This window comes from Rosa rugosa, chromosome 3 (genome assembly GCF_958449725.1).
Source record: "Rosa rugosa chromosome 3, drRosRugo1.1, whole genome shotgun sequence".
Lineage (NCBI taxonomy): Eukaryota > Viridiplantae > Streptophyta > Magnoliopsida > Rosales > Rosaceae > Rosa > Rosa rugosa.
Window position 1 is genome coordinate 35,724,947 of NC_084822.1, and position 61,626 is coordinate 35,786,572.

The 61,626-nt window shown below is 39.0% G+C and overlaps 2 protein-coding genes, 1 long non-coding RNA gene and 2 pseudogenes across 8 annotated transcripts; 2 read left to right on the top strand and 3 right to left on the bottom strand.

Moving 5' to 3' along the window:
• Window positions 1–10,186: 10,186 nt before the first annotated feature.
• Window positions 10,187–17,314, bottom strand: LOC133741389 (cucurbitadienol 11-hydroxylase-like; annotated as a pseudogene).
• An 11,575-nt stretch (window positions 17,315–28,889) lies between these two features.
• LOC133738877 (uncharacterized) lies at window positions 28,890–34,482 on the top strand. Of its 5 annotated transcripts, none has more exons than XR_009860349.1 (8): window positions 28,893–29,011; window positions 29,129–29,677; window positions 29,891–30,049; window positions 30,385–30,431; window positions 30,507–30,591; window positions 30,967–31,086; window positions 32,662–34,016; window positions 34,168–34,482. It is a non-coding gene; the product is annotated as an uncharacterized LOC133738877 (long non-coding RNA). The 5 variants fall into 5 exon arrangements; XR_009860347.1 differs by lacking the exon at window positions 34,168–34,482 and having other exon boundaries at window positions 28,901–29,011; window positions 32,662–33,306; window positions 33,417–33,787; XR_009860348.1 differs by lacking the exon at window positions 34,168–34,482 and having other exon boundaries at window positions 28,890–29,011; window positions 32,665–33,787.
• A 150-nt stretch (window positions 34,483–34,632) lies between these two features.
• On the bottom strand, window positions 34,633–37,150 carry LOC133738191 (cucurbitadienol 11-hydroxylase-like). Its single transcript, XM_062165654.1, has 9 exons — window positions 36,885–37,150; window positions 36,412–36,736; window positions 36,165–36,314; window positions 35,818–36,066; window positions 35,638–35,727; window positions 35,468–35,546; window positions 35,268–35,374; window positions 35,021–35,148; window positions 34,633–34,930 (listed from the first exon to the last, which is right to left on the bottom strand). Exons 1-9 carry the CDS (start codon window positions 37,085–37,087, stop codon window positions 34,837–34,839), a joined length of 1,425 nt encoding a protein of 474 aa, XP_062021638.1. The 5' UTR covers window positions 37,088–37,150; the 3' UTR covers window positions 34,633–34,836.
• A 2,157-nt stretch (window positions 37,151–39,307) lies between these two features.
• Window positions 39,308–42,338, bottom strand: LOC133738192 (isocitrate dehydrogenase [NAD] regulatory subunit 1, mitochondrial). Of its 2 annotated transcripts, none has more exons than XM_062165656.1 (4): window positions 41,683–42,338; window positions 41,325–41,552; window positions 39,979–40,057; window positions 39,308–39,804 (listed from the first exon to the last, which is right to left on the bottom strand). In XM_062165656.1, the coding sequence occupies exons 1-4, from the start codon at window positions 42,208–42,210 to the stop codon at window positions 39,530–39,532; spliced, it is 1,110 nt and encodes a 369-aa protein (XP_062021640.1). In that variant the 5' UTR covers window positions 42,211–42,338; the 3' UTR covers window positions 39,308–39,529. The 2 variants fall into 2 exon arrangements, with proteins under 2 accessions (XP_062021640.1, XP_062021639.1); XM_062165655.1 differs by having other exon boundaries at window positions 41,325–41,564; window positions 41,683–42,337.
• Window positions 42,339–46,145: 3,807 nt separating this feature from the next.
• On the top strand, window positions 46,146–47,961 carry LOC133737646 (uncharacterized; annotated as a pseudogene).
• Window positions 47,962–61,626: the final 13,665 nt, after the last annotated feature.

The following is a 61,626-nucleotide window of genomic DNA, read 5'->3' on the forward strand; positions in this document are numbered from 1 at the left end:
GCTGCCCAGAAGCTGTCTGGGATGCCTCCGGCCTCCGGCCCGATTCGCGCCGCCGTCGCGGCCTGAAACGATGCAGAAGATCGACATCCGCACTTTAGCGAAAGTGCGGACTCCGCTTTGAAACGGGCCTGTATATATATATATATATATATATATATATATATATATATATCAAAGGAAAACAGCGCCGCAAGTATCAGTTCATTCGGTTTAATTGGTTTAATGCGGTTTGTCTGCTTTTAGTTCTTAAAAGTCCACCCTCATCAATACTTGTAATATCTCTCCCACGAGTATTAGATTTGATATCGCTTTTCATCTTCTTGAATTATAAATAATAAAAGAGAAAAAAAATGCAAACAGTGTCCGTCCTTTGACCCATTAGTAACTTTGGTATCTGCCCATTAGTAACTTCGGTATCTGAAATTTGAAAAATATCACATTGGTACCTGATGTTTTTTTCCCAACCCAACATAAGTACCTAGAACTGTTAACTCCAATACGGCGTCAGACAGGTGGTATATATTGAAGGGTAATTTAGTCATTTCATATTTAATTCATTATTTTCTTTTTCTAAATTATAAGCTTGCTGAATTGAAATTTTTTTTTTTCAAATATAAATACAATTAATTTTTTTTTTTTTTAGTATTTGTTTTGTTTAGGGCCTCTTATATATCTTATATTACTTTTCCACTTCTTTAAAAAAAAAAAACAAAAACAAAAAAAATAGTGAGAAAGATGACTAAAACTTGTAGACAAAAATTCCATTAAAACAAGCAAAACTACAACTGAATTATTAACGAAGATAAAACTATCTAAATGAGAGCCCACAGCAAAAGCATATTTGCAATACATACTAAGAAGCTCTCGAGCTCCAAAATACTCGGCCAGCTTAGGTCTAAGGTTTGCAACTTCCTCCTCGTCCGATGGCGCTCATGGTCTGCGTCGATCTGCCTCGTCGTTAATGGGTTGCTGTCGGACGGGTGTTTGTCACTATTTGCCTGAAAGTCTTGTGGGATGTGGTTTTGGCTTGCGGTCTGCCTCGATGGTCTGACGATGAGCACCAGACGAAATCTAGAGCGCGGTGGGTGGCGGTGCGGCACGGGTCGGCTTCTTCGGGGCACCTCCAGGATCGGCGACATGATGGCGGGGTGCTGGATCGGCTGCATCTTGGGAAGTTGGGTTCGAAGCGGCGTGGCTCAGTCGGGTTTCGACGTGGGCGCGGTGGTGAGTCCTGCATGGAATTGAGGCTGCGAGGTCTGGCTCTGGATCGGTGGAGAGGTCCAGCGTTGGATTGAGGCGGCGAAGTCCCGCGTTGGTTTGCAGCGGGGAAGTCTGGCGCTGGGTAGCGGATGTCGACGACTAGTGTGGCTGGAAATTGACTTTAGGCTTGGGTCAGGCCATTCTTGGTTGGCCTGAGTTGGGTCTTCTCTTGGGCTGCTAGTTTTGGGCTGGGTTTTTGATCTAGGCCCTCTTATTTAGTTTAGTCATTTTGATTAAAATAATTCCTTACTTTGTTAGGGAGCTATGCTTCTAGTTTTTTTTAGTGAGCGTCATCGAGTCTAGTTTACTCGGCCTATTTACTATGTAGTAGTTAATAGTCTATAGGCTTTCTTTCTGAGCATGGAACCGTCAAATGATTGGACCTAATCCATGTATCACTGTGCTACTACCACAAACTCTTTATCTACCCCTTGATGGTAGAGGGAGGATATGTAATGGCCCTTTCTGGTTTTTGATGAATGATAGTTGCCCTATTTGGGTTTGTTCAAAAAAAAAAAAATTATTAACGAAGATTAATACAATACAATACTACCCAAAAAAACATAATAAATGAATGAATGATCAATGATAAATGTATTATCAACAAACAAAAAAAAGGATGAAGGAAAAGGAAGATAAATATAATTTTTTTGGGTAGTACAGAAATAAATGAAAGAAGAACAACGGATAAATGTATTATCTATTAAAAAAAAACAAGAAAATAGAGGAAGGAAAAGGGGCCCCCAAAAGGAAAAAAAACAAATGACATGTAATGTGAATCGAACTTGTTAGAGGAAGGAAAAGGGGCCCCCAAAAGGAAAAAAAAACAATGACATGCAATGTGAATCGAACTTGTATCACTGAGTTGAAAATAGGAGTTCAGTGCCAACTGAACTACGAAACATTCATGCAATGGGGGCCCTTTCACAAAAATATATAATAGTACAGAGAATTATATAGGGCCCCATAATTTGGGGGCCCTGTTCCATCGCACACGTTGCACGGCATCTAAGCCGGCTCTGATGAAATGCCTAGATGAAATGCGATTCTGGGTGGGAGTAGTGAAATGGGTAACGCCTTCGGATTCAACATTGCTGCCCATGAGGTGGTGATTCTGAGCATAGTACCGAAATTGGGACGAAACCCAAAGGAAGAAGGAGCCAACTGGTGCCAAGGTGACCAATTCTGCTGTTAAGAAGAAGTGAACCGTCATGGCCTACCCTAAGGATTTCATAGGCGTAATCTTTCTTCACAAAAAATTAAATCTTGAAAACTTTATCAAGGTAACTTTTGCTAGTTTGTTGAGTCGGTCTATAGGTTTTAGTTTGTTGCCATCGTTGTTAGGTGACCATTCCCAGAATTGGGTGCTTTACCGGCGGTGGCGCAAGAGTCTAGTTTCTTGTGGGTTTGCTGAAGGTACGTGGCTAAGAATTTTTGTTGTTCTTTTTATCTGATTCATGAACTAAATTTCAATTGGTCTATTTCGGATTAAAATTCTTTTTTGCCACTATGTTTCTCTTTATGGGCAAAACAGATCAGGGCTCAAGAACAGAGCAAAAGAGTCCAATAATGGAGAGAAAAAAAAATTAATGGATTAAAAAATGAAAAGACAAAATTGCCCTTCAATATATGCCACCTGTCTAACGCCGTAACGAAGTTAACGGTTCCAGGAACTTATGTTGGGTCGGGATATGAACATTAAGTACCAATGTGATATTTTTTAAACTTGAGATACCGAAATTACTAATGGGTCAAAGGTCGGACACTCTTTGCGTTTTTTTCCCATAATAAAAAATAAGGGAAAATTTTTCAAACAATTTAGGCTACTGATAATTAAGGTTCCCAAATTTAGACAAATAACACATTGGTACATGGACTAACAAACCTGACACACTTTTGGTACCTACCGTTATCCATTAGTTGGCATGCCACCTGGCATATTTTCAAGGGTAAATTTGTCTCTTCTCTTGTTTCTACACACAGTCAGTTCTCTCTGTTCCATTTTCCCAAAATCAGAGATGGTGACAGTGAGGGCGGAGATGGTGAGGATGGTGGTGGGGGAGGTGGAGATACAAATGGTAGAGGCGGTGAGTTGACATTTTGGAATTGAGATCATCTGCTCAAGCCAAGCATCCAAAACAGAATGATCAATGGATTCAATTTGAGAATTGGAATTCAAAACCTCATTGGATGCGATAACACTTGAAACCGGAGGTTTCGAATTCCAAATCTCAAATTGAATCCATTGATCATTCTATTTTGGATGCTTGGCTTGAGCAGATGCAGATTGATCAGCTAGTAATCTAGTTAAAATGAATTCATTTTACTCATTGAAATAGGTATTTAAGTTCAGAAGGTACATATTCTTTTTCTGGGTTTCTTTACTGAAAATTGGAGAGAGAGAGAGAGAGAGAGAGAGAGAGAGAGAGAGAGAGAGAGAGAGAGAGAGAGAGAGAGAGAGAGAGAGAGAGAGAGAGAGAGAGAGAGAGAGAGAGAGAGAGAGAGAGTATGGAAATACCAAACTACCTTTTGAAAAATGAATAATGACATAAGGTTAATGATGTTATTAATGGCTGTAGAATAATTGGGTCGGGTTTGTTAGTCCAGGTACCGATATGTTTGTTTGGCTCCAATTTTGTTGCAGCTGGTCAACAGTCTCTTTTATGCGCGGGCGTGCCAGCACCGTTCGGGTGCGGTCGTCGGGGGTGTCCCTTGACCTGACTTCTATCAAGCGATTGTAGACGAGGAGAGCACCAACCTCGTCGTGGGATTCTTTATGCCTCGTGGAGAGGACTTTTGTTGAGCTTCTTGAAAATCACAATCGATACTCGATGTTGTAGATCGAGCAGAGCGAGAACCACTGGGAAGTAGAGAGAACTTGCTAAAGCGTGACTTTAGCTTGGCTGGGTTGCTAGGGCGTTACCCTTGCTTGGCTGGTTCTGTAACCGTTGTGGTCGCGGCACTACCGTCGGCTCCCGAGGAGACTAGGACCGAAGCACGTTGACAGAGGGTTTGGTGGCACTGAAAGTCGGCTTCTGAGAAGACTAGGACTAGGAGTGTGATCACCTATAAGAGAAAGAGAAGGAAAGGAGTTGCTCTTAGAGAGGTTTGCTCTAGAGAGAACTTAGATCATCTTAGAGATGTTTTGATGTATGAATGAGTGTTTTGTTCTATGTTGTAGCCTCTATTTATAGGCTACCAAGCAACACTATTTGGCCTTAAACAACTCATAATGGGTTAGGTTTTAGCACTTAAACATTAATGGAATGTTAGGTTTGAATACTTAAACACTTAATGGAATTTGTTAGGTTTAAGTCATTTTCTGCTCCCTTATCCCTCAATTTTTATCTCCACTAAGAACTCAGATTCAACCTTCGATTTCTTCATATGAAATGATCCACCATGAATGTATATTATTGTGGTAAAATTTCAGAATTTATTTCCATGTGGTTGGGCCGGAAATGCTGCTGGACCTCTTACAGGTCCAGTTTCCAAGTTTTGCTTCTGCAGAAAATTGGACTGTTTGTTTGAAGGTTTTCAACTCCGAACGAGCTTTGGTACTCTTCATAAGAAATGATCAATGGGATGTCTAGAATAAATCTGGAAAGTTTCAACTCATTTGGAGTTCGGATGGTTAGTCCGCCATCCCTCATTTCTTGTCTAGCTCGCTTTCTCCTAGCCGAAGTAGGAAAATGTGCTAAAGTTGATTTTTCATTTCCATGTTTGGTAGGCCTTATTTAGCCTCTTAATAATATATTTTTGAACTTATCGAAAATATATATGTGAGCCACTGATATTGGCTCAATTTCTCCAAGACACGCTTTGTCAAACCAAAATGCTCATTTTGGGTCCAAACAATGTTATTTGTCTAAATTGAGGAACCTTAGTTATCAGTGGTCAAAAGTTCATGTACAGTTTGAAAAACTTTCTCAAAAAATAATAATAATTAAAGACAACCTCTCCGACAAACACTACACCCCAGCAAAATTTTTGAACAAAATAATCCTACAAACTAAAAGTAATTAATGTTCCCGACCAAATCTTTTTTAGGGGATTGGTATAGTCTTTGTCCAATGTTTGAGCTAGGCCTCATCATGGACCGGGCTAGGGCCAGCCCTACCCTAAAATTTAGGGCTTAGGGTAGGGCCGGGCTGGGCTTTGACCAAGTCAACAGTGATTAGGGTCGGGCCGGGCCTAGGCCTCAAAATGCAAACCCTTACCCGCCCTTAAGGCCCATTCCGCAAGGGCCAAAAGGGCTGGGCCAAGCCAGCCTTTCCGAATAGGGTCGGACCGGGCTTTTGTCTAACTCACATAAAACCACATTTTGCTAACTATTAAAAAAAAAAAAAAACACATTCACTAAACACTTTGATATTTCAGAACCTGAGTTAATTACAAATCCCACATAAAAAGTCTCAAACTCACATTCTCACTGATTAATTGCACTGAGGCACTAAGCCACTAAGGCTACAAGAACTGATTTGATACAAGAACTGATCAAGTTCTCATCAATTCCCAAAAAGTTGAATGTAATTCAACACTTGCAAAGCTTTGCACAATCAAGTCTTCACCAAACAACGAACCTGCACAAAAACATATAAATAATTAAGAAACTAGACATATATTTCAGTTCACACAAACAAAACATACCAGCTGGACACATATATATACATATTCAGTGATTTAACATAGACTGAACAGCAGTCACACACCTTTCAAAAAAATAGAATTTGAAGATAAACAAAACATACCAGATCCGAAAAACACAATCACACACCTTTCCTTAATCTAAAGCACAACAGTCACTCACCTTTCCAAAAAACAGAATTTGAAGACAAACAAAACAAACCAGATCCGAAAAACACAGTTACACACCTTTCCTCAATCTCCAATTGACTCGACCCCTTCCGTGTTTGAATTAGCACGCTCAAGGGCAATCATCCATTCCGGTCTTGCTAGTTTTGCATTCTGTTCCTCTTCAGCTCGGAGGTCATCTTGCTCTTTGTCTTGCTGCCTTACTTCTGCCAGTTCCAGTCTTTCAAGCAAATCAGTGCTTGAATTGTGTCCAGGCTCAGACTTGCCCTCTTCTCCGATACAACTCTTCCACCGGCACTAAAAGCTGCTTCCGATGCTACTGTCGAAGCTGGAATAGATAGCAGGTCACGAGCTATCAAAGAAAGCACGGGATAGACTTCTTCATGAGATCTCCACCAACCTAAAATGTTAAATTCAAATCCATCAGCAACTTCAAGTGTAGGCATATCAATATAATATTGTAAATCAGAACTTGAAGAGGTAGAAGTAGAAGTTGTTGTTTTAGCCTTTTTTATGACCTCTTCAGCAAAGTCCTCATCTTCATCATTAGGTAAAACAATAGAATCAGAAGAAGATGCAGGTAAATTAGAGCTTATACTAGAGGTTGGAACCGCAGGCACTATATTATCCTTGTACACTTCGTGCAATTCAAACAATTGATGCTTTAAACTAGAGATAGCAGTTTCAATTTCCCAATCTTCAACACCCATACTTTTCATCCATTGGCTAATTGCAAAAAACTTATATCTAGGATCCATAGCAGCAACAAGACAAAATACAGGAGGAAATCGTTTCCAATACTTAGAAAATTTAGACTTCATGGCCACCAAAGCAGCATCAATTACAGAATATTTAGCATATTTATTAAAAGCTGCATTGATACTTACTAAGCAAGGAATAACACGACATGATGTCGGATAATACACACCACACAAGGATTTTGTTGAAGAATAAAAAATTTTTAAAAAGCGACACACAATTGAAGCAACTAACCAATCTTCATCAGTGGGAAGTGCTAAAGTGGAATGGCGATTAGATTGGTTTAGTTTTTGAACATATCGATTCAAAACAAATTTATACTTTTCAGCTACTTGCAGCAAATCATAGGTGGAATTCCACCTATGAGGAACATCATTATCGATATTCTTCTTTGGCATATTCAAATCTTGACAACAATTAACCCACAACTCATGCCTCTAAATTGAGCTATTCATGCTACGAACTATATTTGTGATTTTTTCAACTGATGGAGATAATAAATGCAGACCATCTTGAACAATCAAATTCAAAATATGAGCACTACAACACACATGAAACAACTTTTTAAGGACAGAATTAAGCATGAGAAAATCAGGGAGTATTTCAACAACAACGTCATTATTTGTCGCATTATCTAAAGATATTGAGTATATTTTCCTATGAATGCGCCAAGAAATTAGCTCCTCATATATGTGACTAGCAAGTGACTCACCGGTGTGTGGAAACTCTATCATTTTAAAAGTAATGATCCCTTTATTCAGATTCTATTTTTTATCGATAAAATGAGCAGTTAAAGACATATATCCCATCTTTTGACGAGATGACCAGCAATCAGAAGCCAAACAAATTTTCCCTTCAAAACTTTCAAAAGTTTTGAGCAACTCATTTCTTCCTACAACAAAGAGCTTCATCACATCTCTTTTGCAGTTAGAAGATGAAAATCCCACAAACTGAGGTGCAAAACCTCTTTGAATCATTCCCTTAAAATCGTGTTTGTCTACAAATGTAAACGGTTGTTCAGCCCTAATGACATAGTCGACAACTTCCTTTCTAGCACAATCTTTATTATAAGACCAGTTTAATACATTCCCACTAGAATCTGAACCTAATTGCATTTGAGTCCTAATATCTAGTGATTGACTACTTATATGACCCTCCCAATGCCTACGTAAATGGCTAGTTCCATTCTTTCCTCCATGTACCAATAACTGAGCGCAAACACTACATTTAGCATATTTCACAACAACATTATCTTCAACAGTTTCAATCTTTTCATAAAAGCTCCAAACAGAATCTTTTTTATCTGTTTGTTTTTTAGGTAAAGGAGGTTTTGAAGCTGTTTATGGGGCTGTTTCAGTCAACGGTGTTGGGTTTGGGTCTATGGAAGCAACAACCATGGGACTAGTTACTGACTCAGACATTTCATCCATCACACTCGGGAGAATTAAGCTAACAAAACACTAAGTGCACCAACAATACAACAAGTACATGCACTACACTATTAGGAGAAATTTCAGAGTTTACTTGAAGTCAGATATAACAAAATGCAACAGCCACTGCGCACTGAACAGAAAACACAATTCCTCCTCCTTGCAAGTCTGTTACTGCTTCCATCTCTTCCACTGTTATAAACTTATAACACACAGAAAAGCAAAGGGTAAGGATGCTGAATTGTAAATTTGTAATGTAACCAGATATAAGCAGAGTTTAGCCAATATTCATACTCTTACCACAATACCACCACTTAGTTCAGAACAAAGTTTCAATATGAAGATGAAAATAAAGGGATGTTTAGGTTTATTTAAAGGCCAGACACATCAAGTATTCTAAACGGATCTATTTTTATTGTAATGGTAACAAAACTTTGGGATCTGTGAAAATTTTGCCCGTTGCTTTATATAAACTCTTTAAAGCGTCAATTACTCAAAGTCTCAAATACTCAATACATAACATCACCGACAGTCCAACATCAACAAGTGTATGACTAAACGGGAATGAGAGATTACCTCACCAAGTGGATAGGTGTTGACCACCGACGACGTCACCATTTTTATAGCTCTAAGGAGATCACCGATCTCTGTTTTCGCTCTGAGAATTATTGATCAAGGGAGAACTGTGAGTTTGAGAGAGAGAGAGAGAGAGATTCAAACCTAAAACGAACAAAAATCGGGAACGAGGTCCTCACCTTATGCGTCGGCGGTGGATGCATACCGAAGACTAGGAACGAAGTCCACACCTTGTGCGTCGACGTTGCCTACTCCACTGCCTCAGTTCGGGTCGGAATCTCGCATCGCAATAATTCTCACAGCCTCACCCACGGATCTATTATCACAGCCACAGATCTATTCTCACAACCTCAGCTCGCGTCGCCTACTCTGTTTACTCCTAGCCTCCTAGATCTTCAATCTGACTCGTCGCAAGCCTACCGGAACAATCTCTACGGCTCTACCCAGTCTACCAGTCTCTGCTGGTCCAAAACCACAGGAGGTGGTGGCTGAGAGAGAGGCGGTCTGGACTCTGAAGGAAGAGAGGGTCTAAACTCTGAAAGAGTGTTTGAGAGAGACTCGATAGTGGGATGACGTTGTCTAGGTTTTGCTTTTGCCCTATTGCTACTTGAGTTGGACTTGGACAGTTGGGCTTCGCCTTTGGGCCTTAAACACACAGACTTGATTTAAGAGACCAATTTTGTAATATGACAGATTCAAATAATTCATCAAAACTTCTATAGTTTTTTACACATGTAATATTGTAATAGAAAATAACAAAAATATAATATTAAATTTTAGGGCCGGGCTTTTAGGGTCGGGCCGGGCCGTAGGGTAGGGCCGAGCTTCATTTGTATGACCCATACCCAACCCTATTTTAGAAAGGGTTGGGCCGACCCGCCCTAATGGATGGGCCGGGCGGGCTTTGGGCCCAAGGGCCATATGATGAGGCCTAGTTTGAGCATATTTATGTGGGATTATTCGAGTATGCGGTCTCAGGTTTGAAAGAAGAGATCCTTTCGATTTGTCTCCAATTATATTGTGGGAGGTATCTTTCGACTATGAAAAACTTATCAGTCGATAAACTTAAGATAAGTTTGCAATATTGCTTGTCCGGAATCTTGTTAAGTCTCATAATATCTTTATTTTCTACCTTTTTTTTTTTGTTACATTTGAAGAGGGATCCACTTTCTTTTTATCGGATGTCCCAAAGGAATGGAGTATGCCTAGCTTTATCACTTTTTTTTTTAAAAAGGAGTTTGGTACCCAGCCTAGTTGGGAGGCTCAGCCCCACGCCCGGTTCCATTTATTATATTATAATTATGATTTTGCATCGGGGGGGGGGGGACATAACACCTGAACCCCGAGCTACAGAGAAGCAATTACAGTAATCCTCGTAGAGAACATCCAGATATTATGCTGATATGTTTTATGTTTGTGTAATTTTTCAACATGATTACAGGCTTTTATTTTCTATTATTGGTTCAACCATACAACGATCACTTAACAGAAACACTTCATCTTAAGTTGTCTTCTCTGAAAACTTGATGTGCATACCACCGCCAAATGCTAAATTAGGATTTCGAGCAACACGTGCTCCTTTGATTGTTGTGGAGCTGTGAAAGTTGACATAAATTCGATGATTAAGCTGAATTCAAAAATCTTGTTGTAACTTTTATCTTGAAGATGAGACATATGGAATTTACCTAAACTTGGTGACAAATACATGAAGAAAAGTGGCCAAGAACACTTTACTATATACTCTGCTCCAGCACATTGCCTCATTCCTCCACCAAAAGGCATGAAGATCTTTGATGTAGCAAGTGAATCAAGGTCCTAATACAGACAAAATCAAACATATATAAAATCAAATTATCTGCTACCGAATTTTGTAATTGCCATTATCGCTCGAAGAAAATTAAGTGAAGTTATTTGGAGAGAAGGCAATGAGACTCAACCTAAAACACGCACCTTCCAACGCCATGGATTGAACTCGAGGGGATCCTTGAATGACTTGGGACTCAAGTAAAGAGCAGAGGGGACAACCATAATGGTCCAATCTTCCGGAATTGTATACCCTGCAAAGGATTTGCTTGATTAAATAATTTATTGACAAACTAAACTTCTTCTATTCGATAGCAAAGGGTGTAAGCAAAGTGATAAGAGCATACCTTTTATTGTGACATCTTTCAAAGCTCTGCGTAACAAGCCAGGTGCAACATTTCCCAGCCTGAGAGTTTCGTTGATAACCTATGCTTACCAAACACCAGTGAGTCATAAGACTCTAAATACTATTGTTCAAAGTGAACGAAAACATGCTTTGATAGCAGAACTTACCTGAAGAGTGAAAGTCATGGACTTATATTCGTCCCATGTGAGTGGAGAATTCGGATTCTCTCTATTTCTGAGAATTGCATCATGCTCAGCCTTATGATGAAAGATAATCAATTATTAATGTCTTAATCACAGGAGTTAGAACACTAAATTGAGTCTCAAATTAACCTTATTTTTACATACAGTCAACTCTTGTAAGACTGAGGGATGTTGTTCCAGTAGACTAAAAGCTAAAGTCAATACAGCTGAAATGGACTCAAAGGCCGCAAATAAGCCCCCAAATATCATCATGACCCCAAAATCCTCTGTCAAGAACTTCTCTTTCTCCATGTCATTGCATAATTGATCAACGAAATCTCCTCGGTGTGTCTCGGGTGAATTGCATCTCTGCTTTAACACATCTCTCAGCATGGTTGTTAACTTCTTTTGGCCCTGAATGAATGAATACGTAATATTAGTTTTATGTCCAAAAATCATGACCTATTTTGAATGTAATTGCGGTCCAGTGACTAGGCATCCATATCAGCTTACTTTCTTATATTAGCATGATGAGTCAACTTCTACTTTTCCACATACCGAATTTACCCATAATAATATTACTCAAAATAATCAATAATTTATGAGTCAATTAATTGAGAGTTAATGTTGTTTTTCAATTAATTTGACCATACCAATTATAATATGTCATCGATCAACACAACAAAACCCTTAATTGAAGCATAGTCATTAAAAAAAATTATAACTTAAGTAAAATGATCATACATTACCATCATTTTTCTACACCCTATATCTTGTCTCTTTTCCATAAGCTTAGGTAAGGATATCCTTACCTGAGAAATTTTGTGTATATATATATAGAGAGGGTCCTTCCACTAAGGGATCTCTTTTTTTGTCTTTTCTAGGGATAAAGCATTAGACCAATTTTTCGCAATCTCAACCGTTCAGTTTTTAGGTCCTAATGTGTAGATCACCTATGCAAATTTTCAGTCAAATCGGTGATCGTTAAGGTATCGAACCAGATTAAATCAATAGACGAACCGAATCTGTCCAACCTGAACCGTTCATACATATAATTGTAAATCGCATTTTTAAATGACATAACGATAATCAATTTGACTGAAAATTTGCAGAGGTGATCTACACATTAGGACCTAAAAACTGAACGGTTGAGATGCCAAAATATGATTGAAAAGTTGGTCTAATGCCCTATCCCTAAAAAAGACAAAAAAAAAGGGATCCCTCACTAGAAAGGCCATGTTTATATATATATATATATATATATGCACTTTTCATACCTATTACAAAGATAATATTCTAGAAATGGAGATCCATTTTGCATATCATAAAAAAAGGTAGAGTAGTGTTGGTTTCTTTTCCCCTACCTATTAATTAGGAATAATATTAAAACTCGACCATAGACTAGTCTATTACTATATCTCTAAGTATTGTTGTGTCAAAGACGCTACTTAGTTTGTCTTATTTTTTTCTTTTTTGACTTTATGATATAGATACACTAAATTGTTTGAGAATTTATTGACCTTTCATTTAGGTATACATGTTATGTTTACATAGATTTAAATGCTTATTATTTATTGGACTAAATACTATTTACTCCCTGTACTTAAAGAGTCTCTACATTTCAGTCCCTCGGTTTTTAATTTCATCAAAATATTCCCTAAACTCTCAATTCTCATCCAATAGGTCCAATCCGTCAACTCTCCGTCTAAAAGCACCGTTAACTCGTGACGTGGTACACCAATTCAATTTGGTGGGACCCATTTTAAGAGTAAAATTTCTATTTTACCCATCCTGTCCCCTTCTAATTTTTTAATAATTTTTTGTTTCTCCTCTTTTTTCATTTTGCACCCCTCTTCTTTCTAGGCAGAGCTCAACCCCATCAACACTACTTATCTCAGTTTTCCGATCACAAAATCATGAACACCAAGCTCGATCCACAAACTCTTCTTCCTAGGCCAGAGCTCCCAATTCCCTCAAATTTTCATCGCAAAAACTTTCTCCTAATACTATTCAACCCCATCTCAGTTTCCCGGCGACTCCCACATCTGAAACGGCATCGTTGGCCTCACCCGTGACCTCCCCATCCCTATTGCCAGTGCTGACACCGTCTACACAACCCAGTACGATTCAAACCCGAGAACCCGATTTTGATTATGGGTATTGATATTTCTGGGTATCTGAAGGAGGTTATGTATGTGGGTTTTTCTTTTGCGTGGCACTGGCAATTGGAGTTGGTTCTTCATTATTTTTGTTCTTGGTGGGCAGAGTTGTTGACGAGTTCTCCTAATCTGGAATCTCTTGGTTTAGATCATGTATGATGTAATTCAACTTTTGTTATCAATTAACTTGTAATCTGGCTTCTGCAAGCTAGGTTCTTTTCAATTAACTTGGAACTTCACATCGTTAATTTCTAGAGTTAATTACATATAAGTGCATCTTTGAATGTTTTTTTAGCCATAAGGCCACCAACTAATTTTTTCCCTCAAAAGGCCACTAAATTTAAAATGGTGTTATATTTTGGATATAAAAACCAACATATTTACATAAATGTCATTAGAGTAAAAAGTCAACAACCATTCTCTCTCTTCTCTCGGTCTCCGGTCAACTCCGGCGGGACTCCAGTCAATTTTCGGCGGGTCTCCGACCAACTTCCGGCAAACTCTAGCGACTACAAAATCTACTGTCACTAACACCAAAAGCTAGTGTGGCTAGCAACAAAAGCTACTCTGATGAGATTTCCGGCAACTTCCGGCAAGGTCACAAAAGCTACTGTCACCAACAACAAAAGCTATTGTTACCAATAAAAGATACGCTCCCAAAAATCAAAAGCTACTAACACCATTAACAAAAGCTACTGTCACGGACACAAAAAGATACTCTCACTAGTAACAAATGGCTACTGTCACCATCACCAGTAACAAAAGCTACTTTCACCATCACCAAAAGCTACTATCAAGCAAAACAAAAACTACACTAACTAACACCAAAACCTACTCTCACAAAAACCAAAAGCTACTACCAAGTAGAAAAAAAGCTACTCCCATAAACTGAGAAAGCTATTCTCAAAGTCTAACAAAGCTATGAAAATAAAAAGCTACTTCTACAGTTTTAAAAATCTACTATCATAGTTGTGAAAATCTATTACAATAAATGTAGAAACCTACTGTCAATGTGCTAAAAATCCATTATAACAAAAGCTACTAACATCAGCTTAAAAATATACTAACAGAGACATAGAAAGCTACTATCACCTTGTTGAAAAACCATTATAACAATTATAAAGAGCTACTAACGTGAAATCTATCAAAATGAAAACATAAGCTATTAACATTAGTTTGAAAATATACTAGCATAACAAAATAGAAAGCTATTATCTCCATCGCAGCGCCTGGAATCAGATCTAATTCTGGAGGATAGAAGAGGAGCAAACGCTAGGGATCCATTTAGCTTTTACTTTTCTGATTTCTCAGTAGGACCCAAATCGCATCTCTGCTTCCGGCAAACGCAGTCTCTCCCTCTCTCTATATCTCAGTGGTGGTTGTTATTGGCCTAGGTCTCTCAGAGTTCCGAACAAAGGTGAGAGGATTACTCAAGCACCTCACTTCTTGCTCTCTCTCCATCGCCGGAAAATGGTAGCAGCAACAGCTCTGCCGCCTCAACATCCACGAATACCAGGTCTCTCCCTCTCTCTCTCTCTCTCTCTTACTCGCGCTTTGACTCTCATATCTAGTCGATCTGATTCTGCTTTGACCTCAACTCGCATTCCAGATCCACGACCCACACTCACATACCAGATCTTGTGGACGACAAGGATGATGATCTGGCCACTGCGGAAGATGGAGGAGACTCTAACCATGGTCGATGAAGCCATTCCCTCCGGTGACGCACACCGCCTCCAGCCCGGCCCGCATTAGAGATCTCGACAATGAATTCGAACTGTGGAGAGGCTCAATCACTCTCTCCCGGCAGCCCGACGACCAATTCGAACAGTGGAAAGGCTAGATCACTCTCTCTCGGCGGCAGTTAGCTCCGGTGGTCCAAGAGCTCCTGATAAAGGTTTGTGGTTACGGGTATGGGGGAGAGAGGGAGGGAGGGAGAGAGAGACAAATTGTTTTGTTTGTAGAGGGGCAGAATTGTCATAGATGAAATAACTTGGAGATGGAAGTGGCCTTATGTGTACAAAAAAACTTTGGTGGCCTTATAGCCAATTAAAGTTTTAAAATGACACTTATGAGTAATTTTCTATAATTTCTAGATGTAATTTTTGGGGTTCAATGCTCTGGTTTCGGATACCTAGATCTGGAATTGGGTTGTTGAATCAGTTTGTTTTATCTATGTAATTTGTTAATGGAAATATGATGGGTAGTTGGATTTGTGTTGATATTGTTGGCTTTTGTTTTACTGGATGCTGAATTTGGTATTTCTTAGTTGGGTTTCTGATTCTTCATTTGTGTATCAGGCCAATTGTTTGATCAAGTCTTCAGAGTTTCAGATCATATGAGACTCATGTTATGAACGACGACAACTCTTTGTATCCTCAATCGGAGAATTGAAATAGAAGGAGAGAGCTGAAAGAAGAAGAGATAAAGTGATAAACATAAAAAATCAAAAAAAAGAGAAAAAAATTAAAATTAAAATAAGTGATGGTATAATAGACATTAACCATGTTTTTGGATGGAGAGTAACGGAATGGATTTATTGGGTGAGAATTGAGAGTTCATGGAGTATTTTGATGAAATTAGAAACCGAGAGACTGAAATGTAGAGGCCCTCAATATTCAGGAATTAAACAATATTTAATCCTTATTTATTATAATTTCCTTGAGTAGATTTTAGAAATTTAAAATTCAAAATTTAAATATTTAAACTGAAAACAAAGTCCCCAAATTATTAGATTTTGATTTGTTTCCTTTATTTTCCTTGAGGGCAAAATGGACAACGAAAAAAGTGGTTGGACCATAATTAAAAATAAAAAAGTGGCCGGACTACAATGAAAATTGATGTAGCAAATTAGACCTTGATTATAATACCTCTATTCTAAATCTATTTGATCTCAATAATTGAAAGGAGAAAGTTCTGCAGCTTCTATAATTATTGATGTTAAATATTACCTTCAAACACTTGTAGTATCCAGTACCAGGAATATTCAAAGGAAATGACATAAGACCTTCAATGACTTCAGCAAATTTCTCACTCAGGTTCTCGGTTAATTTTTCAGCATCATAACTGATCATCTGCTTTGCAATAAAATTCAAAACCATCTGTACCGGCAAGGAAAGATACGTACGTTACTTATGACAGTAAAAAAAAATCATGATTAACACTGTAATGAAGTGATTAAGTGGGCTTGTATCTTACAACTGAGGCAGCATGCTTCACTTCTACAGATGCCCTACTAGACCATGCATGTAGAGTTTTGTTAACGCATTCCTCCATTTGAGGGAGCAACTTTTCCTTGAGGTTCTCAGCACCAAAGTGTATCATGAATATGCTCCTCACGTACTTGTGGATGACGCCAGTTGCATTTGCCTTGGTATCGCCTACAAAGACTTTTGACATTGCATCCATGTACCATTGTTCAACAGACTTGCCTTCTTGCTGAAATATGTAGTTATTGAACTCAGGATCAGCTGATATTACGACAGGTTGACCCACCAAACTAGTCCGGAATATAGGCCCATATCTGCAGGGCAAAGAGAACAACACCTCCGTTAAACTAGATTTGGCATGCAACATAGTATCATCAGACTTAAGGATAAACACTGGGCCAAGTCTTAGGCTTTCAAACAAGTTGTATCTTTTTTACCAACTGTTGCTACTACATCAAGAATTAAGGATAAACAAAATAAAACAAATGACCCAATAGAAAAGATAACATTGTAACTTGCTGGTCAAAAAATTGAATTTTACTTTTGAAGTCTCTTCTTAATGAATGGATGAACATCTAGGGAGTAGCTTGGAATGATCAAACTTAAGGTCTCTCCAATGAGAGGCAAGCCCATGGAACCAGGAGGCAGAACCCCATTGCATTTTGGGTTCCTCCATTTGGCTATCCAGTGAGTGATATATATCACTAGCATAGCTACTAAACTCAATCCCACAACATTCCACATTCTAACTACTTCACTTTCTGCAAGTATGTTAGTGTATGTGAAATTGTTTCAGAACAGAGAAAGGGTTCCATTCTATTTATACAACTCGAAAACAATGCATACCCTTTCAACTCTCAGGTACGAGTACGTACTGTTATGTGAGCCGCAGCACACAAATCTTGACAAAGTGCAGCCTTATATCAGTTCAATATCCACAAATCTTGACAAAGTTGTCCATACTACATTAATGCTTTGACAAAGATGTATATGTACACTTCCTAACTATTATATCGATAAGATAGTTGTCATAGCAGCTCTATAAGAGCATAATTGTAAATAAGTAAGAGCGTGCTTGAATATACAGCAATACATTATCTTGTAAAACGAACATAAAAGAATTTGTAAGAGAGAGAGAGAGTTTGGACGCAGAGAGATGGAGTGTATCTTATTCATCTCACCATGAGGAGGTTTATATTGGACTACATGGTGCACACAAAAGGTAACACTTAATTACAATTCAATCACTCCTACAATTACAAGCCTATCAATCAATAAACAGTAGTGATTGGCAAAGATCAATCAACATCTATACATGATTATCCACAATTATTTACAACTGTCCCCCTTGGATATTCCATGTCAATAGTGTTGCCTAGGCTGTGCACTTCTAAGTTGCCTCGTCAAGTAATAAAAATCCTGTGGGAAAAAACAACCTTGGTCGAAGAAGAAAAAGAGCACAACCCTCGTGAGTGTGGAGTAGTCGTATCATAACTTCAGAGATAGATGCACAGTCTTCAAATCAGCATCATAAGTAGGTAGTATGTCTATGAGAGGGATGCACTAGAGTTGCTGCACCAAAACTTTGCCCGATAAACCTGGACAAAGTGCTGCCCTATAGCAGCTACATATCCACCAATCTTGACAAAGTTATCCATACTACATTAATGTTTTGACAAAGATGTATATGTACACATCCCAATTGAGGATAGTTATGGCAGCAGCTCTATAAGAGCAAAATTGTAAATCGGTAAGAACGTGCTTGAATATACGTACAGCAATACATTATGTTGTAAAATGAACATAAAAGAATTTGAAAGAGAGAGAAAAAGTTCGGACGCAGAGAGATGGAGTGTATCTTATTCATCTCACCATGAGGAGGTTTATATAGGATTACATGGTGCAGACAAAAGGTATCGCTTGATTAAAATTCCATCACTCCTACAATTACAAGTCTATCAATCACTAATCAATAGTGATTAGCAAAGATCACTCAACATCTATTTACATGATTATCCGCAATTATTTTCAACACTCCCCCTTGGATATTCCATGTCAATAGTGTTGCCTGGGCTGTACGCTTCTAATTTGCCTCACCAAGTAATAAAAACCCAGTGGGAAAAACCAACCTTAGTTGAAGGAGAAAAAAAAGCACAACGCGCGTGAGTGTGGAGTAGTCGTATCATAACCTCAGACATAGGTGTACAGTCTTCTAATCAGCATCATAAGTAGGTAGTATGTCTACGAGAGGGATGCACTAGAGATGCTGCATCAAAATCTTGCCCGGTAAACCTTGACAAAGTGCAGCCCTATAGTAGCTGTACATCCACCAATCTTGACAAAGTTGTCCATACTACATTAATGCTTTGACAAAGATGTATATGTACGTACACTTCCCAATTGAGGATAGTCATGGCAGCAGCTCTATAAGAGAAGAATTGTAAATTAGTAAGAGCGTGCTTGAATATACAGCATTCATTATGCTGTAAAACGAACATAAAAGAATTTGAAAGAGAGAGAGAGAGTTTGGACACAGAGAGATGGAGTGTATGTTATTCATCTCACCATAAGGAGGTTTATATAAGATTACATGGTGCACACAAAAGGTATTGCTTGATTATAATTCAATTAGTCCTACAATTATAAGCCTATCAATCACTAATCAGTAGTGATTGACAAAGATCACTCAACATCTATTTACAAGATTATCCGCAATTATTTACAACACTCCCCCTTGGATATTCCATGTAAATAGTGTTGTCTGGGCTGTGCGCTTCTATGTTGCCTCGCCAAGTAATAAAAACTCCGTGGGAAAAAACAACCTTGGTTGACGGAGAAAAAGTGTACAAGACAAGTGAGTGTGGAGTAGTCGTGTCATAACTTCAGAGATAGATGCACAGTCTTCTAATTAGTATCATAAGTAGGTAATATGTCTATGAGAAGGATGCACTAGAGTCGCTGCACCACAACCTTGCCCGGTAAACCTTGACAAAGTAACCTTTGCCCGATAAACCTTGACAAAGTGCAGCCCTATAGTAGCTATATATCCACCAATCATGACAAAGTTGTCCATACTACATTAATGCTTTGACAAAGATGTATATGTACACTTCCCATCTGAGGATAGTTATGGCAGCAGCTCTATAAGAGCAGAATTGTAAATCAGTAAGAACGTGCTTGAATATACAGCAATACATTATGTTGTAAAATGAACATAAAAGAATTTGAAAGAGAGAGAAAAAGTTCGGACGCAGAGAGATGGAGTGTATCTTATTCATCTCACCATGAGGAGGTTTATATAGGATTACATGGTGCAGACAAAAGGTATCGCTTGATTAAAATTCCATCACTCCTACAATTACAAGCCTATCAATCACTAATCAGTAGTGATTAGCAAAGATCACTCAACATCTATTTACATGATTATCCCAATTATTTTCAACACTCCCCCTTGGATATTCCATGTCAATAGTGTTGCCTGGGCTGTACGCTTCGAATTTGCCTCGCCAAGTAATAAAAACCATGTGGGAAAAAACAACCTTGGTTGAAGGAGAAAAAAAGTACAACGCGCGTGAGTGTGGAGTAGTCGTATCATAACCTCAAACATAGGTGCACAGTCTTCTAATCAGCATCATAAGTAGGTAGTATGTCTACGAGAGGGATGCACTAGAGATGCTGCATCAAAATCTTGCCCGGTAAACCTTGACAAAGTGCAGCCCTATAGCTGCTGTACATCCACCAATCTTAACAAAGTTGTCCATACTACATTAATGTTTTGACAAAGATGTATATGTACACTTGCCAACTGAGGATAGTCATGGCAGCAGCTCTATAAGAGAAGAATTGTAAATCAGTAAGAGCGCGCTTGAATATACAGCATTCATTATGCTGTAAAACGAACATAAAAGAATTTGAAAGAGAGAGAGAGTTTGGACGCAGAGAGATGGAGTGTATCTTATTCATCTCACCATGGGGAGGTTTATATAGGATTACATGGTGCACACAAAAGGTATCGCTTAATTACAATTCAATCATCAATCACTAATCAGTAGTGATTGGCAAAGATCACACAACATCTATTTACATGATTGTCCGCAATTATTTACAACACTCCCCCATGGATATTCCATGTCAATAGTGTTACCTGGGCTGTATGCTTCTAAGTTGCCTCGCCAAGTAATAAAAAGCCGGTGGGAAAAAACAACCTTGGTCGAAGGAGAAAAAGAGTACAAGGCGCGTGAGTGTGGAGTAGTCGTATCATAACTTCAGAGATAAGTGCACAATCTTCTAATCAGCATCATAAGTAGGTAATATGTCTACGAGAGGGATGCACTAGAGTCGCTGCACCAAAATCTTGCCCGGTAAACCTTGACAAAGTAACCTTTGCCCTATAAACCTTGACAAAGTGCAGCCCTATAGTAGCTATACATCCAGCAATCTTGACAAAGTTGTCCATACTACATTAATGTTTTGACTAAGATGTATATGCACACTTCCCAACTGAGGATAGTTACGGAAGCAGCTCTATAAGAGCATAATTGTAAATCGGTAAGAGCTTGCTTGAATATACAGCAATACATTATGTTGTAAAACGAAAATAAAATAATTTATAAGAGAGAGAGAGAGAGTTTGGACGCAGAGAGATGGAGTGTATCTTATTCATCTCACCATGAGAAGGTTTATATAGGATTACATGTTGCACACAAAAGGTATCGCTTAATTACAATTCAATCACTCCTACAATTACAAGCTTATCAATCACTAATCAGTAGTGATTGGCAAAGATCACTCAACATCTATTTAGATGATTATCCACAATTATTTACAGCACTCCCCCTTGGATGTTCCATGTTAATAGGGTTGCCTGTGCTGTGCCCTTCCAAGTTTCCTTGCCAAGTACACTGTGGGAAAAAATAACCTTGGTCGAAGGAGAAAAAGAGCACAATGTGCATGAGTGTGGAGTACTCGTATCATAACTTCAGACATAGGTCACAGTCTTCTAATCAGCATCATAAGTAGGTAGTATGTCTACGAGAGGGATGCACTAGAGTTGCTGCACCAAAACCTTGCCCGGTAAACCTTGACAAAATGCAGCCCTATAGCAGCTATATATACACCAAATTTGACAAAATTGTCCATACTACATTAATGCTTTGACAAAGATGTATGTTAGGTCCATAATTACCTAGTAATTATTCCCCTAATCTTGCACTTTTGCTTAACGTTTGTGTTTATTTATATATATTTATTGTGTTTTTCTTATCATGCTAGGAAATAATGGAAAAGCTTGGAAATGCACTAAAAACTCAAATTTAGCACATTTTCCTACTCCGGCTAGGAGAAACAGAGCTAGGCGAGGAAGGAGGAGCGGAAGACTGACCAAATGAAATCTAAATAAGTTGAAACTTTCCATATCCGTTCTACACATCCTAAGGATCATTTTTTATGAATAGTTCAAGAGCTATTTCGGAATGGAAAGCCTTCAAAAGATCGGTCCAAGTTTCTGCACTAGAAGACGAAAACTGTAAAACCGGACCTGTACGGACTCCGGCAGTAGTTCAGACCAAACCACGATGAATTCAGCTCTGAAATTTTACCAGGGTAATCTACACTCATGGAGGAACATTTGGTATGAAGAAACCGAAGGTTAATTCCGAATTTTTGGTGCAGATTGAATTGAAGGAAGAAAGTGCCAAAACATGACGAAATGAGAGTCAACGCCGGGTTCGGCCCAAGTTGGCCGGCCAAGACCATGTGTGGAGGACAAGGAAGTGCTGACTAGGGTTAGAAACTTTAGGTGGGAATACTTTAGGTTAAGGTTATTTTGAAATTCAAAATTTGAAATATGACAAGTGATCTCATTCTTACACCTTACACATTTTTCTCCAATTTATTACCTTGTTCCCCTACACAATGACTCTTCTACCCTTACTTTTTCTTCTCCACCAAAATATCTATGGGCTTTCTAGGTCTTCACATATGTTAAAGACTAGATCCACATTTTGTGCTTACACATTTGTCAATCACATCTAGCTAGGGTTGGGCTCGGGCTCGGCCCGTGCAAAATTTAGAAGGCCCGAGCCTGAACCGAAATGTTTTGGGCCGGGCTCAAATTGTGTGTTTCAAGTTCTGGGACCGAGTTAGGACTGGCCCTTTTTTTTCAGGACGGGTTTTCCGGCCCAAATTGTACAAATGCTCAGGCCTCAATATCAGAAGGGGACGCCATATTTTATGCTCTGGTTTTTCTCAGACTTTCAGATCAACATATTTCGTACAACTCTTAAAGTTTTGCTTCTCACGAATTAAACAAAATGCAGAGAAGAAAATAGAAGATTAACACAAGATATTGAACAAATTGCAGTTGAAATCGAAATATACAAGTCTACAAGGCTATCAAAATCCAAAATCCCTAAAAAAACTAAAATCCCATGTCCACTAATTAACCACTAAATCAGTAAATCCTCTTTACATAGATGGAGAAAATATCCTAAATTGCTTGAAGACATGAAGTAATTAACCCCTCACCCCCTAATTCTCTTGGCCTTCTCCCCAACATGGCATGGATCTGGAAACTGACCGATCTGCAAGTCTGCAACTCTGTTGACATCAACACATGAACCGAAATTTGAGGTGTGGGGAAATAGAAATAGGAGAAGAGAGTGTGACGAAAATCATAGCTATAAGAAGAAAAAGAAGGTATGAACAGAGAATAGGAGAGGAGATGAGAGGAGGAGAAGAAGAAGAAGAGAGAAGAAAATAGGAGAAGAGTGTGACAAAAATCATAGCTACAAGAAGAAAAAGAAGGTATGAACAAAATAAGAGAGGAGATGAGAGAAGAAGAAGAAGAAGAAGAAAAGGAAGAAGACGAAGAAGAGAGAAGAAAAAAGGAGGAGTGCGTGCGGCAGTGAAAAGAGGAAGACGGAGTAGGGTAAAGTATTATATATTAATAGAGAAAGTCAGAAAATGGGCCTTCGGGTTTTTTTTTTTTTTTTGATTTCTTAGGTCCGAACCCGAACTGTTTTATAATACTTTCGGACCGGGTCTTGCAAAACTGTGAAATTATTTTTTGAAACCCTGACCATTTGGGGCCGGTCCCGGGCCGGTTTTCGGGTGTTCGGGCTAAATGTCCAGCCCTACATCTAGCCCTTCATTTCCTTTGATCTCCACTCTCCATTCATCACTTTTGGCCTATAAAAACACCCTCCCCTCATTTGGACGTTTTTCATACTTTCCTTCATCCATTTCATCTTCTTCCTCTCCATTCTTCTTAGTTCTTCATCTTTTAGGTAGTTTAGGTAGTTTTGTTTAGCTTTTGTGAAGAGAGAGAGGTATAGCATCTTTGGTTGATAATCAAAACCGGAGATTCTATACCTTTTGATCAATCACACTTGTGGATAAATCCATAAAGCCTTGTTCTTCATCTTCTCTTTGTGTTTGTAGATTTGTATAGTGTTTTGGGTTTGAGAAAACCGAAAATACTATACTTTGGAGCATCACATCTTCTCGGTTTGCATCTAGAAAGCTTGTGGGGGGATTGATTCATCTCGGTTTAGTATTGACACACCAAACCCGTGGGTATTGTGACCTTTCTCACCATGTTCTCTTGTTTTTATGATGTATTACTCTTTTAAGGCTTTTATGTATATTTCCATGAGTAGTGAGTAGAATAAATTTGGGGCTAGGGTTTAGCCCTAGCCTAATTTATGTACAAACTATGTAGTTAAATTTAATATGGATCATGCCATGAATTTCTACTTTGCTAGTTTAATTGTTCTTCATTTATGCATCTTAGATTTGTCACCTAAGGTTGGTAAGTGTTGATAATTTCATGGAAGTATGCTAGGCTTGAAAAACTTAGTAAACTAAAGCATGTTGCAAATGTAGAAATGGTAATCTTGTGATAATCAAATAAGGTTGCTTGGGTCCTTACAATTGGGCTTATCATGTGGTGTGGCTTAGGTGTCCGATAATCAAGGGATCTTAGCTTGTATCTACATAGGTCTACTTGTATCCGATAATTAAGGAATGGGTAGAAACTAAAAGGTTTGTAGGAGAGTTATTTCTGATAATCAAGGGGTAGCTTAAATACATTCTCTAGTATAATTGTTTCTTAGTTACTCGATAATCAAGAGAACCGAGGAGGATTCCATATTGGCATGAGCATGTTAGATTTGGTTACTTAGGTTTGGCACAAAGGAGGTTAGGTGTGATGTCTTATAGCCTATTTAATCTCATTTGACAATCTCTTACATTTTGTTAGTTTAGTTTACTTTATTTGCACTTTAATTTTAATATAGTTAAAATTAATTCAAAACCCAATTCATTACTTTCCATTGTTAATATCACTAATTGGTAGTTAGGCTTCCAAAGGGCCAAAACTATTGAACTTGTAAAAAAGTAGACTTTGCATGTGTTTTCTAAGTTTATTTTCGCGGTAATCTAGCTTAGGGTGGAGTTACTCAATCCCTTGGGTACGATACTCTTACTTTTCCCCTTTACTAAAACTTGACCTCCTATACTTGGGAGTAGGAGATATCATATTTGCACACATTTTTCTACTCAATGATGTCCCTAACAATGTATATGTACACTTCCTAACTGAGGATAGTTATGGCAGCAGCTCTATAAGAGCATAATTGTAAATCAGTAAGAGCGTGCTTGAATATACCGCAATACATTATGTTGTAAAACAAACATAAAAGAATTTGAAAGAGAGAGAGAGTTTGAACGCAGAGAGATGGAGTGTATCTTATTCATCTCACAATGAGGAGGTTTATATAGGATTACATGGTGCACACAAAAGGTATTGCTTGATTATAATTCAATTAGTCCTACAATTATAAGCCTATCAATCACTAATCAGTAGTGATTGACAAAGATCACTCAACATCTATTTACATGATTATCTGCAATTATTTACACCACTCCCCCTTATATATTCCATGTCAATAGTGTTGCCTGGGCTGTGCGCTTCTAAGTTGCCTCGCCAAGTAATAAAAACCCTGTGGGAAAAAACAACATTGGTCGAAGGAGAAAAAGAGCACAACGCGAGTGAGTGTGGAGTAGTCGTATCATAACTTCAGAGATAGGTGCACAGTCTTCTAATCATCATCATAAGTAGGTAGCATGTCTACGAGAGGGATCGATGCACTAGAGTTGCTGCACCAAAACCTGCCTGGTAAACCCTGTGGGAAAAACCCCTGGTCGAAGGGAAAAGATGAGCAAATGCGTATATGTCGAATCAAAGCATCTTCAGGATGCAGTAAGTAGGGTGACCATGCCAAAGATTTGCCTCGTCAAAACCTTGGCAGGTAACAAAACCCAATGGGGCAAAATAACCCTAGACGAATGACAAAAAGAGTACACGATGATCAAATGAGTATACTTCAGGATACTCCCCCTGATATCGACTCCCCCTGAAAACTACATACTAGGTCAAACTAATACCTTGAACATGCTTCTTGAAGTGTTAGGCTCTCAGCATGATTTAAAGAGGGTGCAACAAGGGTTTGTTTCATATACCTCCAAGATATTGTTGTATTCCCAATAGTAAAGACATAACTAGTTTGGGAACGAGCCTTGTGTGGGTTTACATAGTTAACCCATGTTAGCATATCTAACAAGGCAGCCATCATTTCAAGGATCAGGGGGGTTTGATCCATTCCTTGATGCGTAGGGATAGAATAAGCCCATTTCCGTCATACATTTAAAGTAGCGGAAAATTATCTTTTATGCCATTTTCAGAGGCGGCGTGTTGGCGCAGAGCTATAAGCCTATAACTAGCTAACAAGTTCACATCGAATGAGATATCCGGTCTAGGGCATTGAGCCAAGTACAATAATGAGCCTATTGCACTTTGATATGGGTTTTCTTGCACCAATATCTCTTCGTTATCATCTACAGGGCGATACGGGTCTCTTTAGACTTCGGACGACCATGGGTGTGCTTGAAGACTTCGCTTTATCCTCATTAAAGCGTCTTAACATCTTCTGGATGTAATTTGATTGATGAACCAAAATTTCATCTGCACTGTGCTCGGGCTCCAGCAGGTTGAGACAATAATTTGTTATCCCAATGTCTTTCATCTCAAATTCCAACTTCAGGTGTTTTGCGGTTTCCTTGATCTCTTCAAGAGTATCAACCAAATTCATGTCATTGACATAGACCGCCACAATTGCAAACTCGGAACTTGTTTCCTTAATAAACACGCATGGGTATAGTTTATTATTCATATATCCCAACCCAATCAAATATTCACTTAGACGGTTATACCAACTCCGTATGGATTGTTTCAATCCATAAAGTGAACGTCTCTAACAAATGGAGAGCATGTTTCGTGGTCTAAAACTATTTGCATCGGGTATCATAAGTCCTTCATCAACTTTCATGTATATCTCTGTATTATAATCCCCATAGAGATAAGTTGTGACCACATTCATAAGTAGCATATTCAGTTTTTCAGAAACTATCAAACTGATAAGGTAGCGGAACGTTATGATGTCTATTACGGGAGAATACGTCTCCTTGTAATCAATCACAGGGCGTTGAGAATGTTGATACCACCTATATCACATACTGCCAAGCATAAACAACGACCTCGTAGGTGGTCCCCGTGACACGGTTAACCTTGCCTACAACATACATCCGGTAGACCGATACCTGAGCTATCTTACCATGGTGGAGGTCGGACTATATCTTATTAGGAGGCCACCCTCCCATGCTCTCCAAAAGGCTTCAAGAAAAGCAATATGTGCATTATGTCCCACATTGGAAATGTAGAATAGAATGAGACATCCTTTAGCTATAAAAGGGAGTCATCCCCTACTTAGAAGAGGATGGGATCCATAATCCTCACACTTGTATCACTACAAAAACTACTTGGCCTCACTCATAGTGGAACTTCTAAGTAGAAGTAGCCTTGCCTCATAGGCAAGGTGAACCACTATACACTTTGTGTCACTATCTCTCTCTCTCTCTATCATGCTTCATACTTAGTCTCTGAATTCTCACAAAAAACATTGGCCGTGTTGCCTGCTTACCCATGCAACTCTCCTACTCCCTCATGCATACAACCATGAAGCGGGGTACTGTGACCCACTTGGTCACTCCCGGACACCAACAACAACTCTTGCTCGTCCATGCATCCATTGCCATGCAACATACCACAAGCCACTGAGGTGCTGCAAGTCCAAGACTCAAAGACCACTCCTGGGGCAGCTAGTCCATCCGAGACTTTGATGTCTACTTGGACCCATTGGGTTCATATAGATCTTCTCCGGCATAACCCGTTTATCTCGATCGAGCTTCACCAGTACCGCACTTCAGAAGTGATCTGGGCACCCATGCTTCCCAGGCTGAGTCAACTCCCGGTGAGCTCCTCGGTAATAACTCACATCCCGGCGACTGACACAGCCATTTTTCATCCTGACACCTCGTACACCGGTGAACCTTGCTCTCAGTACCACTCTCCTCCTCCGGGAACTCACCACAACCTGGACACCGCGAAGTTCTTTCTTCCGGTGATTCACTGATACCACCTAGATTCATGCCACCGGAAGCTCCCTCATCCCACTAAGGACTTGCCTGCCAACGCCGATCATCATCCGGGTTCAGACCTCAAAAAAAAAAAAAAAAAAAAGCTTTGGACACCATTTGTACCGGTGACCTGTACCGGCGACATCTTCACTTCCCGGGAACAATTCGGCTCTCAACGACCTATCCGGGCAGCGTCTTTCACTGACCAAGCCCTCATTCGACCCACACCTCTCGCTGCCACCATCCCGGTGGGCTTCGAGTTCACCTTCGGGTGGCTCATCCCGGTCGCCAGCAGTCGCTCTGAGTGCACTTCCCCTCTCTCGCTGCCCTCCTCACCCTGGGTAAGCAATTCAACTTCCTGGCATCAACTCCAATCGTGACCAAATTGGACTCCGGGCAACGACATAAGTTACTCAATTGAGTCGAAGCCCAGAACCTGTTACTCATGGAGACACCTTCTACAATGTCACAATGAGGTCCACGAGGTTAGGGAGGCAGTAGTACCCCGAGGGACTTGCTGAGCAGATCCCGCTCTCGGTCCCCTCCCAGCACACCCACCCTCGGTATCGCAGCTCTTGGTAACTCACCACCACTCTAACTCTTGGTCACGATCTCACTCTCTTCTGGGCTCCGACTATCTCAAATGGAAGTGAAGTTGACGGTCAACCCCTTACTCTCAGACCAGGTGTCGCCTATGTGGCTCAATCACTGAAAAAAAAAAAAAGGGAAAGAGAGAAGAACTACTAAGTACACCCAGTGTCGGTATCCCCTCTTTCAACCATATGAAAACACTATCCTGTATGTCTTGGTTGTATCTAAGCAGACCATTCTACTTGGTGTGGAGGTAGTGCAGTAGCTGCTGATGTCTTTCTACAACTGCAGCAATTGGATGTTCACTGATACACAGATTTGGAAGCTTAAGGTATTGCGCTCCGAGGTTAGCATAATCACCAACTACACAAATGAAATCAGCACATTCCCCAAACAATGCTGACTTTTTGAAATCAGCAATAGCCATTGATTCTTAATAAAATTTATCAAATGTACATTGCAGGAGCTTCAGAATAACAAGCCAAACCGCTAATTTTCAAGCCAACATCCATCAAACAGTTCTCATTATTGTCTTTCATCTATTGCTTTATTAGACGATACATACCAAGTTTGATTTGAAGTTATTGATTCCAGTGAGAAATTCGTGTAACATATTTTAATCATTCTTTAATAAAGGTGTACAACAAAAACATTCTACTATGTAATGTTATCCCAGTAACATATAACAGTAATTCCCGCAGCAAAGCGCGGGCGAGTATTACTAGTTATTATACATACATCTAAAGCCGAAACACTATTCCTCGCACTGTTCATTTAACAGTAAAATGGCGGTTCTGCCCTCGCTTTTTCTCACAATTTCAGGCTGCCATTGACCGAGGTATACTAGATGTTTCCATCGGTTTCTTCTTTCTTCTACGGACTGTTTCTTTTGTTCTCACTGCACTCCCTCTCCTCCCATCTCAGCGATTTCTGTTCGGTATTCATCTTGAGCCGACGTCATCACTAGCGTGGTGCTTCAATCGATTTCTCAAGTTTGAGACTTTGTGCATGTGTGAGTTTTTTTGTTTTTTGTTTTTCTAATTTCGATTGAATCAGATTTCAATTGTGAGTTGTTGATAGGTATAATTTGGCTCAGTCTCAATTGGTGCTTGGATATGGTGTGAGGCTAGCCAAATTGGCTCAGCATGTTACCAATTTGTTCTTATTTTGCGTCTCTCTTTGCTAAAACGAAATGCTGATGGGCGTTGTTTTATTGAAAGAGTAGGTCTACTGCTTGCCTTCTCAATTTTGGTGGCTGAGAGGGAAGAGTGTTGGTTCAGGGAGAGCGAGTAGAAAGAAAGCCATCCTTGACAGCCGCAGAGGAAGAGAGAGAGATATTCAAGAAGCGAAAATCTGGGTTGCTCTTCTCAATCAAATTGTCAAGGTATAGACTCTCCTCTGTATATGATCGATTCTGGGTTTTCATTGCATGTGCTTTGTAATCTCTGTATTATTTGCATTCTGGGTTCCTAGAGTGATTGGTTCTATGCTTTTCCGGATTTACCGTAAATTTTGGTTCTCTGTATATGAAATTTTGATGATACAGCATACTATATATGAATGGACAAAATGCTCAACTGCATCTCTATGAAGAACTTCCACAATGAAATGATTCTAATCTCATTTTTTTCCCGTCATGCCTGTACATATGGATTTGGTTCATTCTTTTGTGCTTACGATCTTCTGTGACTTAGATTTTGTGATTGGCTTCTGATGCAGGTTTTTGTTGCATCTTTTGCATTGGTTGGGTTATAGTTTGAAAAAGGGTGAGCGTATTTGTCAGTTTTTGATTATCTGTGGAGGAATTTTGGTTTGTGGTTTTGAATTGATTTGATTTGCAGAGGGAGCTAGAGTCGTCAGTTTTGTTCTGCTGGAGAAACCACAGATATATCAGCTATTGTAGTGTTGGGATCAGATTGTGCTCAAGTACGTTTCCTTTCAGAAGAGGATTTTGAATTGGAATCCTCCACTGTTTGTTAAAATCTCCACTATTATTATCTTTTAGAAATACAGTAAGAAACTTGCGTATGCTGGTGCACTCTTGCTCTACAAATTGATTTGTTACTTAGCCAAAAGTTCACTATGCATGTGCTTATCCTTTAAGGACGCTTAGACCAATCTTATCCACTTCCTTCACTATGGAGTTCTTACTAGGATTAGTGCATATATAGTTTGGGTATGGTGATGGACTCCAATTTAATTGATTGTTGTGTTTATGGTTTTTTAGTTCAAAATTTTTAATTGAATTGTTTATAGGTTGAATCTGGTTTTTTATTTTTGTTGTTTGTTTTTAATTTACAGATTGTGCATATTGAAGGGGGAGAGGTTTGAAGTGGAAAAAAGAAAAAAAGAAAAAAAGAAAAAAAGAAAAAAAGAAAAAAAGAAAAAAAGAAAAAAAGAAAAAAAGAAAAAAAGAAAGAGGTTTGGTTGTTAGTTTTATATATCTTTGTTGTTGTTCTGTATTATCTGCTTTTGTTTTTGATTGGGTTGTTTTTTGTTATTAATGTTAATTTTTAGTTGATAATATGGGTTTTTTTATCTTTTACTTCGAAATCTGAGTGATTAATTAGAAACATTTTGTATTTTTTTCTCAAGTAAGATATAGATGACAGAGAAGCCAAGACACAGAGTTATGTTCATATGTACATGGGTCTCATGAGTTTTGCTATCATAGATTTACTATTGATTTTACAAATTAGGGTGTTTCAGCCATTTAGCCATTTAGGTGATTAGTGCAGCATAGATAATACACAATCTTCCTACTTATTAAACAAACTCATATCCCAAAGCATGTGAGTACTATGCTGGTATAGTTTCCATTTTCACTAACTTTAATTGCTTATGTTGTTACTCATCTATCAAAGTTTTACAATAAACTATAACAAGCACATGCCCAGATATTAGTTAACCGATGATCGTAATTGATGAAAACTTTTTATGATGCGTGCATGTGTCGAGAGATTAGTTAACCAGTGCCAGTAATTAATGAGAAATTGTTATTGCCTTTGCCAAGAGGTTAGTTACCCTGATATCGGTAATTAATGAGAAACTGTTCTTTTTAGCTTTATTTAGGTTTAAGGTTTGTTGTATCAAAATATGTACTTGCCAAGGTGTATGTTCTTGCAGTTGTGTTATAAGCACAGAGCATTACATATTCATGGTCTTGGCGCGGTAGATCTATAATTATAGGTCATCATAGAAGAGGAAGTGACCCCTTCATATATGCTGGTCCAATTTAAAGTTGTCTCATGCTGCATATTTCTGCCCATCTAGCTAGCTTGCCTAAGCTCATCTACAGCAAAGTTCAGACTGATATAGTGGACCTATCCTTTTCTGTTTTCCCTTTACTGTGGGGATGAAACAAATTTAATTGAGCTTTGATGAGGAGGGTTAATTATGTCCCATGCATCTTACTTTGATGTGGGCATTGCAATGATTATTTTCATTGCGATATATAGCACCAAGTACAGCAAATTTCAGCATCCTTATCTTTACGGACTTGCATGTTCGATGATCAGAACTGGGCTATGGGCAGAAATGGCCTGCCAAATACTCCTTCCTCTGTTTGATGATCAATTTAGAAATGTGTTATTACTTCAAACATAACTAACAGAATAAAGAATGATTAAGAAATAGAGAATTGAATAGACCTAGAGATTGAATAGAAGCACACGGACAAGAGCAAGTTAGAGATTATAAAAAGCATAATGAAGAACGTGAAAACAGCCCAAAATATGAAGAGCCAAAGCTAAGATCCCGAAATTGAGGCCTCTTTAGCAGACTATGTTAGTTTGGTTTTGATTACTGTAAATTTTATGGCGCAGTACTTGCTTTGAACCAGCTATTATTCTCATTTTTTTTTTCCCTTTTTTTTGGTTAGTGAGAATGTTTGCGACTTTGTGGTGCTAATTGCTCTTTTCTGTGTTCAAGTTTGTTTTTTTTTTTTCTTTTCTCATGAGAATTTAGTATGAGAATTGATTTTGCTTCAATTTGCAGCAGACTGGTGATTGAGCGAAGGAGAAAAGAACGGTTGTGGGTCTGGTTTTGTGATTGAAATTATCTGCCTGTTAATTCAGACGTTGAATCGATCAGTACCTCGACGTGACATAAGCGTCGAAGCGTTCATCATTAGCAAGCAAACAGACCCGCGGCATCGCGCGGGAGGAATTGCCTAGTAACTATACTAAAACTCAAACAGGAAAACGACAAACGAAATGAATAGTGCGCTGACGATTCTGCCCTTGGCTCCAGCCTGATTTTACAAAAAAGACCAGCTCCACCTAATCGCTTCCTTCCTGTGGTACCGGCAAACAGAGGGATAAAGGTTCAGACTTTCAGAGTGAGAGTGGAATTTGATCCCTCATTTTGGGTGGCTGATCGGTGCAGGCAGAAAGAGAGAGGGGGAGAGAGAGAGCATAAAATGGCCATCGTTGAGAGAGAGTGATGAATTGTTTAGCTCTTCTTAATCAAATTGTTAAGGTATAGTAGTTTTTGATTCTTTGCTTGGTCTGTACAGAGAGCGAGAGAGAGAGGGGTTGTTTCGTTTTGGTTATTTGCTGGACTTGCAGAGGGAGGGAGGGGGAGAGAGAGAGGTGGGTTGCTCTTTGCTTCGATGCACGCATTTTCTAATAAATTTCCAAGGTAAATTCTATTTCCAGACTCTGTTTGATTTCAATTTGTGTTATGATGAAGATAATTTATGGATTCTAATGATTATCTTTTGCATGCAACCTAACCCCATATTTGTGCAGTTCATAAGGTAGTTTTGGGGCTGACTGTACCAGTTCTCCGTTTTACTGGTGCATACTGTTTAGTGTTGTGTGGTTATTTGAGTGAGTCAATTGGTTGGTTTATACCAGGTGGAAGAGCTGAATGTATCAATGCCTGTGCTATATGGTTTCTATAATATTCCACCACTCAATACTGTGACGACTTGGTCAGAAACACACATTCTATGATATTCTTAACCATAGAATGGAAATGGTCGCGTACTTTTAACTTTTCTTTTTGGGTACTAAGATTCTGTGGCTTTTGTATAAACTTGAAACCATGTAATTGTCACTCATCAATCATACGATGATATTTTTGCATAGTTGAAATACATATGATCTATATTTGTACATTTTCTGCCTAGGAGAACTGTATTGAGTCTTAGCCCCAAAAATCCTGCACTGAGGTTATGAATACAGATGTCAAGTAAATTAGTTTCAGTGTTTGTTTATAAAGAAGCATATATAGCAGTGAGGTTTCAATTTCTTTGCAGGTTGGACATTGGAGTATTTATATGATAACACTGAAAATTGTATATTCAGCAACATTTATATCTCAAGGTTTTAATTGTAACTTTAGATGTAAGTCAGAACTAAATACACCATATTCTTCAAATTCTGTTACTTGGATCATTTGCTTACAATCCTCTTCTACCAACATGTTTCATAATGGGAACAAGTAGAGGAAAGTTAACTTGGCTGGAAACATCTAACTATTTCATTGTCACTGCAGTTCCATAATGAAAACAATGATTATGACAGGGACAAAGAACTAAATTGATTATTGACTATTTGGAGCCTGTTAGCTTCAAGGGCAAGAGTTTAGGCCTGTATACCTTTGACAGATCTCTCCCACTATTACTTGAAGCCTTTTTCCTTAGTGATTATCATCTACATATGATTATCTCATTTATAGATAATTTTGCAGTTGTACATATTAATCTCTTTGTATTCTGTTATCACTTTAGTGATTTGAGTTCTACTACAATTGTAACTTCTGTATGCATATCAATATAAATACAGCACAAAATTTGCGGCTGTTTCCTTAGTGATTATCATCTACATATGATTATCTCATTTATATATATAACACTTTAAGTTAATGTGTCTTGGCTTATGATTGCGACTGCATTACATATGAAATTTGTGAAAAAGAATACTATTACATACGAAATTTGTGAAAAAAAAAAAAATTGTAAACCCACAGCATTGCGCGGGGGTAATACCTAGTATATACTAGTTTCCAAATAATGTGCAATAATGTGTGTTTTGCTTCTCTCTTTGGCCAGATATTATGCTTATATGTTTCATGTTTGTGTAATTTTCAACAACATGATTACAGGCTTTTATTTTCTATTATTGGTTCAATCATACAATGATCACTTAACATAAACACTTAATCTTAAACTGTCTTCCCTGAAAACCTGATGTGCATACCATCGCCAAATGCTAAAATAGGATTCCGAGCAACGCGTGCTTCTTTGATTGTTGTGGAGCTGTGAAAGTTGACATAAATTCGATGATTAAGCTAAATTCAAAAACCTTGTTGTAACATTTTTCTTGAAGATGAGACATATGAAATTTACCTAAACTTGGTGACAAATACATGCAGAAATGTGGCCAAGAACACTCTACTATACTCTGCTCCAGCACATTGCCTCAATCCTCCACCAAAAGGCATGAAGATCTTTGATGTGGCAAGTGAATCAAGGTCCTAATACATACAAAATCAAATTATCTGCTACCGAATTTTGTAATTGCCATTATCGCTCGAAGAAAATTAAGTGAAGTTATTTGGAGAGAAGGCAATGAGACTCAACCTAAAACACGCACCTTCCAACGCCATGGATTGAACTCGAGGGGATCCTTGAATGACTTGGGACTCAAGTAAAGAGCAGAGGGGACAACCATAATGGTCCAATCTTCCGGAATTGTATACCCTGCAAAGGATTTGCTTAATTAAACAATTTATTGACAAACTAAACTTCTCCAAGTCGATAGCAAAGGGTATAAGCAAAGTGATAAGAGCATACCTTTTATTGTGACATCTTTCAAAGCTCTGCGTAACAAGCCAGGTGCAACATTTCCCAGCCTGAGAGTTTCGTTGATAACCTATGTTTACCAAAGACCAGTGAGTCATACGACTGAAATACTATTATATTCTTCAAAGTGAACGAAAACATGCTTTAATAGCAGAACTTACCTGAAGAGTGAAAGTCATGGATTTATATTCGTCCCATGTGAGTGGAGAATTCGGATTCTCTCTATTTTTGAGAATTGCATCATGCTCAGCCTTATGATGAAAGATAATCAATTATTAATGTCTTAATCACAGGAGTTAGAACACTAAATTGAGTTTCAAATGAACCTTTCTTTTACTTACAGTCAACTCTTGTAAGACTGAGGGATGTTGTTCCAGCAGACTAAAAGCTAAAGTCAACACAGCTGAAATGGACTCAAAGGTAGCAAATAAGCCCCCAAATATCAACAGGACACCAAAATCCTCTGTCAAGAACTTCTCTTTCTCCATGTCATTGCATAATTGATCGATGAAATCTCCTCGGTGTGTCTCGGGTGAATTGCATCTCTCCTTTAGCATATCCCTTAGCATGGTTGTTACCTTCTTTTGGCCCTGAATGAATGAATACATAATATTCTAAATCTATTTGATCTCAATAATTGAAAGGAGAAAGTTCTGCAGCTTGTATAATTATTGATGTTAAATATTACCTTCAAACACTTGTAGTATCCAGTACCAGGTATATTCAAAGGAAAGGACATAAGACCTTCAATGACTTCAGCAAATTTCTCACTCAGGTTCTCAGTTGATTTTTCAGCATCATAACTGATCATCTGCTTTGCACTAAAATTCAAAACCATCTGCACCGGCAAGGAAAGATACGTACGTTACTTATGACAGTAAAAAAAATTCATGATAAACACTGTAATGAAGTGATTATGTGGGCTTGTAACTTACAACTGAGGCAGCATGCTTCACTTCAACAGATGCCCTACTAGACCACGAATGAAGAGTTTTGTTGACGCAATCCTCCATTTGAGGGAGCAACTTTTCCTTGAGGTTCTCAGCACCGAAGTGTTTCATGAATGTGCTCCTTATGTACTTGTGGATGACGCCAGTTGCATTTGCCTTGGTATCGCCTACAAAGACTTTTGATATTGTATCCATGTACCATAGTTCAACAGACTTGCCTTCTTGCTGAAAGATGTAGTTATTGAACTCAGGATCAGCTGATATTACGACAGGTCTACCCGCCAAACTAGTCCGGAATATAGGCCCATATCTGCAAGGCAAAGAGAACAACACCTCTGTTAAACAAGATTCGGCATGCAACATAGTATCATCAGAATTAAGGACAAAAAAAAAATATAACAGATGACCCAATGGAAAAGATAACATTGTAAATTGATAGTCAAAAAATTGAATTTTACTTTTGAAGTCTCTTCTTAATGAAGAGATGAACATCTAGGGAGTAGCTCGGAATGATCAAACTTAAGGTCTCTCCAATGAGAGGCAAGCCCATGGAACCAGGAGGCAGAACCCCATTGCATTTTGGGTTCCTCCATTTGGCTATCCAGTGAGTGATATATATCAGTAGCAGAGCTACTAAACTCAATCCCATAACATTCCACATTCTAACTACTTCACTTTCTGCAAGTGTGTTAGTGTATGTGAAATTGTTTCAGAACACAGAAAGGGTTCCATTCTATTTATACAACTCGAAAATAATGCATACCCTGTCAACTCTCAAGTACGAGTACGTACGTACTCCAGCAGCAATGATCAAGACGGGTGACCAAATATAGAATAGTTAGTGTAGACAAAAGTCAAGAATACTAGGACAGAAAGATTAGAATCTGCAAAATATTCAAACTACATCAGCTACTACATCAGCTACTACATCAGCTATCTGCTGTAATGTGAAGAAAAGTACTTGAATTGCACTAAACTGCTAATGGCCGGCATTAAAACTTCGCAGAGAAACATGGCCGCCACTTTAGAATACTGCTCAATATTCGTGGGAAGACAACTTCCTGAGCCCTTGATGGCAATCTTCCGGGACCTACTTCTTTATTGTGAAGAACTCTGGTTGAAGGATTCAAAACAAGTTGACAATTGCAAGTTGTTCAATGCCATCCTCGCAGCTCAATCATTCAATCTCGTTCATAACTTACATTAGATATTTGGATTACTATTCTTACTTAGTCCAGCATATACGCACATGCGATGACCAGGAAAGTATTATATGAAGAAAATGGTTTTGGTCAATATAGTACGTACATGAGGTTTGTGATCACAATCTATTAAAGCTTGAGATTCAAGTGGTCACTTTTTTGATCGAAATAGGTCAGCCCTTTCATTAAGTTCAACAAGCAGTACAAAAACGAAACACCCCTATGGGGTCAACAGAAATAATTGTTCCTTAGAACCTCCTGAAATCTTTATTCTAGAAGAATAAAAACTCAAAAACTCGCCAGTACACCCACCTTTTAGAAAATCCACGCACCTTTATTCTAACAAAAATCAAGAAACCTCGAAGCAGATTTTAAGGCTCTGGTTTTTGCGACCCAAACAAAATTTAAATAGTACTATGGGCCCTAGAGCCCCATTCCAGCCAAAAGCAACCCACAGCCTAGTTGGAATCCCAGATAGCCCAACCTGTCAGACTATCAAATGCCGGCCCACATTCACCTCCACCCTTGTGAAGCCCAAACTCAGGGAGCCCAACAACACTCAGCCCAGTAGGAGGACAAGGCAGCCCAGTCAGCCCAAGACGCCATCACCGATCTCCCTCATCTCAGATCTCCAGCCACCAAAGACAGCACCGGCACCGGTGCCTCTATCAAGTGCAGCCCATGCCCAGCACTAGAACTATGCAAGCACTGACGACGGAGGCTCAGCACAATTCGTCACCACTGCTCCTCGCTCCGACTTCGCCTTCGACACCCGAGATCGGGTCTTACCAACATTCCAGCCCAAACGACCCCCGTCAGTTCCGCAATCAAAACCATCCACCACCAGATTGTCTCCCCTACGGAACGACATTAGAAGCAGCCCATGACCAGTATCCAACACGGCCAATGGACCGAGAATAAAACCGCAAGGAAAAAACAGATGAGCACGCCAGAGAACACCCCCGCCACCACCGCCCACGAACCAACCAGACAAAAGAAGGGAGGACATCCCCGCCATCAGAGTTGAAGGATCACCGCTGCCGATCAAATTTGGAAATTTTGTCGAAGACCGTCGCCGTATAGTAAACCCTAGCAGAGCTAGGTCAATAATATGCAATTTAGATTCAAATGGTTACTTATTATTACAGTTTACAGTAGCTATTTCAAAAGGGTTACTTTGGATTTTATGTTAAATGTTGCATATAATGATGCAAATCACAATTTTATTGTCTGATTCTAGATTTCCCTGTCCCTATTACTTCTCCAATAGTCCAATCTAATTGGGATGACTAAAATTATATGCATTAATGATGGTTTAAACACCTCCGGTGAAAATATTGATTTAAAAATAAAAAAAGAGTAAATCTGAGTACAATACATGCAAATGATGGAATAGATAATGAAGAAAAATGGACAGTTGGGATATTTTGTTTAACATCCTTGTCCTGTCTATTGTCTCTTACCATTAGTCTAAAATCTTAAAAATAGAAAAATAAAACAATACAAACTGACGGCCTAACTAAGAGAAAATAGACACAATCAAATCTCAAATAATTCAGACAACATATATGGTCCAATCTGAACTTCATCCAGTTCAATCTCAAACAATCTGAAAATCAGGCTACACGGAAACTGAGGCAAATTAGAGCAGAAATGGGTTACATTCGTCTCGTGGGATAGGAAAGCAAGCAAGGTTGAATCTTTATTACTGCATGACTATAAGGATCCGTTCCAATTATTCCCAAAAAAGGGAAAATTAATAACACTGCATTTTGACAGATGTAGGATAACCTACTAATGATGTAAAAGAACCATTATAAATGAAACCATGTGTGACACTGGGTAAACAATTGCATGAAGTATATAGCCAAGATAAACACAATGGACGTGTTAGCAGTCAATCAGTCCAGATTAGAAATAACGGCGTCAACAACCTCTTGAGTAGTGCTCACTCCACCAAGATCTTTGGTACGGTACTTGCCTTCTGAAATTACACGTTTCACGGCTGTTTCAAGTCGATCAGCAAATGAGGGAAACTGGAGATGCCTCAACATCATGGCTGATGACAGGAGCAATGCAACTGGATTGGCAGTCTTTTGCTCCCATAGCTTTTCATTCCCTACATTTCCTGCTGAAGCACCTTGCTCAAAAACAGCATGATCAGCACCCACATTTCCTGCAATCACCAAACATCTAATCAGACACCACTAAAAGAGACTGACTAGAAGAACGAACTAGATTTTAAGCGGTGATCAGCACCTGAAGCAATTGATCACAAATCAAAATTAGAATGGTACTTATATAAGTTACAAGGAATGGAAAATATAACTTTATTAATAGTAATTTGTACCTCCTGGCATGACACCAGTGCCTCCAGCAATACCAGCTGCTGTATTTGCTACTAGATTTCCATAAAGATTAGGAGTGACCTACAAGACATCAAAGAATCTGCATCAAGAGATGGGACAGATAATAGCAAAGTATTAAACAACCATTGAATTCACTGAACAGCAGAAAAGTATATCTCTATTTTGATGAAGTATCATGTTTATATTAGTTGCATTATTTTAAGTTGGATAACAGGGCGAGGTCTTTTGGTATACAAGTTATTTTATTTCAGAGCATGCTCACAACTCAACAAAACGTGTGGCAAATAGTATTGGTAAAATGAAGGACAAGCATAAGACATCAAACAGAGGGAAGCCCGATGATAAGACAAACCAAGCATGATACTCTCTTGACACTACAAGGTCTAGAAGGGGCAGTTTCCTGTTTCAAACCTATACAGCAGGGGTAATACCCAACACAGTCCAGATCCAATTCTAAGTTTCTAACCTCCCCTCCCTAAGTCAAAGCACATACACAATCTAAAATGAAACAAAACTAACTAGCTTCAGAGCCAATGACAACTTAAGAGCAAAGCCGATGACAACTTAAGAGCACGAAGCAGAAGCTTTTGAACCTAGTTAAAACAACAAAAATTGAAATGGAATCGCATATTAGAAAACAAGGTAGCTGAACACAGTTTTAGTAAACTCAAGCTTCGTTCCTCTTATATGAAGTCATGCAAAGACGGACACTTGGCTTATTGCATCCCAATTGACCTTAGTTGACCTTTCCTATTTTTTGTTTACTTTTATCCCAAAGAAGAGACTAATCATATGCAGCATACTCTAAAATCTCATTCAATGCTATGGCATTAGACTCTTAAACATTTCTCTAAGTACACTCCTAAGTTTTCACCTAGTTGACAACAGCAAAACACTTAGAAGAACTGCTCAGAAGCTAAAAGTGTAGCCAAGTGATAGAAATTCTCGATCTATTACGCACTACCAATCTTGACAAGCCTTAACTATAAGTAACAGCCTACTCAACATAAAGAATCTTCAAACCAAGATGAACAAATATAGATTCTCCAAATGTAGATCCATCAGTTGGCCTAAGCGTATGCAGGATTCTCAACAGCTAGAGCTCAGATGTTGCCAAGTACAACTACACTTCAGTCTTACATCATAGTTTGGGAATAAGCATATTAGAAGGATATTAGAAATCATCACATAGATATACAAAAATTCTTAGAAACAGTTTTGATAGTTTAAATTATTGGTATGTCTCATGCCAAAGCATTTAAACAAACCATGAAAACAAAGGAAAAATGCAACCGCTAATATTCAAAAACTAATTGCGCTCACATACCATCACGTCAAACTGCTCAGGCTTTGAAACAAGTTGCATACAGCAGTTGTCCACGATAATCTCACTATACTTGATACTGGGATACTTTGTCGCAACCTCCCGGCAAGACTCCAAGAACAAACCATCCGCAAGCTTCATGATGTTGGCTTTGTGCACGGCAGTGACTTTCTTTCTGTTATTCAAGTATGCATATTCAAACGCATACTTCGCTATACGTTCTGAGCAGAACTTTGTGATCACCTAGCAAAACCACTCAATCAGAGCCATAAAAACACAATCTTCCACCATCAAAACCTTGCTCAGTAACAACTTTGACAGTAAAAAATATACAAAATCGGAGGGAGCTTGATTAGCATACCTTGAGGCTCTCCACGACTCCGGGAACGACTTCGTGCTCGAGGCCGGCGTACTCACCCTCGGTGTTCTCTCTGATCACCACAATGTCCACGTTCTCGTGGCGCGTGGGGAGTCCAGGAAGGTTGAAGCAATTGACCAGCGACGCGTACAAATCAAGCTCCTTCCTCAGCTGCATATTGAGGGAGCTCACGCCGCCGCCGACCGGCGTCTTAAGCCCGCCCTTTATGCAGACCTTGTTCCTCCGGATCGAGTCCATCACCTCCGGCGGGACGCGGCTCATGTCGCCGTGGACGTCGTAGCGCTCGAAGAACACCGGCGCGTGCATCGCCTCCATGACTTGCTCCACGGCGTTGGTGACGAGCGGCCCGATCCCGTCGCCGGGGATGAGAGTGACGCAGCGCGGGGTTCCGTCGCCGGGTCGGGGCATGTAAGTGACCGATCGGGTGTTCGGGTCGGGTTTGGGGAGGAAGGATCCGAGTGTGGGACGGTGAGAGAGCTGCTTGAGGATGGGGAGGGCTCGACGGGCCATCGAGCTAGGGTTTTGATTTTTCCGAGTCCGACGGGGAGGTGTCTCTGGGTTTTAGAGAGAGGGTCGTCGACTTTGCGGAGAGGAAGGAAAGAGTTGGACTTGATTGGTCGGCGGGTGATAGAAGTTGGGGAGGGAATCGGAAAAGTAGGGAAATTGGAGGACTTGTTTGCAAAAATTCCAACGGCCCAATTTCTTCTTTGTATGATGTCCAGTGTCAGCCACGTGCGCGCGTTCCTTCTTTTCAGTGAAATGAAAAAATAAGGACCGGGCATAAACCGGTTTTTCTAACCGCCGATTTTTCCAGTTCGGTAACCGAATTGTGATCAAAACGACGTCGTTTTGGAAGAGAACCGCACCGAACTGCTTCACTGCGGTGCGGTTTCGGTTCATGGCTGCGAACCGCCCGCATTGAACCGCACCGGACCGAATTATTATTATTATATATATATAATTATTTTTAATGATTTTTATATATATATATATATAATATCATTAAGTTACCCTAGCTTAGCAGATCGCCGTTTCCTTCATTTTTCATTTTTTCCCTCATCTTTCGATCTCTCCATCATCGCTCACAGTGTGAGCCTCACACAACTACCACCACCGCCGGTTTTTCAATCGAAACTGACCCATCGAGAAGGCCTGAAGATCCGGCGATCGAGAAGGCACGACAGTTACCTAATCGAAAAGAGGACACGACAGTTACCTAATCGAGAAGGCCTGAAGATCCGGCGATCGTGAGCGGCGGAGTTACGGTGGTCTACGGGCCTGCAGTGGCGGTGGTCTCGCATGACTCAGCTTCTCTCGGCGTCTCTCTCTCGAGTATCTCAGCTTCTCTCATGGCTAGAACCCCATCGCCGGTAAGGATCGAGTTCCCTTCTCTTCTCAGTTCTCTCACTTCTCTGTCTCTCTCGATTTTTTTCTTTTTCCAGTTCTTGTGTTCAAAACCAGTTGATACTTTGATGAGATTATGACTTATGAGAGTGTGATGACTGATGTGACTAGTTTGTGTGATAGTTCAACGATGAGTCAGTTCTCTCACTTCTCTGTCTCTCTCGAATTTTTTTCTTTTTCCAATTATTGTGTCAAAACCAGTTGACACCAGAGTATATAGTAACAGAGAGATAGAATGATAGGTTTACTATCAAGTTATTTGATAGCTATACCCAGCTAAGTGACCGTTGGAAATAGTTATGGAACTATGGAAGATAAGTGTGAAGTCTTGTTTTGGATTTGCTGCAGAGTTGATTGAAACAAATTGTTTTTCATGGCTACTTGCAGATAATGGAAGGGATTTCCTCAACTCCAACATTTTCACCAACTGGAACTGTAGACTCTAGCATCGGGACGACCCCCGCACCGAGTCCAAGTGCTGCAGTTGTTCAAAGTGATGCTCCAGTACCACCACGTCCACCACTTCCCCCACAAGGTGAACAACAAGACGGAACAAGCAAGCGGAAGAATAGCTCAATTGTGTGGCAGCATTTCGAGAAATGCAAGAATCCAGATGGGAGTTTCATGAAGCCAGGGCGTTCAAAGTGCAAGTACTGCCCCCAAACCTATGCAAGCGACTCCAGAAGCAATGGCACAACAGCAATGAGGACACACGTGATGTTCCAGTGCAGGAAATCAACCAAAGATGAGCTGCAGATGTATGAGGAGTTGGAAAAGCTGGAAATTGGTAAGGGTTTCACCGTTTTAATTTTTTGTTTTTGAACTTCCTGATTTGTAAAATAGCTGTGTTTTGCATTGTTAATTCTGCGATCATTTATAAGGATATGAATCTGTAGTTTCTTTGGATTTGTAAGATAGCTTTCTGATTTGGATGGGTTTATTTGTTTTTATGCTTTGCACTTGTTGGGAATTTGATGGACAGATGGAGGGGAATCTGCTGTTAGTGACACTGAGGAATGAAGTGAAGGAGTTGGATTGCTTGGAGGAAGCTTGAAGTCGGCACTCGGCAACTCTGAGTTTGGCACTTTGGCATTTGTTTGCTTGTTGGACTACCATTTTATTTTGGTCTGTAATTTGGCACCATTATGAACTCCCATTCTCAGTTTCCCACTTTCTGCATTTGGTTAATTTGAAGTTTTGAACTTTAACAAATGCTTTGTATTAGTGTAATTCACTAATTTGAATCTATTCAGACCGATTGTATCAGTAGTTCTGTAGTTGGTTTGTAGAAGTTTCAGTTTTTAGTTGATTTTTCTATTATTTTCAAGTCTGCAGGTTTTCAAATTTCCAGGTTTTGGTTGCATGTTTTAGTATGCGGTTTGGGTGCAAACCGCACCGCACCGCACCGATAAAACGGTGCAACCGAAAATGCAGTCCAAACCATTTTAAAGCGGTTGCGGTTTGTAAAATAGGCCTACCGAATAATGCGGTGTGGTTGCGGTTTCAGGTCCAAACCGACCCGAACCGCACCACGCCCAGCCCTAGAAATTGTATTCCTAACTTCTCTCGTGCTCAAACATCGATGGTTAGTAATAATTTACTGCGGTGACTTCATAGATTAGTCATTGACTCGTTGCCTTGAACATAATCCGTAAATGGTGAGAAATGGTAAAAAAAAGTAAGTTGCCAATGCTAGCCTACCTGATACAGTACTCACTGGTATTAGAGATAGTGAGATGGAGTAAAAGAATTCTCTTTTCTTATAGCAAAAATTAAGTCGAAGAGATAATGATAATCATTCGATAGCTTTGACTAATTTAGCCATTATGATGCTTGTCATAAAAAAAACATATTTAGCCATTTAGAGCAACTCCAACAGATTCCCCATATTTTGATTTTTCTTTACTTTAGAGAAAAATAAGCCTCTTTTGCTCCAACAAATTCCCTATAACTATCCCTATTTTAGGGAAAGTGAGGAAAGAGAAAACCAAATTCCCTATATTTACAGCAAATTAACTCCAAAATTTTAAGGAAGAATATGGAGATTTTAGATGATTGTTGTAAAATAGGGAATCTGTTGGAGTTGGAGAACAAAAAGAGGCTAAAGCTTTGACTTTTGCTTCCCTATAATATAGAAATTATAAGGAAGATGTTGGAGTTGCTCTTAGATGACTATTCTGTATTGGCTTTGGGTACTTAAATTAGGGGGAGATTCATTGCTCAATTCATTTAACAAGACTCTCAAAAGTTCATTTACAAAATAACAATGTGGTTAGTTGATTTCGTGGTGAGTCGTGCTCAACTGTCATTGGTTTTAAATTTAAGAATGAAAAATAATAAAGCAGTTTGAATGCTCATTATTTTTCAACATTGAATTTAAATCCAATGACAATTGAGTGCAATTGAGTACCAATTAGTTGACGACCAACACATGACTCAATCAAGCACGACAATTTGTCTACATTAATGTCGATATCCATGCTCATGACTTACAGCAAAATCGACTCAGGTGAAAGAAGATCGTGAACCATTTTCTTGACGGATAAACTACAAGATCCACAAATGAGTGCCAGTAAGTTCACCACGTACACCACCAAGCTGAAAGACTTAGAAACTGAATCCAATATATCTTCATATCTTGATAACAATCAAATCAGTTTGGAAGAAACTAGCAGGTTATATGCTTGAATGTTCAACTTTTGAGTAAATCAACATTGTAAAAATGGTAATTATCTTCTCTATACTAAGACCATCTCCAACAGAGAGGTCAATTGCCATGTGGAAGCCCAACGTTTATTTTTTCCATTCCAAACCCTTCTCCAACCGGTATGTTTTTTCCACATGGATTAGACATATATAACCCTCTCCTCTGTCAAATTTGACAGCTTCTTCTCTTTCTGTCTTTTATTTTTTTTATTGTTTCTCACTTTCTCAGTGCGTCTCTCTTTCTCCTTTCCCCGTCTTTCTTCCTTCATCTCACCCAGAACTTCAAACACTTTGCATGTCTTCAACTTTCTTCTCTCTTCTTGAATAACAGGAACATGGATCAAAGTAATTCATATTCATCTTCAGATGCTTCGAATGAGGAATTTTGGAATCTTGCCAATTCATCATCAAACGAAGAATTGATGAATTTGCAGATTATTACTCTACAAGAGAATGGAAGAAGAAGGCGTCAGGGCTCAGTTCCTGGTCGCATATATAAAGATAGACAACGATTGCAAGGCCACCAAACACTCTACAACGATTATTTTGCTGAAAATCCAGTCCATGAAGAAGTTGTATTTTGGAGGAGGTTTCGAATGCATCGACATCTTTTTCTTCGAATTCTAGTTGCGGTGGAAGCTCATGACTCCTATTTGGTTCAAAAAAGAGATTCAGCAGGCCATCTTGGGTTATTGTCTCTACAAAAGGTTACTGCTGCTATGAGGATGCTTGCCTATGGAATTGGGGCAGATGCTGTGGATGACTATCTTAGAATTGGTGAAACCACTGCAATTGAAGCTATGAGAAGGTTTGTCCAAGCCGTTATTGATGTATTTGGCGCTGAATACTTAAGAAGACCAATTTCTGATGATATTTCCAGATTGTTATTGATTGGTGAGAGTCGTGGGTTTCGAGGAATGCTTGGTAGTATCGATTGTATGCATTGGAAGTAGAAGAATTGTCCGGTTGCTTGGAAAAGTATGTTTTCTCGTGGAGATCATCGTGAACCTTCATTGATTCTTGAAGCTGTTGCTTCAAAGGATCTTTGGATATGGCATTCTTTTTTTGGATTACCAGGCTCTCACAATGATATTAATGTGTTGGAACATTCACCTTTATTTGCAGACCTCCGTGAAGGCCGAGCCCCTCCGGTCACTTATAAGATCAATGATAATGAATATACAATGGGATATTATCTAGCAGATGGCATATATCCTTCATGGGCCACTTTTGTCAAAACCATTCCATGTCCACAAGGAAAGAAAGCAAAGATTTTTGCTCAAGCTCAAGAGGGATGTCAGAAAGATGTAGAACGAGCATTTGGAGTGCTTTAAGCACGTTTTGCAATTGTTCGTGGACCGGCTCGTTGTTGGGATCGTGAAAAGCTTCAAAAGATCATGAAAGCATGTGTTATAATGCACAACATGATTATTGAAGATGAACGTGCTGAACGCATTGCACAAGATGATCTTGAAACTCTAGCAAGGCAATATGCTGAACCAGATATGGAAATTGATGATGTTTTGGTTTCACATAATCACACAATAGAGTTTGAGGATTTTATTAGCAATCATTTGCGAATTCGTGACAAGGGAACAGATACTATGCTCCAAGCAGATCTAGTTGAGCACATATGGCAACGTCACTCGGCTAGAATCAGTAAGTAGATGTTGTTTTTGAGGCAGTTTGTATCAATTTTATATTTATTCCTTGTGTCAGTTTCTTTGAATTAGTATGAAGGCTTAATGTTTCACAATAGAGTTTGCTATTAGGTAATGAGTTTTGCTATTTTTACGTAACCCTTTTTAAGGCATTGGTTTCTGATTCTAAATATGGAACACTAGTAATTTTGGGGCACTTTGTGTATAGTGTTTACTGTTTACCTCTTGTGGAGTTTGTTTTCTGAAAATAATAACATAGTTGTGTATTAGCTGTATATAAAGACTTTGACTCAGTTTCACATTTGTTTTTATATTGGCATAGATAATTGAGGGTGTCCAGCTATGAGAGCCTAATTAAAGACTTTTGCTCGTATGTGAGAACAGAGTAAGTTTGACTGCTAGTTTTCCTTTAATTTGTATAACAGAGATATCTTGATTTGAGTTGTTGGTTGCCTAATGATCTTTATTTGTTGCAGGTTTAAGGCAATGAGCAGAACTTGCAAGGCCAAGGTCAATTCAATGGCTTTTAGTTGCAGTTTGTCTCTGTTTATTTCTTTAGTTTGTATCAATAGCTTTGTATTTGTTTACTCTAGTCCATTATGTTTAAATAGGACTTCAATTAGTTGCTATAGTAAGGAGTTACTTTTTGTTTTGTCAAACTGATATACAATATGCCAGTCACTTGTGAGTGGATACAATTTACGCTTATTTAGTTTTAAGTATTGCTGTGGAAGTTTGGTTCCTTCATTTGTTGTGAATTATTGCTTCTTAAAACTGTGGTATCTATATACGCTCGTAATACCAACTGAAAACAGGTTTTTTACGAAGCTAGGGGGCAAGATCTCTGTTAAGCTTATTAAATACGAAAATAATGACAACCATATATCTTTTTGCAATTCAGTTTTTATATGGTTTATACTATGGAGTAGGCTAATGCTTAGTTGCACTTGGCACAGAACAACATAACTGAAATTAGGACAGATGCATCGAAGCTGCTTGTGATGCATAAGAGGCCAATTCCTCGTGTTTCCACAACAATTGGTGCTTGGTTGAACATATTTCAAGTAATGTATGTTTTCTGGTTACATAAGTATTGTTGTATTCATGTAAGTGTACCAGCTGTATATTATCTTTAGAGGGTCCAAGAGTCTACAGCAGCTAGTTGGTCTTGTTTTTTCACCTTTTATGGTCATATTTCTAATGTTGGGTTCTATTAAATTTACAGTTCATTTGTTGTTACATCCATATGCACCAACTGCGCCCTTCTAGTATGGTTATATCACCACCCCCCTCTTAAACTTAAGTTTGATTTCTCACCTAAATACCTCAGACAATATAGTCCAGCACGCACATATATAGCATCGGCTGGGGTCGGATAATTTGTCCATTATGCAAAGGTTGAGCCCTGAAAATGACAAGCAAGAAGGAAAAATATTCAAAGTTGATAATGAAGCTGACAAGCTCAAACCCTGGACTAAGAGTAATCTACTTATATAAGATGCAAAGTACTGTGTATGCTTTTCTATGTAATCTTAAGCAAAAGAAGAAACAAATATACCAAGTCCCAACACAAATTGAAACACCGGCAACCTGCAAAAAGAGAAGGAAAAAAAATTAGATACCAGCCAACAAAATGTACTCCAAACAAAAACGCCTGCAACTTGAAAGTTTTCTGTGTACCTGAAACTCATTAAAATACTTAACAAAGACACAATTCAGAACAGAATAAGAACCAAATTTAGTGTCAAAAAGAAACTGAATCCTAAAAAAAATGATACCTTTCCAATACGAGGCAGAGCAGGATGGCAAGAATGGCCCTACAGTTTCTTCAATCTCATAAGCATGCAGTACTATATCATCTGTAGGGCCGCAGGGGGCATCACTATGCGTGTCAAAAAAAAAAAACGATGTAACTTCCACGATTATGTACTGCATGCTTATGAGATTGAAGAGGAACGGCATGCCATAAGACATCGGCAATGGCTTATATATGGATAAACAAGCAACCACAAAACTTAAATAGCCATGTGAACGCCCACAATCAATTTAAAAGCATATTCCCGGACATTTATTTCCCTTTCTTTTCATTTTCAAGCATCAGATTGTGAAGAAAATTTCACCAAAGAGGCTTCATTGAGTACAAACAAAGTAACAAATAGATAGGCTCTCTGATCTGTTTAATCGTTTATCCACATTCTAAGGAGTATGGTCTAGGAAGGGGAAAAACGACGAAGTATCACTATGCCAAAAAGGCCTTCAGACGACACGCATCAGACGACATAAGTTTTGTTTTATGTCGTCTGAGTTTTTCAGACGACATAATTTTTTTTTCTGTTGTCTGAATATACACTAAAACCATACTGGTTTAATTTAGAAAAATGGTGAGCATTTAGACAACACATTTGTGTAGTTGTAGAAGGTGGTGAATTCCTATCTCAAATTTGGATAAATGGTGAGCATTCAGACAACACATTTATGTAGTTGTAGAAGGTGGTGATTTCCTATCTCAAATTTGGAGGGATATCCAAAAGTTGATTTGAGTCTTTTCCCTCTCAAATAGCCACACCCTAATTGACCGAAAAATGTTGTGACATTCAGACAACATTTAAATGTTGTCTGAATGCGGGGGTTGTTTTAAAATTTCCCAAGTTATTTTGACTTGTGCTATTTGACATATCTAGGTCCCTCACAATTAGGTCATTTTCTGTCATTCTTCACGCGATCAATCAACTCTCTCATCTTGACCTAAAACCTGCGAAAACTCAAACACCAGCCTCGCTCTCTCCTTTTCACTTAGCTCTCTCAGATCTCGGTTCTCTCTCAGCTGATTTCGATTCGGCTCTTTTCTATTTGGGGATGGGGTGCCTTTTATCCTCGTCAAAATAACGAACACCATTCTCCCTTCTGGTTACTGAAAACCCAGACCCCTCTCTCTCTCTCTCTCTCCGGCGGCATTCAGTGACTCTGCTTGGTGTCTCCTTGAATCCGAAGTCAATCACTTAGTGAATCGTCGTCATCTCCCTCTCAATCTCTCCTGGACGGTCGCCATTGACTCAGACCAGACTAAGGGTTTGTAATCGGAGATGGCGCCCAAGGATCCCAAGCAAGGCGGAGGCTTCTTCGCTTCCATAGCTTCCACTTTCAGCGCCGTCACCAAATCCGTCAACGGGTACCCAATCCCTCCTTTTCTCTGATTTCCGTCTTTCCAGCTGTTTTGTTTCTTCCGCAATTTTTAGCTATCGGATTTTTTTGTTGTTGAATTTTACTTCAATTCAAGCACTTCTAACTGTTGCTGTGATGGTTGATCTGGATTTCTGTGTTCTATTTGCCTTGGAAATGGATCGCTTGTTAGTTTTGAAGTTTTTATCGGTGTTGATTAGCTTAGATGGTTTGTGATGATCTTGGTTCTAGGTCGAATTGGATGTGTGCTTGACTGTTTGACTTGTGATTCTTCTATAATGTTTGCAGTGATCTAGGGATTGTATGAGAGCATGTTGACTTAATTCATAGGACTGAATTCAAAATGTATGATGTGGATAACTTGATAAAGTTTGAGGTATTTCAGGAAAAAATGGAAACAATCGTTTTTCACTTTTTCTTGATTATTGATCCAAATTGTACTGGAAAAAATGTTACATCATAGATAATGAAACAAACAACTAGGATATTCTTCCAACCTTGTAGTCCTATGGAGATCTGGAAGATGAGAGCTTCATCTGTCCACCTTTCAGCTTTCACCTTTCGTTATATTGGGTTCAATGTTAAAACAGCTTATGCAGGTGCAAATATAAACTATATCTTTGCTTTTAGCAACCTCCAATTTTAGACATGCAGCTTCTATGTTAACTGTTATGGAGTGATTCTTTTAACCACCACCATGTTATCAACCCAGTCAGGGGTGGAGCTAGTATGGCTGCAGAGTATGTGCAGCTGCACACCCTCACTCTTTAGTTTGTTTCATTACTTTACATGTCTATGATGTTTCATTGATTCAGTTTTGTTTTTTCTTTGATTCTACTTTTGCAACAAGGAGCTCTACTGCTTGTTTTCTTTCTTGTTGGTTTTATTTCTCGGTATCAAATTGATTTTGACACCTTTCCCTTCTTTCTTTGGTCTCTATTGGTGCTTCATCTGGGATCTAATTAACATAATACATTTCTCTACAAAAATGCTAATTTTATTTTGTTTCTGCTTCTGCTTTCATTTTCCTATCAGCATTGTATCATTGGGATTTTACTTGGTTTGAGCTATTTAGCTCAAAAATTTGGGAACTTCACGAGTTAATTAATGAAAAAAAAAAATTAGGATTTCGCACCCCTTGGTATGAAATATTCCTAGCTCTGCCACTGGACCCTGTTTATGCACATTGTGACATTGATATCTATGAGGCCTGAATCGTTGTATCTTTATTAAAATGTACACTTGTGGCTTTTATTCTATCATTTTGAAGTTCCCTCAGCTCTGCATGTCATATAGATAAATACTGGAAGCATTAGTTTCTTTATTCTGCTGTCAAGGCCACTGCTGCTTACAGCTCTTCTCTCCCCAAGTTCATTTGGTGTGGGTAAGTCTTGACAGATCAAATCTGTAGGCACTTTTGCTTGTTTATAAATATTTGTGAAGTTAACAATTTTCATGTCTGAACAATACCAAGAAAAGAGGGCTCAGGAGATACCTGTTGGTAATGAGTTCATCATCTATCCATTAATTAAAATGATAGAAAAAAGTTGGAAATATAGATTAGTTTGTGCTAACTGGGGAAACTGAAATGCACCTGAGCTTAATAAAATATCACTGGCCGGCCTGCCAGCCATATTCCATCGGAATTATATATACTTCAACCGGTGCATTATTCTTGATGATACAAATTATCTGTTAGGTTAAGTGCATTGTTTTTTTTTGGTCAACTATAATATTAAACAAATTCTGTAGTTAGCTAGTTGAAGCCTTGAAGGTGTATATCATGCTAGATGTGCATATGGCAAAGTTCACAAGGCAAATACCCCACAGGAAGGGCCTAAGATAATCAAGTCACTAAATAAAGTGGTACAACAAAGACCATAGCGTGTCCCATTCTGCATTTCTTACTTCAATTCTCCCTTTTCTCTGTTCACTCCAATTCTGTTATCAAACTTGTTTTCATTAAGAACATGGCTGAAGCTCTAGTTGACACTCTCTTGCAGCATTTGGCTTCCATCACCCTTGACAAGGTTGAAAGAGAGCTGAGACCGGTTGTAGGTGTTGACACAGAAGTTGCAAACATTACTCGCAATCTTGAAGCTGTTCGAGCTGTGCTTGAGGATGCTGAGAGCAGACAACTGAAGGAGGACAATGTGAGGCTTTAGCTGAATGATCTTACACAACTTTGCTAGCAGACAACTGAGTTAGTCGACATCCCCAGAATTTCATGTTTCTCTTTTGTGCTTTAAAAACTAATTTGTTGAAATGTGTGCTTTATCTACTTTCTTGCAGGCACTATGTAGCTTTACAGAAAATCTACCAAGCCAAGGCTAAGGCTGATTTTCTAGTATTGACCAAAGGGTTAGGACTCTTCTAAAGAGAATTAGTAGAGATCCTAGTAGCAACTCAAAGGCAACTGTTATAAGTTTCTGCAAGAATGCTAGAAAACTCAAAGTAAGTGTGTGGAGTTTTAATGTTTTATAGTGTCATTTACTTGTATTTGATCTGTTTGATTGTTGGTTTGATCTTATTTGAGCTCCTGAATTTGTTTCTTTCGTTCAAATTTTGAAGACTGTAAAGAGTTAATTGGGACGGGGCTTGGCAATTGGATCCATATAGATTCCAAACTACTTTTATTTTCCCTTCATCTTCTGTTTTGAAATTGGTCTTTGTTGTTTGGTTTTTAAAATGTTGGACGGCCATTTTGATTGAGTTCTTGTTGTTAGATAGTTTCTTTTGATTCCTCGTGCAGTTCGCATCTGTTTCGTTACTTTTTCTAGAGCTATGAATTAAGTATATGTGATTTTATTTTCTACTAATTATGTAGGCATTATGCTATTTGAATTTGAGTTTCTGGAATTATATATGAGAATAGGGTGAAGTTTTTGAAGAGTTTCAAAGAGGCTATGGGCTGCTGAGCTAGAGTGGAATATAGGGCAGCCTATAGCCTCTTTGAATCTGATTGTTTGGAAGCTTAAGTAGATCAGTTAGGGATTTGAGTATTTCTTCGATTTCTGATTCTTTGGAGGTTGGAGAGGATACATTGTGTCGGGATTTGCAGTTTCTGATTCTTTGATTTCTTTGATTTTTGATTCTTTGGTGCTGTTTGAATTTGGGTTTCTGGATGCAGGTTTGAGATGGTTTTGATTTGTAGTGACTTCAGTCGAGATGTGCAGCATTTGTTGCTGTCTTCTTTGCTGTTGGTGTGTTTTGTCTTTGTCTTTTTTTTCTTGTTTTGGGTACAAAGGAAGCCTAAGGCTTGGGAAGGGGAGGGCAGGGGCTAAGCTGGCTCAAATTTGTTAGATCATGCTGAGAGATTTGTATAATCTGAAGTTTGGGTTTGGTACAATAGCTTAGGATATTTTAACAAAAGTTTTTGGCATGTTTGGAATATAAATAAGAAGGTAAAGATAAATTAAGTTCCTTGCAACTAAATGGTGCTCTGTTCTCTCTATTTGTAGGTAGATTTCCAAGGACCGTCTCCTTGATGCTCTGTTTGGCCGCTCAGGTAAATACCTGTAATTAACGTTCTCTTATATTTTGGATGTCAGAAAATTTAAATACCTGCAATGGTGTTGATTACTTTCTGGTAATGTCCAACGTAAAAACAGTAGCAGCCATAATACCTGCAATGGTGTGGATTGCTGCCAAACGTCTCTGTTAATTGCTTCTTTTTCCTTCTCTCTTAAACTATCTGCAAGTAGGTAGCTAGCTGGAAAAGCAATTATATTAATTCTTAATCTTTCTTAGAATAGAAATAAGAAGGTAAAGAGAAATTAAGTTCCTTGCAACTTGTTGCTGCTTTGTTCTCTCTATTTGTAGGTAATTGATCTTTGTAATTTTTACATGTGTTGGTAAGTCGTCGATGAAATTGATGAAAACTCGGATCAATGTGATTTTCAATATTACCTACAAATTTCTGAAATAATTGATTTGTACAATGCAGATGGGCTACATGCACTTTGGCACAGTCAAGATATATGGTTCTGAGGCTGCCCTTATAAACACTTTTAACAGAGACGTACGTTTCAAGATGGGACTATAAAAAGAGAGGACATTTTTGTTTCCTCTAAATTATGGGGTAGTCATCACTCATCACCATGACCCTATTTCAGCTCTGAGACAAACTCTAAAGTAAGCACATATACTAGATTACTATACCTACTAGCACCAAATTCATTTCTTAATCTACTAGAATTAGATATGGAAGAATTGGATTATTTGGTTTAGGATTATTGGTCTCAATAAACCTTTTCATTTTTCCTCACATTTTTATGTAAATATCGAGTCTTTAGCTTCATTTTGATATTGGCTTTTGCTATTACTATGTTTGTCTCACTTTCTGCAATCAAGTTTATGTTTTTGCTGCTAAGGTTTGGAATTCTCAGCAGTATATGTTATGGGTTGGCATCAAGTTTGGTATTTGAGTCTTGGCAAAGCATATTGGTATTATTTGCAGGGTTATGCATATATGCTCACGCACCCCGGAATACCTTCCGTTTTCTATGACCACTTCTATGATTCGGGTGATTCCATTCATGATCAGATCGTGAAACTGGTACAATTAGAAGTTCTTCCTTTATTAAGCATTTGGACTTCCAGATTAGTATATATGGGCCATTTTGAACTGATGCTCATTATTAGGTTTGTGTACATGAGACAATTGTGGATTAATGGAAATTGCAATGAATGATTTTGGATGTGGATTTTATGGTTTCATGAATGGGCAATTTTAATTTCCAAAATGCATGCATACCAATTGTAACAAAGGACTACTACTATGTGTTATCTCAAATTGCAAGCTACAACAAAAGCACACTAATGTGTGGTTGCAGCTGCACAAAAGCAACACAAAAACCAATTAAAAGTCTATTGTCTTTTTGGCTTTGGGACGACAGAAAATTGTAGTCTAAATGGTAAAACAATAACATAAGTTAGATGGAATTGTTGGCTGAAGCATATAATAACAACAAATAAGTGTGGTTGGACTTGATCACAGACAATATAAAACACGTACTATTAGTGGTCTTTTTTATATTCAGATCACAAATATTTGTTGTCTTAAATAACCTCAAACGACAGTAAATTGTCGTTGTAAGGAGACTGACATAACAGAAAGAATATGATATCTATTGTCTAAACCATTTCCTAACATCACATACGTATAATTTCAAAACCTTTCACACAACACTTAAATGTCATATAAACCTACCCTAGAACGACACTTAATTGTCCTCTGATGCGCTTTACGACCACAGATAATTGTCGTTTAAAGTCAATTGGCACAACATTTAATTGTTGTTGTATGACAGATCACAATGTTCCTAAAATGCAAAACTCATCAGACGACACATTTTTTATGTCGTCTGAAAATTCAGACGACAAAACTCTTCTGTCGTTCGATACGCCCAAGACACGACATCGTACTAGACGACACATTTTGGTTCGTTCAGACGACAGAACTGTTCTGTCGTCTGAAGGCCTTTTTGACATAGTGTATATTCATAGGATATCTATGTAAATCAGTATGTAATACAAGGTCTGTTGCTAAATGCTGGCATTTGTCTAAGCATCACCTCCAGGCCCCTCATCAAGTGGTATTTCATGTCGCGGCCTGTAGTACTTCTCGCGTTGTTGCTTGGTTAACATTAAACAAACTACTCATAGGGGGAATGTCTGATTCTCCTCAGCAACTGCAGCACAAGAAAACCAACAAAGTTTACAAAATGAACACAGGCACTTATGCAATAACACTTCAACAACTGCTACGCAACGTAGCCAGAGTGCTCACTAGCAAACCTTGCACCATTTTCAACAATACCCTTATTTTTCCAGACTCTTTCAAAGCAACATCAGCATCTACAAGGGTACAGCAAGTCCAGTAACATTTAAGCTCAAGCAGATAATGCTAATGTTTACACATGAAATCAAAATCGGAACAACAAAATTCAACTAAACTTTGCGAATTCCATCTTGCATCAAATTTATAGCATACAACACCAAATTGAAGACTCTGGTCAAAATCTAATCTTTCTGTACCATGTGTCAAAATTGAAATATCCTTTGTAAATCCCAAGCATCTCTGTTCCAGAAACCAGAACAATCCTAATAGCAATCAGCACCGATTAGATAGCTGACCTCTGTAAAATGGTGTATAAGTGAAGAGAATGAAAGTGTGTAACAGGAGCTCACTGGAGAGTGGCCAGATAAAGCAACGAGACCAAGGCAACAAAACAAGGTGCTCCAAACATCTAGGTCCTAAGTTTGGAAACAATACCAAGTAACAAAGAAAAACAGGGGAAACAAGATAAATCAACAATGCAGTCAACAGTCAAAAAACAGATCTTCATTTAAGCATAGCAGACACACTAGGCAATAGAGAATAGCAACTACATTGGCCTTGGCAGACCATACCTCTTCTCATTTAGGGAAGTCTTCGGTTCAACTTATGGAAACGAGAGAGTAGAGAAAGGCAAACCATAATTAGTAGCCTACCATAGAGCATAGGGCATATTTTTACAAGATTAAACGACAATTTCTTGCCTTCACTAGCCATTTCAAAATGGTTGCTTGTTTTTTTTTCTTTTCTTTTAATTTTTTCTTTTCAGTTCTCTTTTATGTACCAAATGTGAAGAGCATTTCGAATCCTTGCATTTTGTTTGGCCCAATTCATATTTTGACCAACAGGCAACATGACCATATCATATTTCAAATGTCCCAAACTGATGTGAAAGAAGACCTTAAGATAAGCTCTTGGGGCACCCTTCCTTATCAGCGATTTTCACAGGAGTACTTAAACACAAATTACTCATGACATACTGACTTTACTTCAACTGGAGACAGAATGGACTTGTGTTATGTAATTGCATCTTCTATGAACGAGCAAAATGAGTGCATACTTTTCTTTTTCCCTATCACCCACCAATCACAAACATATGCAGAAATGAAACAGCTAGACCTGCGGGCATCCACTCCCAATCAAACCAACTGAGTTCCTAGGCATTTAACAGTAAAATTGAGCAACAAGCTTCAATCTTGTGCATACTAATATTGATAGGTTCCAATATCTGCAGAATCCAAATCCCAATCCACAACCACCATATACACTCATTTACTTCGCTAAAACGAGCATATTTCATCATTCCCAGATATTATCCAATGTTAAACATGGACAATTCAAAACACATTGCATAGTCTGGTATGGAAGAAGAATAAATCTATATAGAAAATTTTCTAGCTGAGCTAAATAGTCCCCAATATCATTCTAGGTAAAGTGTAGTTTGATTAAAAAGTCAAGTGCTTGATTAACAACACCAACTCTAGAACATCAAATTCAACTAGAAAGAAACCAAATATATAAATTTTTTTTTTGAATCTAAAAAGGTCAGCCATTTATTGAAGAAAAACACTTAAACATATTACAAAACATCAGCTGCAAGTGCAGCTTGTAAAAATGCTGGAACCGAAAAAAAGAACTCAGCCTGCCTAATAGAGCAAGCATAGGTAGCCAACAAATGGGCCACCGAGTTTCCTTGTCTACCCACATGACTCACATGAAGAATATCCTAAACTGCTCCCATAGCCCTTACATCATCATATAGCCGGCCAAGCAAGGATGTGTTAGCAGAAAACTCAGAAATGAGTTGTCGTTGGACATCCATAGCATCAGTTTCCAAGATTATAGGTCCAAAACCATGCGCCAGTGTAAACTCAAGTGCAGCTTTACACGCCAAAATCTCTGCATGCTCCGGCGATATCAAACCAGTCAATGGACTAGCGCCACCGCCCACCATGATCCCCTGCTCATCCCTAATCACAAAACCCAGTCCACCCTTCCGAGTAGCATGATGAAAAGAACCATCAATGTTAATCTTGACTAGACCAAACGGTGGAGCTCGCCACACTGCCCTTCGCAGACCTCTAGGCCGAGAAGGCTGCAAATTGTGGAACCTAAACTCCTGCAGTCTAGACCCAATTCCCACACTAACATCCCCGGCTGCCCTCTGCTTGTGATTCCATGTCCGATCGTTCCTCTCCTTCCAGATTCCCCATAATGAAAAGAGAAGTTCTCCCAACTGAGGTAACGACAACTGTTGTACACACTAAGCCAACCAAGTAAGAACATCGTCAGCCATATTACTAGGGTGATAGCAAACCTGCTTTAGTAAAGCATTCTTGTGGAGCACAGCTTGAGTAAAAACACAATCCCGACATAAATGAAGGGTTGTTTCTTGTTGAGTCTCACACAACACACACCTGTGCGAATCCAATACCACCCTCTTCGAAGCCAAGCTGCCCAAAGAAGGAAGAATATCCAAACACACACGCCAGATATGTATTTTAGCTTTGTTTGGAATAACCACTTTCCAAATCTTCTTCCAAAAACCCATCCCAACTGGGAGCTGCGAAGGATTGTAACTAGAAGAGTTCAAAAAAGCCGACCGATAAGCAGTCTTGACTGAAAACCTCCCATCCCTTGAGAGTTTCCAACATAACCTATCCGGCACATCTCGTCGACTCAATGGAATTGCAGCAATCACATCTGCTTCCTCCACCGAAAAAAACTCATTTAACAGTGGAACATTCCAACTCCCAATTTCGAGCATAAGCTCGCTGACTTTTCTAACCTCCCCCGTCGTACCCAAATTAGTAGGTCTCCCCAGAGGCAATGCTACAACCCAATTATCCGAGAAGATGTCCAGTTCTCTACCATTACCCACCTGCCAGTAACAGCCTCCTTGAAGGAGCTCTCGGGTGGAGAAAATACTTCTCCACGAGTAAGAAGGCGAATCATGAGGTAAAGCCTCCCAAAAGGAATGATTCGGGAAGTATTTCGCCTTGTATATACAGGCAATAAGAGAAGTAGGATTCTGCAAGATGCGCCATGCTTGTTTTGCTAGCATGGCAGAATTAAAATTGGAGAGACTACGAAAGCCTAAACCCCCCTCTTCCCTCGGATTGCACAGAGCATTCCAATTCTTCCAGTGGATCTTCCTCGTATCCAGAGTACTGCCCCACCAAAACCTGGCACACTGCTGTTCCAGATCCTCACAGAAACTCTTGGTAAGTTGGAAGACACTCATAGCATAAGTGGGGAGAGCCTGAGCCACCACCCTGATCAAAATGTCTTTTCCTGCCCCACTCAACAATTTACCTTGCCAAGCAGAAAGTTTCTTAGACAACCTTTCCTTGATATACTGAAAGGTAGACGTTTTTTTCCTCCCCACATAAGTGGGAAGGCCTAAATATTTTGCATGAGATTCCACAACCTCCACCCCCAATAAACTCGAGATATCATGTTGTAGATCAATATGCACATTTTTGCTGAAAACCACCGAGCTCTTGGCAAAATTAACAACTTGTCCAGACGCTCTCCCATAAGTTTCCAACACTTCCTGTATAACAGAACAAGATTCCACCGAAGCCTGTGCATATAACATACTATCATCCGCAAACAGCAAATGGTTCACCAAAGGTGCATTAGAACATACCTCAATACCTGGTAAGGAACCTGTAATCCGCCTCTGTTGAAGCAAGGCTGAAAAGCCCTCAGTTCCGAGAAGAAAAAGATAAGGTGACAGAGGGTCCCCTTGTCTCAAGCCTCTGCTAGGAATGACATATCCCCGTGGTCTACCCCGAACCAAAAAGGAATACCGGACTGTACGCACACACTGCATCACCATCGATATCCAACTCCTAGCAAAGCCAAATCGAATCATCACCTTCTCTAGAAAAATCCACTCCATACGATCATACGCCTTGCTCAAGTCTAATTTCAAAGCAAAATAACCGTCATTCCCATCTCGCTTGTTGTGTACATAATGGGCAATCTCATTGGCCACCAAGATATTATCCGTAATTAATCTACCAGGAACAAATGCGCTTTGGAAAGGAGAAATCACTTTAGGTAAAATAACCTTCAGTCTGTTAGCTATAACCTTCGAGCATATCTTGTAAATGACATTACATAACGCAATTGGTCTCAAATCTGCCATATTCTCAGGATTACTTACTTTTGGAATTAGACAAATGTGGGTGAAATTTATCTGCTTCAGCATCTGGCCCGTCTGAAGAAAACTATGGACAGCAGCAAAAATGTCGTCACCAATATGCTCCCAATAGTGTTGGAAAAACAGTGGAGGCATCCCATCTGGGCCTGGGGATTTGGTAGGGTACATCTGAAAAAGAGCAAAACGCACTTCCTCCATCGTGTACGGCGCACACAACTGAGCATTCATCTCCTCAGTAACACAAGGATTAATGGCCGCAAGAGTCACCTCCATTGCGTTAACATCCACTTCAGATGCCTGAAACATTTTAGAGAAGTAGGCGGTAATAACCCTCTCAAGACCAGCATCATCTTCATGCCAAGTTCCATGCTCATCAAACAGCCCTTGCAAGGTATTCTTGCGCTTTCTATTTTCTGCTTTCCGATGGAAGAATCCCGTGTTACGGTCCCCTTCTTTCAACCATGTGATCTTGGCACGTTGCTTCCAAAACAACTCCTCTTGAGATAATAACGCCTGAAGTTTGTCCATCAACTCCCTCTTTTCAGTTTGCACTCTCTCAGATGGGTGCACACTCAATAGCTCTTCCAATCTAGAACGAATGCCCAGCATTTGTAATTGCCTGCCTCGAAAAACCTCCTTCTGCCATCTATCCAAATGAATTCTAGTATGCATGATTTTCTTGGTAACGCAAAACATGGGAGTACCAGACACATCCGTACCCCAAGCCTCCTTCACCACTCGATCACAATCCTCATGCTGAAGCCAAAACGCTTCGAATTTGAAGCGATGACATCGATGCCTAGTCAACAGAGGGACCGAACTAGCTCGCAGCAATAGTGGAACGTGATCAGAATCCGATGGTGCTAAATGAAACACCCTAGCATGGTGAAAGATGTCGACCCAAGAGGGAGTGCAAACAGCCCTATCAAGCCTCAGCAAGGTATCAGAATTCCACCAAGTAGCCA

Bases quoted from the DNA above. Each gene is read 5' to 3' on its own strand.
- LOC133738191 (XM_062165654.1), bottom strand. From the start codon at position 37,087: ATGTGGAATGTTATGGGATTGAGTTTAGTAGCTCTGCTACTGATATAT. The intron at 35,728-35,817 runs GTAAGTAAAAGA...TTTCATCATAAG, and splicing joins CAGTCTTACAAGAGTTGACT to GCTGAGCATGATGCAATTCT. The intron at 35,149-35,267 runs GTGCGTGTTTTA...TGTATGTATTAG, and splicing joins TCAATCCATGGCGTTGGAAG to GACCTTGATTCACTTGCCAC.
- LOC133738192 (XM_062165655.1), bottom strand. From the start codon at position 42,210: ATGGCCCGTCGAGCCCTCCCCATCCTCAAGCAGCTCTCTCACCGTCCC. The intron at 41,565-41,682 runs GTATGCTAATCA...TGGTTTTGCTAG, and splicing joins GAGTCGTGGAGAGCCTCAAG to GTGATCACAAAGTTCTGCTC. The intron at 39,805-39,978 runs GTACAAATTACT...TGGTGATTGCAG, and splicing joins CACTGGTGTCATGCCAGGAG to GAAATGTGGGTGCTGATCAT.